Below are 70,914 nucleotides of genomic sequence, written 5' to 3' on the forward strand. Positions count from 1 at the left end.
ATAAAGGCAAATGTCTGCGAATGCTGGATATCTGAAACATTCTAATGATGGCAAAGTAATTCAGAATCTCAAAACATCGCTCAGGCTGCGGGATTATTTATTCTTAATGTCTCCCCTGTACAGCGTCTCATATGTTTCAAGGAGATTCCCTCTCATTCTTCTAAAGCCCAAGGAACATAGATCAAATTTACTCAGCCTCCCATCATGGTACAATTTTAACAAATGTTCATTGTCCTAGGTCAGTAAAGATGCATCCATAGAAGTTTGTCAGAATCAGAAATCATCTCATTCAAACATGTAAAATACTGAGGGGAGTTGACGAGGTACAGGCTGAAAGGGCATTTCTACTTTCTCCTTGGGTAAGGGAAACTAGAGCTGGGGGACACCGAGGCGTCTTCCATTTAAGCTGGAGATGAGATTGGTTTTCAGAAGGTTATGAGTCTGTCGAGCTCTCTTTTCCAGAGTAAGGCCGGGGTGTGGTTCACTGAATATTCAGAGACATTCATAACAATCAGGGGAGCCAAGGGTTAAAGATGGGGCCGATCAATCAGATCAGCAGTGAATAGCGGAGCAGACTCGGGGGGCCTGAACGGCCTCTTCTTCCTGATTTTTGCAGTTGTGTGTGAAATCCCAGAATTGATACTGCGAGGCCATTTAGTCCATCGCCGCTGTGCCAGACCTTTGAAAAAGCCAATCGCTTTGTCCCACCCCACTGTGTTTGTTCTCTCCCGCAGGTTGCTCACTCGAAATTAATCCCTCTCTGGGCGTTAGGATCGGCAGAAAGTACATCTCGTCAATAAGTTTTGGAGCCGCAGCTGAGGGTCTGAAATTTCCATTCCTCCCGGTGGTTGGAAACGGAAGGTGAGGACAGGGCAGAGGCGTTAGGCTCTGAAATTTTTGCAACATCCGAAGAAATATTTTAAGAACCTTCCTAGATTGGAGCATTTTAATTAAAACGGACGTGCTCTCCCTATTGATGGCCTGTATCTCGGCCTATTTAAATAACATAAAAATATTAAGTTGTGATTTCTGAGGAAGGGTCACCGGACCCGAAACGTTAACTCATTTCTCAACACAGAAGCTGCCAGACTTCCGGAGTTTTTCCAGAAACTTCTCATTTTTGTTTCTTATTTACACCATTCGCAATTCTTTAGGTTTTTGTGATCTCTTTTTCTGAACATATCGGTGGCTCTGAAAAGAGCCTTTTACGGTTGGTTTATTTTCATTCTCTATTTATTTTCTTCGCTTCCTCAACGCTTCCCTGCCACAGGTTCAAGGCCCTCGGAGCCGCTCTCTCCTCCCGTCTGTGGTTGAGCTTCCTGTCCTCCAGGCGGCGGCTCAGCGGCCGGCGACAGCTCCTTACCTGCTTTCCGAGGCGCCCGGATCCGACCGCCAGGTCTCCGGACCCCGGTTCCCTTGGCCGCCTTCCTCCTGCCGCCAGCGATTCTGCCCTTTTTCCGGCTGCCTGGCGGTGGCTTCTTCCTGGTCGGGCTCCTCTTTCTGCCGCCCTTCCTGCCGCCGCCGCTGACCGCCTTCCGCTGCCGACCGCGGGGTTTGGAATTAACGGCGGCGGCCGCTGCTGGCACCGGGCGGTTCTGCCCGTCCTCGTGGTGCTGCTGCCGGTTGATCTTGAAGGAGCCCGAGGCCCCGGCGCCCGCCGTCCGCAGCAACGAGCCTGCGGACACCAGGCTCCGCACCGCCTGGTTCACCCGCGAGTTGATCCGCGGCACATCGTAGCCGGCGGCTGACAGCGCCTTCTTGACCCCGGCCAGCGACAGACCGCGGCGCTCCTGGGAAGACGCCACCGCCTCCAGGATGTGCCCGGCCATGGTGGGCGCTCCCCCACCCGCGGCTGCCACTTGCCGCACTTTAGGCGGGCTCCTCCGCCGCCGCCCCTTCCTGCCCCGGGAAGAGCCTTGGATCAGGTCGCCCGAAGCCATTTCGGTGGCTGACAACGCCGGGCGGCGCCTTCAGCACCCTTCCTTTCCCAACACCCTCAGCCCGACGCTGCAGGGACCAAAATTAAAGACGCAACAGAAGCGCCGGAGCCTTTTCAAGGCTCAAAGCGGACGTGAAAGAGGCGAGTCCTCCGACTGGGAGCCGGCGCGTGGCCCGGGCTCCGGCACGTGTTCCTCGCCAGCCACGTGACCACCCCGTGCCAATCCGACCCCGACCATGTGCTCCCAATTCAACCACGTGCTCCTAGACCGGGCGGGGATTGTTACAGCGACTTCACCCGACCCGCAAAGTGAAACAGAAACAGAAACAAATATCCCGTTCGCTTGCGAGCTCCGTGAATTCCTCAAACCCTGCCAGATCCTCCCTATGGCGTACGCCAATGCACACTAAGCCTTCAATTAATGTTCTCTTTCTCCAGTTAAAAGCGGAGACGTTTATCAGAAAAAAAGTGTCTTTTCTTCCAAACCCATCCCGTTTCTGCCTCCCTTTTACGAAGTGCTTTGTGAGGTGGGGTTGGAAGGGAGCTGTATGCGCGTTCACGAAGTGGTGGCTTCACCATTTGTAAGGTAGGAATTGGCCCTCACATTTGATTGCATTCTTCACCTCATAGAAAATCACGGAATTATTACAGTGTAGACAGAAGCCATTCGCCCTGTCGTATCTACGCAAAGCCACGGAATGATCATTTTGGCTTTATGTCAGTCTCCCGCCCCTTCCCCTTTTTCCAGCACATTATTTGCTTTATCCCGTGGCATCAATGGACGGCAGTGCTGTTCGTGCATTAATCCACAATTTTTCATTTGCTCAAGGTGCAGCGAAGTCTAAGTGGTCCACTGTTTATGACCACAGCAAACAGAACTCAACCGTACCCAATAGTTGGGTCTCCCCATAAAATAATGTGCGTTTATTTCTCAAATACCAAAAAAAGTGCGTCAAATCAATCCCAGTCATTTGCAGCAATTTGGTTTCCAGTCCTATGTGATTGTGGGAATAGTCTGATCTGGCCCAGGACTAGAGGTTTTCACAACGTGTAGTTAGATTGCAACAAAGCACCTTAGACGATGTAAACACAAAATGGTTGTAGCGAAATTACAAGCGGAACGAGGATATTTTAAAATTAAAATCCCAAATTGATCAGTAGTATATATTACTTTGAAAGGCAGGGGTGGGATGAAGGGAAAGAAGGGGAAGATTTGTGGTGGAGCGGAGCGGGTGTGGTCGTGGGCGACTGGTCACTAAGGATGTAAGTGTAGAATTTGCTGCAACCGAGAATACAACACGGTTTACGGCACGATGGCTCAGTGCCTGACGGCTCCAAGGACCTGAGTTCGATTCCACCCTCGCGCGACTGTCTGTGTGGAGTTTGCACATTCTCCCTCGATGGACCAAATGGCCTGCTTCCACGCTGTAGGGATTCTATGATCAGTCAGCCTTTGCTTGTAGCATCATTACAGTATTATGTGGACCTAATCAATTGAGGTGCCAGTAGGCTCACCCATTGCAGCGAAAGCACTCGCGTAAACACTATCAAAGTGCACCATTTCCCACCAAAGGACAAAAGCAAATTGCTGGAGAAATTGAACATGTCTGATAGCATTTAAAGTAAGAGAAACTGAATTAGCATTTTGAATTCACTGATTCTTCATCAGAAGCCTGGCTACGGACCTCTATCAGTCCCTTCGTTCCCAGCTACCACTGCAACGTGGCATAATTTTCAACATTTTTATAGGCCGCCGTTCATGAATACTGCCCTTGCTGATTCATTGTGGTATGACAATTATTCTTATAAACAAGACGAGACCGTTATATAGTTTCTACAAACTTCCAGTTGGATTGTCCGTCAGACTTGCATCCCCACATTTGCAAATAATCGAGTCGTGAGGTAATGAGATTCTGATTTGGAAGGTTGATTGAATAGGCAAATGTAATTGAAATGCGACCAGAAGGGAGAACAGGATATCTCTAAGGTGGAGTTTTATATTTTTAATCACTTCTACCCCCGCCTTCACTTTTATTTTGGAGGGATGCCTGCAACATGGCAACGTAACAAAGCCACCGCGCCATGCGGGATGAGCTACGTAAAAGGGCCATTTGACCACTCCAATTTTAGCCAGTCTCATCTCACGTGCCCATGAAATGTGACTATATTTGGGATTCTAGCCGCAGCTAACTTTTGGTTTTAATACTCATAAGGCATTTTTTAAGGATAGTACTTGTAGCAGTATAAATTCAATTCGTTGCCCAACAATCTGGCAAGTTCTTAGACCTAAAACGTGATCCGTCTTTCATACAAAATAAAGCGACACAATTATCTTTTAATTCTCCTTTTATTAAATCGCTTATTTTATGTAATGTCTGATACATTAACTATTTGTATAATGTCTGACTTGTTCTGGGCCCTTTTTCATGGTAAGTTAAAGGCTCTGATAAGAGCCATTTTTTCCACAAGTTGATTCTCTACTGTTGGCTACTAGAGGGTGGGGATTAGGTTCAAGCTGCGGTTGGGGATTAGGATTTTCATCATGCCGGGATGAGTTCGGGTGGATATCGACCGACTTCCTCATTCGGGCCCCTTTTTTCAAAGCCGTCGATCGTTTTAAACTCCGTCCCGTCCGTTTATTTACCTTTGAAAATTTCTTTGGCGGCCTAGACCGTCGTTTCACCCTTTCTACCCTCCGCCGGACCACCACCCGCCTCCTCCGTCTGCGGGCCTCAGAAAGTGTGACGACGCCCGGCACTTTTCTTGACTCTCTCTGGGAAGATGCTTTCAGTTTGCTACTAGCTCCTCCATCCATACGGGCCAACTTCGATCCACCAAGACTGCCCGATGTTTTGACTAGAGAACTCCGTTTGACCATATTCCGTACGGCCTGGTTGAGCCGAGAACTGTTGCGCCCCATATTGCTAGCACTGGCCGACAACAGCTTCTTCATCGCAGCTACCGACAGGCCCCGGCGCTCTTTAGTGGCCGCCACAGCTTTCATGATCTGTTCAGCCACAGTGCAACCAAACTTCTTGTGGCGATACGGCCGGCGCTTCTTCTTCACCGCGACTGCGATATCTAGCACCTCACCTTCATCGGGAGGAGGCGGCGGCGGCGGCGGCGGAACTGGAGGAGGCGGAGCCGGCGGCTGGGAATCTGCCGGAGCAGAAAAATCCAACCCAGCTGACTCAGTGTCCGCAATACGGTCCATCAAATTATAGCTCTTCGCCTCGCACAACCAAAAGTCTCCGCCTCCACCCACAGCCGCAGCTGCAATGTGGAGCCGGCCGGCCCGGCTCCGCGCTTTTTAAAGCCCTGGTGCGGACCTAGCAGACCCACGCCCTCTCCGCTTACGGACTGAGGCGCGAGGTCGTCGCCACACCCCCTAGTCCTGCGCTAGCCCAGTTTGTGTTTGCCCTCCGCCGCGCGAAGGGGAATGGGACGCCGGCCCCGCCGCGAACCGTTCACCCACCTCAGTGGGGGCGCCGCAAGCTGCCTGGGACACTTCCGGCGCTCGGCGAACTCGGACAGGTCCTTCCAGGAGAGCATACCTCCCGGCTCAGCGGCGAGCTGCTGTCTTTTCGGCACTCTCCTGCTTGTAACCCTGCCCCGACCCGAGGCCAGAAGGCTGGAGTCGGAAGGGGAGGCTCGGTCTCGCTGACCTGTGGGGAGCCCGGATTGTAGTGGTTCGTGAACTTGGAAGTTTCTTGTTCAGTCTCACTGCAGTAGCGTAGACAGGTTTTGTTTACATGGGGGATGATTTTAATCGTAGGCATTTGCCACGTGGGAGTCAATTTTTCGGTTGAACGCACAAGTTTCCTCAAGAAACATGACATGAGCACCGTTCCTTTCCTTACACATCAATGCTTTGAGTATTGGAATGTAGAACACAATTTAACAATTGAATGACAATTAGGATGATGCCAATCCATTGCAAAAGAATGATCCAGTAGAACGAGCAGATAAGTGGTAATTAAATAAGAAAAATGTTATTCTTTTTGGCAGAAGAAATAGGGAGGTGCAATTTAGACATAATGACAATTACTAATGTATTAATGAATTCTAAATGGGTTTAATGGGACCTTGGCTTCATAAATTAAGTATTGAGCTCAAAAACGGGAGAAAGCTGAATCTTCATAAACATTTGGTGAAGCCCTGAGTAGAGCAGTGTGTCCAGTTCCGACCATCACTCTTCAGGAAGGGTCTCAGAAGAGTCCAGAGGACATTTCCCAGGGCGAAGTATTTTAGCGACAGGGTTAGATTGGAGAAACTGGGGTTCCATTCTAGGGAAAACGGAAAATGAAAAGAAGTTTGAAAGAGTTGTACAAGATATTGGCAGATTTGGATAAGGTTGGACAAAGCTATTCCTTTTAGCTGACGTTACAAGGAATGGAGGACACTGATTTAAGTTTTTTGGCTAATGATATGGGTGCAGATGTGAGAATCTTTTTTTTACACGATTAGTGATATGACCACTCACAGCCTACCAGAACAGTAGGCTTTTGCTGGGCTAAGGGCGCAGAGTGAGAAAGTGGGTCTGACTGCAGAGTTGGCATGGATTAAGTTGACCAACTTGAGACTTCTTCAATTGCAAGGGGAATGGAATACTTTCCTGCAGTTGTACAGTGTTGGCGAGGCCACATTTGGATTACTGTGTACAACTTTAATCTTTTATTTAAGAAATGATGTAAATGCGTCAGAGAAGATTCAGTCGAATGATACCTGGGATGGGAATGCTTGAGGAAAGTTTGTATCTGTATCTACGGGAGTTAAGAATAAGAGATGTTACTTTTGAGGCACAAGTTCCTGCAGGGTCATGACAGGCTGAATTTGAAAAGACGACGCCAATTGTGGGAGAAAATAGAAATAGGTGACTCAAAAACACACATCTAGCATGTAAGATGGAGACGAGAAATCATTCCTCTCCTGCAATTGAGTCTGTGGAACTCTTCTCTAGAAGGTAGGAGAGGCTATATCTTTAACTTCCTTTAAGTCTGTGTTGGACAGATTGATAAGTCAAGGGAATCAATGGCTATGGAGAGGCAGCTAGTAAATTAGAGTTCAGTCTTAATGAATGGCGGATGAAGTGTCCTGGACTTGAAACTGATGCTTCCAGACCTGATGAGTTTCTCTAACACTATTTCTGTTATTGAATGACGGAGCAGGGTCCAAATTTTTAAACACAATATTCAGCTTTTTCTCTCGTCCTCGTGGATAGGATAGAAACTACTTGTGTCTGACCATTTTACTTGCAGTTTCATATTGTACTTTAACAGTACAAGCTTTTCTCAATTTTTTGATAGTAGGATATACACTAACCTGAGGTTGTATCTTAGACTTTTAAGTTGGTTCCTCACCTCCTGGCAACTGCGTCTCTAAAGGATTTATGTAGCCCTTTGGTAGCCCGAGAATTCTGGGAGGTATAGATTTCAACCTTGCAGCTGCGCCTCGATCGTTTGGGAAGAAATGTGGTTATTTATTAATTTATTACTATTGCTGCAACGTTTTCATGGCCCTTAACTTTTGCAGTATCCAGTGCCACCAGCTATTTCTTGCTATTACTTGGGACCTCTGTAGGAGGCCGAGATGGATCATCCACTCTGCACTTCTGGCTGACAATTGTTGCAGATGCACGAAGGAGCTGTACATTCATTTGTAATACCTCCATGTCGTTTACTACTCCACATATTGACGTCCTGAATATAAATCGTCTGGGACTGAAAAACTGAATTGTTCAGGCGACAATACTCAGTTTAAAATTGTGGCTACCATATTTCAAACAAGGCCCGCCGCTTTCTTGAGAACAAATTGTGGCTCTTAAAAGAGCCTTTCCACCGATGTATTTTCCTTAACACCTTTCAACCACCGAATCCATAGAGAGTTCGTCCTTGGCGTTTGAGAGCGTAAACCACATCCATTGCAGTAACGGTCTTGCGTTTAGCATGTTCGGTGTAAGTTACAGAATCTCTTATAACATTTTCTAAAAAAACTTTCAAAACGCCACGGGTCTCCTCATAAATAAGACCGGAGATACGCTTAACGCCCCCACGGCGAGCTAGGCGACGAATAGCCGGCTTGGTAATACCCTGAATATTGTCTCGAAGGACCTTACGGTGCCGTTTAGCACCACCTTTACCAAGGCCTTTGCCTCCTTTACCCCTACCAGACATCACCAACAAACATGAAGACACGCCCGTAGCCATAGGTGAACGCACAGCGAACTCATTTTATTCTATTGGTGCGGACCTGGGTGAAGAACTCAAAAGGGGCGGAATCAAAGAACAACGCGTTGCTCCTGCCGCCCGTCCCGGTTCACATCAACGCAAAGTAATGTATCAAAACTGCGGAATGAGCAAAATAATCATTCATTGTTAAACAACCTCATAATCTGCTGATATACAGTCAAATGCAAGAGAGACAGATTAAAACGGATTGCTCTTGTTAAAAAAAACATTTTATTCTCACTTGTTAGCCACAGAACTGCACATTTTACGGTAAATCCCAGGTCCACACTCAGAAAGAGAGGTACTTGAGATCGAGGAACACCAAAAATGTGGTTCCGATTTTTCAAAGCTGAGTAATACCTTCATACTACCCATTAAATTTGCTAATCGTCCTGTACACTTTCTCTCCAAGCATCACAATTTCACCGCCCTCCCATCGCCTTATTGTCCTTTTCCTATTGTACTTTCGAAAACAAAATGATTAACTCTTAAATCATTGGCTAAAGTGAAAGGAATTGACTTTTAGAACTTAGTATCGTTGCATGATACTTGCTGTGGTCAGTGTAGCTATCTTAGCGAACAGCTCTAAATATTTTAACGACCCGACGTTCTTTATTGGCAGTATCATCTTCCTTCTTCATGTCACAGTCTCGCAATTTAGAAAACGAATGCTGCCCTCAAGACGCTTGGTCTCCTTTTGCAAATCTTTGCGTAGTTACAATCGTTTTCTCAAATCCATCAGGACCTATTCTATCCAAAATCTGACTACTTCTCCAACTCTTGAGAGATCTCCAATCACGGCCATTATATTGAGTCATATGTGAATGTAAGGGAAGCAAGTGTTTCGCATCATGTGGACACGTAGAATATCTTGGAATTGCTTCTCAGATCGTTGTAAATCTGTGGATTTCTTTACCGCAGAGGGTAGCTGCGGTTGGGCCGTTAAGTATATTCAAGGCGGAAATAGACAGATTTTAAATAGTAAGAGAATGAAGGATTCTAGGAGGAAAGGCATGAAAGTGGAGTTAATGATTATCAAATCAGCCATAATGTCATTGAATCGCTGAGCAGGTGCGATGGGCTGAATAACTTTCTTCTATACCTTATTATGACTTGTCGTCTCCATCCTTCAATAAATACTTTCTGATCATTCCTACCTTGTTCAAATTGAGACTTGTAAGTAGACCATCGTCATACCTTTCTCCTCGTTTATCCTCAGTAATCCACTTACACCTAACCACACTGTCTCCTAGTCTCACTAATTCTTAACAACGACTTGGTTTGACCTGCATGTCCCACAGCTTATTCCACCCCTTTCGAGTTTTAAGTGCTTAAATCTTAAATTTGTTTGTTACCTAACCATGCTTCTTGATTTATGTCTTCCCTTCTACAGTGGGATTCCAGTTCGGGCCTTGAATCTGTATCTAGATGACGCTAGGAGTGAACACCCAGGGGCATATACATGTTGCTATATCAGACTGTTGCACCAATAGGAAGGTTTTGCTAGAACAGGGTATTAACTGTACAATTGAAATGCTATGAACACTTTGGACAGCTTATTTAAGAAAACTATACTGGCACATGATGCAGAGCAGAGCAGGTTCACCACTAATGTCAGATATGGAGGCATTGTCCTACGAGGACAGGTAGAATAGATTGGGCCTGAGATTCTTGGTATATAGAAGTGTGAAAGGCGACCTTATTGAAACATGCAAGATTCTAAGAGGACTTGACAGATTAGATGTGGAAAGATTGTTTCCCCTTGTGGGAGAGTCTAAGACCAGAGGTCATAATTTCAAAGTAAGGGGTCGTACATTTTAGACAGAGATGAGGAGCAATTTCTTTTTTCAGACAGCAGTGCATCTATGAATTTTGTTTTACCACAGAGGGTTCTCGAGGCTGGGCCATTAAGGTTGAAATACACAGACTTTTAATCAATAAGGGTATCAAAGGCTATGGGAAAAGACGGGAAAATGGAATTGAGGATGATCAGATCAGCCATGATCTCACTGAATGGTGGAACAGACTCGTTGGGCTGAAAGGCCTTCTTCTGCACCTATGTCTTATGGTCAATGCTTTTGACTGTTGTATCATGAAATCTTTTGTTACTTAATTTCCCCTGGCCTCACGCTGTCTCCGATCTTCTCTCTGGTTTTTCCTGTCTCCCTCGCACTTTAAAATCTTTTAATTTTCCATTTCTCTTCAGTTCTGATGAAAGATCATTCAACGGGAAACATTACCTTTGTTACTCTCCTTTGTTGCTGAGTTTTTCCCATTTTTACCACGTGCTTCCAGCACGCTGCAGTATTTGGCTTTTGTATAGTGGGCAATAGGCCAGGTAGAAGCCAGTAGGCCAGTCCTGAAGAAGGGTAATACCCGAAAACGCTGACCCCTCCTTTCCTCTAGATGCTGCCAGGCTTGCTGTCTTCTTCCGACCTCCTGTTTGTCTACAGAAGCAACAAAGAATTGGGAGGAAATCTTTGAATATGTGCAACCCTTGGCTTAAAAGGATGGAAATGCCTGTTTTGACATTCTTATGATTTAATTATTTACTGTCAGTGTTAAGGATAACCACTGGAGACGTGTTAATTCTTAGGAATTGAGGTTAGCGTGTTAAGTATAGATGAGGTGCATGTAGTTTAGACTATTGGGTAAGATTGGTGTACGATTACTGAGCATGATTAGAAACAGTTTTTAACAACACTTGTCGCTACACACTCCCACAGCGTAAATTAGAACATGGAAACCAATTATTGTGCAACCAGACCACATTTAGCTCTCATGAAAGAAAAAAAATGATGCGAATGCTGGAAATCTGAAACAGAAAGGGTTGGAGAAACTCGGCAGGTCTGACTACATCTTTATCATTGATAAAGAAACAGATGCAGTCAGACCTGTTGAGTTTCTCCAACACTTTTCGTTAGTTTCAGATTTCCAACATTCTCATCTTTTTTTTCCTTTCATGAGGGCTAAATATCTGATCTTAAAATTGCTTCTTAGTTTCTCTTCGTTGCAATTTAGTTCAATTTGTCAAGAAATAAAAGACGCACTCCTGCACAATATTAACAGTGGTGGAAATCGCCACAATTTTTACAATGGTCACTGGATTTCCCAGCGCCTTATTCATCTTCTGGCGAAATTGGATGAAAGTGTCCTGAACACGCACATTTGATATGTCGAACAAGAATTATTTGCATTTGGTAACATGTCTGTCTTTTGAAAATTTTAAGCCTCGCAGTGAAAATGTTTCCGAGCGCTATCCGTTAAGTTTTGTAACGTCGCACAATTTTGGCCCTGAGAGCTACTTTGAGATGTGAGAATACTGGTGATCACAAAAGAAAACAGATGAATATCTTTAAAACAGTGAAAATACCACGGTTGGGACTGCGAGCACTGTGACTGCCGCTAATTTCATTTTCACGTAAACTCAGCACAGGGATACAATGAACTGTTTGCGGGTGAAAGAACATGGACTGGAACGTTGATATTGAGTTATTATTGGTTTTACTTTTAGACGTAAGAGAAAAATATTTTTAACAGCTAGGAAAGACGCTTGTCAATGTATGAAAATGCAATTAGAATAAATTGCAAGAAATAAAGGAATTGTTTTCGGTGTTGTGCCCTATGTGGGGGCTGATAGATTAAAACGAGCTTTGTCTTTCGGTCTTCCTCTGGCTGGGAAAAAAAGGGCAACCCCGCAGAAATGTGGTTGAACGTCATTGGTTAAAATACGCTGTTCTCTGATTGGCTGTCGCTGTGTAGTACATTTTCAATCCGTTCATGCAAATAAGGATGCGGTGACGTCACAAACCATAGGCCGTTGGCCGTTGGCGTCATTTAAATTTTCAAAACAGCGCACGCGCACGAGTTAAATCGCCAAATAAAGGAAAAAAATCAAAACAGCTTGCGCTCGTAATTGATCTGAAAATGTTCCCCCAAACGCGCTAATTATGGGCAAAACTCCGAGGAGGAAATTGCCAACAACACACGCCTTGACATTGTTGGACTTTAGGATGGAATCTGTAAACTGTGCCCTCTTTTAGCTCTTTGCCCACACCCTGAGCAATGGACATTTTTAGAAAAGACAGGGACTTACTCCCCACCCCAAATGCCTCAGGAGGTTACTAATCCTTTTCTTCAGTTTTTCCAGGATCTTCAAATATACTCTCACTATCCAAAGCATTCAGCTCACCCAGCCCCAACACAGATTTAAATTGTCCTCTGTCAAAGTCATTAACAATATTTACTATAACTTAAACCGTGGTATAGAATCTGTCCTTGACAACTTTCAAGGCACTGCATGGTTATTCTCTCCATCCTTGTCTGCTTCCTTTCATCGCCTGCAATGACCTGATTGGGATCTTCACAGATCATAGAATCCCAACAGTGTGGAAACAGGCCATTCGGCCCGACGAGTCCACACTGCCCCTCTGAAGAGCATCCCACACAGACACATTCCCCTACTCCTGCATGTCCCATGTCTAACCCATCTAACCTAAACATCCCTGGGCACCATGGGACAATTTAGCACGGCCAGTCCGCCCTAACCTGCACATCTTTGGACTTGGGAGGAAACTGGCCCACCTGGAGAAAACCCATGCAGACAGGGGGAGAATGTGCAAACTCCACACAGACAGTCATCTGGGGCTGGAATCGAATGCAGGTCCCTGGGGCTGTGAGGCAGCAGTGCTAACCACTGAGCCACCATGCTGCCCATCTTCTCCCATCCAATCTGCCCCTAACATCTTCAGGACACCCTGGCTAATTTAAATTAGGTTTCTTCTCATTGGCCATCTTCCATGTGGATGTTGGTGACAAAGCTACACCTCTTTTTTACCCCTAAAATAAATTGCAGCCTTACATTTGAGTTCAGGAGTTGGGACGTCATGTTGCAGCTGTATAAGACATTGGTTAGGCCACTTTTGGAAAACTGCAATAAATTCCTTGCAATGTTCTTAAACTTGAAAAGGTTCAGAAAAGATTTACAGGGATGTTGCCAGGGTTGAAAGGTTTGAGCTGTAGGAGAGGCTGAATAGACTGTGACTATTTTCTCTGGAGGCTGAGGACTGACCTTGTAGAGGTTTATAAAATCATGATGGTCATGAATAGTGATGGCCTTATCCCCAGGGTAAGGGTGTCCAAAATTAGAGGCAATAGGTTTAAGTTAGTGGGAAAGATTTAAAAGGGACCTGAGAGGCAAGATTTTCACATACAACGTGGTGCGTATATGGCATGATCTGCCTGAGGAAGCGGTGGCTGGTACAGTTATAAAAGGCAATCTAGATTCAGAAAAGATTTGCAAGGATGTTGCAAGGGTTGGAAGGTTTGAGCTACAGGGAGAGGCTGAATAGGCTGGGGATATTTTCCCTGGAACGTCGGAGGCTGAGGGGTGACCTTATAGAGGTTTATAAAATCATGAGGGGCATGGATAGGGTGAATAGCCAAGGTCTTTTCCCCAGGGTAGGGGAGTCCAAAACTAGAGGGGCATAGGTTTAAGGTGAGAGGGAAAAGATTTAAACGGACTTAAGGGGCAACTTTTTCGCGCAGGGGGTGGTGCATGTATGGAATGACCTGCCAGAGGAAGTGGTGGAAGTTGGTACAATTACAAAAGACAATCTGGATGGGTTAATGCATAGGAATGATTTAGAGGGATATGGGCCAAATTCTGGCAAATGGGACCAGGTTAATATAGGATATCAGGTCAGCATGGACAGGTTGGACAAAACAGCTTGTTTCCATGCAGTACATGTCTATAACTCTGTGAAATTTACACCAGTCCTGTTTGGTTCTCAGGATGAACTCCCGATTTTCTACAATCCCATTCCCAGCTTGGCTGTTTATCACCCTGAATTTTTTGTCACATTTATCCCTGTTTTGGTCTCTACCATATATTTCACTTCGACAGTTTTAGTTCCCTCCTTTCTACTGCTGGATGTTGAAAGGAATTCTTCCTCACATTGCACACATTTCAATCATTATTAGCAGCACGTGACTAACAAGGGAGTCATTCACATGGGAATCAATGGTTATCAGGTGTAGGTTGGAATGCGGAGTTGAGGCCACAATCAGATCAGCCGTGATCATTTTGAATTACAAAGCAGGTTAGAGAGACTGAATGGCCTCTTCCTGCTCCTAATTTGTATGCTCATAGCAGCATCACTGAATCAGTGTCAAAGATCTTTTCCTAGAAATAACCATGCCGAATAAATAGGTTAAACTGAGTCCTCTGTACTGAAAAGGTGCCACAGAGTTTCTTGTACTGAGTCCATCCTAACTAATAGAACACCTTTGACATGGACCTTGAAGGTTCATGGTAAAGGATCTTGGAGGAGTAAAGCAGTAAGCTAGTTGTCACAAAGTTTGCAGTTTCTCTCCTGCTTATGCAACCACAAAATTGATTCAGACTATATACAGTTGTGTATCCAAAGTTACCCTCCCATCCCCAAAAATGGTGAAAGAATAGGAAGGGCAATAAATGGACCTTTGATTGCAGAGATGAATTATCTACTGAGAGGAGTTATACAGTCATAGAGTCATACAGCACAGAAACAGACCCTCTGGTCCAACCAGTCCATGCTGACAATAATCCCAAACTAAACTAGTCTGCTTGGCCCACATCCTCTAAAAAATCCCACTTATTCATGTACTTATCCAAATGTCTTTTAAACTATTTAACTGTACCCACATCCTCCACTTCCTCTGGGAGTTCATTCCACATTTGAACCACTCTAAGTTAAAAAAAAATTGCCCTCATGTCTTTTTTAAATCTTTCTCCTGTCACCTTAAAATGTGCCCCCTAGTCTTGAAATCCCCCAGTCTAGGAAAAAGACACCGGTTAAAATATTGATGCAGGGTTATATTGTCAAGTAGACATGATGAAGGGTTTCATTGTTGGTGGTGAGCAGTTAGTGAGAGACTAAGCTGAGTTGTAGTTTGTCTACCACATGAATGTAAATAGTCTGATTGGAAAATGAAAGTGAGGGAGTTGTCCTTGTACCTTGACATCAGTAGAGCAGTTTATTTTATTTGAACGCATAGGACCTTCCTATTCCTCAGTGAAAATGACAGTGATTTCATTTTATTTCATCGGGACACTGTACTGACATGAGAGCAGCTATGTAAATGCAAGAGTTTCATAGATTTCTTATTTTTTATTTGTTCGCAGAGTGTAGATAATACCCCCATCACAGTCATATTTCATAGTTTATCTCTGTTTTGTAGTGTTTTCTTCTATAAAAAAATCAGTCCTTATGATACTGGTGTTCCATTAGTAGTGTTCGAGGATTTTGAACTAGTTTTGATGAAGTATTTATGCTATGAAGGATGAAAAAACATCAGATACAAGGACAGATTCAGCAAGTTAAGACTGTTTCTCTTGGAGAACTGAAGACTGTGAGGGGATTTTATGGATGTTTTCAAAATCATATGGGATCTGTACAGAGTAGATGAGGGAGAAATTGTTCCTATGCGTGAAAGGGTTGGTTGTGAGAAGGCACAGTTAATTAGTCAAAGAATCAAAAAAGAAAAAAGGAAAGGCTTTTTCAGACAGTGATTAAGGTCTGGAATGCATTGCCAGAGAAGGGTGAGGCAGATTTGATTGAAGCATTCAAAAGGGAGTTCGATGATAATTTGACCGGAACAGCATTCAGGGTAACAGGGAGAAGGCAGAGGAATGGCACCAACTGAAAGGCTCATTTGGAATGCGGACATGAAGGGCCAGATGGCCTCTTTCTTTACTGTAAAAATTCTGTAATCTCTATTGATCAAATCAGGATGGTGTTTGACTCTGACAGGGACAGGGAATCACTGATATTCTCATGTTATTGCTGTTTTATCCCCTGGTAGATCACAGAAACGGAAAGAAGATTCTGTCGATAAAAGCTTGATGAGTTGAGGTTGTGTATCCTGTCGATGGTATAGATTTCAGTCACAATGCCTTAGTGCAGATATTGAATCAATACCTGGGCTGGGCTCTAAGTAGTATTTATTGACATGTACTGCATTATTTGCAGCTCCTTGTGCTTAGTCCGTCCTTCCTAATGGCAAACACCCTGACATAAACCTTGAAGATTCATAGTGAAGAATCTTGGAGGACTAAAGTGATAAGCTACTTGTCACAAAGTATGCAGTTTGTCTCCTGCTCCTGCAACCACAAAATTGATCTGACTATATACAGTTCACTTTCGGCTCCATAGTGGCCAACCCATCCCCAAAAGCATTGAATAAATGGGAAGGGCAATAAATGGACATTTGATAGTGGAGAAGAATTATCTATTCAGAAGGGTTATATTTTCAAATAAATAGAGTGAACGATTTCGTTATTGAGACTCTCCACAGAACCCATTACATGCAATTTCACCGTGAGATCAAATAGTAGGCTATCGGATTAAAACTGTAGTATGGCATGATGTGGGAACTGGTCATGAAAGAGGGCACTTTCACTGAGTGCAAGGAAACTCCTAATTTAATTCTAAACATTTGTAATGGTTGACAATACTTATACAGAAAGCATGAAGACAGTTTCTGTTGCATACTGACTGCTAAGAACTGAAACCTGCACCAATAGTTTATCTTGCAATTTCTTCCCCACTTCTGGCTTTTTGATTGAAGGACCGTCATTGATGAAGCAGCTGAGGGTGGTTGGGCCTAGGACACATCCCTGAGGAACTTCTGCAGATATGTCCTGGAGTTAAGATAATTCCAGTAAGGGTCTTATGTTAACCAAAACATCAATAATTCAGGTACTGGAGAATCTGTGCATGTTCATCATCTGTCAGCTTAGAGGGGGGAATTATCATACTGCTCAGTCATGGTATATATGCCAAACCACTGGCTCACAAATATTTTTAGATGCAATAAACAGATTCAGAGCTATACCTAAATCATGGTATAGCAATCAATCATCTGCTATATGCAAGCAGAAAATAGGGTAGATTCAGTTCTTACTGTAACTACAGGAAATATAAGGTCTACCTGCTTCTTGTGTGTTTCATTTACAAACTAGGATAAGAAACGTTGGCTGGCTGTTCAATAAAATTAGAAGCAAAACATGTCTGACTAAGGAGTTCTATCCTTTCACTCATTATCTTCACACTGGCATTGTTCATTAAAATGTGCTGGATGGTGGTGAGAAAGGTTTTCCTGCCCCCAGCACCTATTACTGATTCCAAAATGAGCTACAAGCCAAGTGAGTTAAGTAAATATACAGCTGAGATTAAACTTTGTTGTTATTTTTCCAAAATGATTCTGGTTTTCACTGGATAGAGTTGTTGAGCCTTTGGAATAAGAAGTAGATTGCTATTTGGAGGAATCTTCTGAGGTTTTCTGGCAATGAGGAATACTCAGACATTGCTCATACTTGTAATTTTCAAGCAAGCCCAAGCATTGTTGATGCTCCTCAATTTAGCCCTTTGCCTTTTTCTTAAAAATTCATTCACCAGATGTGGCTAGGCAGAATTTATTGCCTTTCCATAATTGCACAGAGGACAGTAAAGAGTCAACCAGATGCTGTGGGTCTGGAGTCACATGAAGGCCAGACCAGGTAAGGATGGCAGTTTCCTTCCAGAAAGACATTAGTGAGCCAAATGGGTTTTTCCTGATAATTGATCCATAGCCATCATAAGACTCTTAATTCCAGGTGTTTATTGAACTCAAATTCTATCATCTGCTGTGGCAAGATTCAAACCCAGTTCCCCAGAACATTACTCTTGGTGCTTGGATTAATAGTTCTGTGACAACACCACTAGGCTGTCATCCCCCTGTACAAATTGTAGGGATTAGAAATTGGATTCATTCTACTCAAAATACATTTCAAGTACTCTTGCTGAGGCCTCAAGCAAATGATTTCTAATTGTGCTAATTGAGAGGAGCAGTGGAACTTAGACTGAGAATCACATGAAGTCTTTTCTTTCATTTGTTCTTGGGCTGTGAACATCACTGGATAGCATTTGCTGCCCATCCCTAATTGCTCCAGAAAAGCTGCCTGTTTGAATTTCTGCTATGCATGTTGTGTAAGGACACTCACAACACTCATCAGAACTGAATTCTAGGATTTCGATCCACTGGCAGTGAAGGAACAGCAATACACTTTCAAGTCAGCGTGGTGTGTAACTTGGAGCAAGTGTTCTCATGGGTTTGTGTAGGATTTGGGTGAAAACCTTAAATACGTCTTAATGAAACCTCAAGTTGTTTATGGAGGTTGGTGAGGACTGGATGTATCAGAATCAGCACAGATTAGGATATAATGAGATATTTTTGGGGTGAGCTAATGTTTAAGGAGTGTGGAGGAGTTGAGATCCACTAAGGGAGCCTCGTTGGAGATGGCAAAGTCATAGTCAAGGGGCTCAGTAGGAAATGGGATGAGTAGGCATTGGTGGATGTTACTGGCTAGGTGAGGGTATTTTTAAGTTTTATGACAGATTAATGACATTGAGGACATATAAAGAGAGATTTCATTTCTGCCCCATGTTCCTGATGTCTCTTAGCCATTGAGGGTAAAGGTGGACCAGTAGATCAGAGGACCTCCTTGTTGCTTGGCCTAAAGTGGCAGCAAGTTGCTCTGGTTAGTTGAGGGAGTTGTCTGCCTGTCTCTCTTGCACTTTTCCTTTGCACCCAAGTGCCTTTCACAGATGGGAGGTATTTGAGGGGGGTTACGGATAGTGATGGGATTTGTCGGGGTGCAAGCATGCACTATTATCTCATGTTTTAACTTGACAAACTTCCTTCAAAGAATTTGTGTCTTTTGCAGTAATAAAAACTTGCCTCTATCAACGGGGCTAATCATATGTTTCTAATATTTTTCTCAGAAAAATTACAAATAAAAAGATTTTTGGGAACCCTAGGTGTTTCAAGATTAGGCAGACATTTGTGCTGTTACATGTTACAATAAATTTAGTATTATGTATAATATTGGCATTCAAGTTGTGACTTCAACTAACTTTAGAATTGACTAATAGTGAACAATGTGATGGAGGTAGAAGCAGATGATTTTGGGTGACAGGGAATGTCTTGGTTTCACATTCAGCCAGCACTGTGAATATCCCCTTATACCAAAGTTAGTAACTGTGTGGGGAAAGGAGAAAGGTTGTAAGGGTACTCAATTGTACAATATTCGACCGTCTGTATTTTGAAACCAGGGTCCTAGGCAGCTTTGTTGTATTTAAGAATTGTAAAGCTGATTAATTCAGATCATGTTCACAATACCCACACAACTCCAACAGACATTAAGAACATCACTATCAGTGGCTCTGACCATGTTGCTCTTCTGATTCCTCCTGAATTTCCTCAAACTCCCTGCAAACTTTAGTGTTGCATCTTTGTCCACCTTGCTTCTGATGTCCAGGTCAGTGGAGGACTGTTCTCCATTGTTCCCAAGTGAGTGCAGAGTGCAATATAAGGCAAGACAGGGACACAGTGGTAATATCACTTGACTAGTAACCACAAGCCCCAGACTAAAGCTTTGGGGACATGGGTTTATAATCCACTATGACACAAGGCGAAGTTTGAGTCAATTAAAAAAAAAAGGTCTGGAATAAAAAGCAAGCCTAACTGTGACCATATAACAGCTATCGATTGTTGTAAAAACCCATCAGGCTCACTAAGACCTTCAGGGAAAGGAACTTGCCATGATTACCTCGTCAGGATGGCATGACACTCCAGACTCGCAGCAATGTGGTTGACTTGTGACTTCTGTCTGGGCCAGTTGGGATGGGCAGTATATGGGCAATATGTGCTGGCCTAGCTAGTGATGTTCACATCCCATGAATGAATAAATAGAAATACGCAACCTCTCTGTCAAATTGTCTCTTTCGATCCTTGCATTATGACCTCAGGAGTCCCTCGAGGATTCACAATATTATCTACATGCTGCACTGTGGTGGCACCATTCAAAGATACAGGGTCACTTGACAAAAGGCTTTGCCTCTCTACCACTACCCATGCTCTTTCGATTGTCCATGCTGCTTGATTGCTAACCCAGCAGCAGTCTTGGATGAGCTACAATTGCAATAATGTGATCACCCAGCTGAGCAAAATATGCAATTTAGCTCATAGAGTCATAGATTCAGACTATTCAGAAATATGAAATTAGAAAGTCCTGGAGAAACTCAGCTGGTCTGGCAGCACCTATGGAGAGAAGAGAGGGCTAATGTTTCAAGTCTGATATGATTTCTTTAGTTTTGAGATGCTGACAGACCAGCTGAGCTTTTCCAGTACTTTCTGCTCATTGTTCAGACCTCCAGCATCTGCAGTAGTTTGCTCCTGCAAAGAATGACCCTGTATGCACATGATAGTACTTTACAGGATTTCTCAAATTTGTCTCACTGCCAAGTTATTTTTCCACAGCCCTGAAATATTCTCCTCTTCTAGTAATTGTCCAATTACCTTTTGAAAGTTTCTGATAAATGCAATTTTGTCACTCTTTCAGGCAGTAGATTAATTCACTGCATGTCTTCTCATCACGCCTCTGATCTGGCTGTCAATTATGTAATCAAGAAAATGACTGACTTCTTTGAACAAGGCATAATTTTCTGATTTGTAAGGGGTGCGAATAATGAGTGGAATTTAAGAACCGCAGATATTTTTAAATATTTTTTAATCAATCCATTCAGAGACGTTATAACTCACTTTAGAGCAATTGGGACTCCTGGCTCAGACGTAGGGATTCCACCACTGCTCCACAAGCACCCTATTTTTACCTTCTTAATGAAATTGGACTTGAGTGGGGCACAAGAAAATATATTACATCAATCCTCAGTTACACAACAAGTACAACATTCAGTGACATTGACTAGAATTATTTAATAGTTGGTGGAACCAGATCAGAGGCAATTACCAGATCCAGAACAATTACTGGAAGAGGAGAATATTTCAGGGCTGTGGAAAAATAACTTGGCGGTGAAACAAATTTGAGAAATCCTGTAAAGTACTATCATGTGCATACAGGGTCATTCTTTGCAGGAGCAAACTACTGCAGATGCTGGAGGTCTGAACAATGAGCAGGAAGTACTGGAAAAGCTCAGTTGGTCTGTCAGCATCTCAAAACTAAAGAAATCATATCAGACTTGAAACATTAGCCCTCTCTTCTCTCCATAGGTGCTGCCAGACCAGCTGAATTTCTCCAGGACTTTCTATTTTCATTCCTCTGAGTAGTCTGAATCTATGATTCTATAAGCTAAATTGCATATTTTGCTCAGCTGGGTGATCACACTATTGCATTTGCACCAGGTTGCCTTGTTTAGTTTTTGATTCCTGATTGGTTCAGTTTGAATATTCCTTTGCATTCCAAAAAGATCACCACATCCAAGGATGAATTTAGTGCGGTATATGGCAAGATTTAATAGTGCTACTACATATCACATGAAAATTAAGTATCTGAACCAGAAGCAGCAAAGGCTGGCAACAATTAGCATTTGTAGACAGAAACAGGGCTGGATAGTCCTAAGGAAATAGACTGGATAAGTTGGGATTATTTTCAGAGGAACAACAAAGGCCAATTGGGGGATCTGATTGAGGTGTACAAAGTTCTGTGCTGCATAAATAGGCTGCATAAATAATGGGATCAATAACCGGTGACACAGTTTTAACACTAGGTGATTTTGAGGTGATTTGAGTATGGCAATTTTCATCTACATGGAATTCACTGCCTGAAAAAGTGCTAGAAGTGGGAACCCTGAATGCATTAAAGATATTGAGCAAGTGAATCACCCTAGCATAAGGCTATGGACCGAGTGCTAGAGAATAGGAATAGAACAGATGAATGCTGGATGACTGGCGCATAGATGATGGGCTGAAGGACCTCTTTCACTGGTGTAAAAACTGAATGGCACTATAAAACCAAATTGGACATAAATATTTTACTGTGATTTCCCCTCCACAGATTCTTGGTATGTGAACCTTTTCTCCTTCCCCTTTTTGGTACCTATGAGTTATGTTGGATTCCATGTGCTGTCACTGCCCACACCCCCTCAGAGCCTGTCTGAAAGCCTGGGAGTTTGGCGGCAAATCTGGAGTGCTTCTGATTGGTTCATTGGTACCCATTGTTCTTAGCGCACAATGGATACATTCAAATATCATACTCTCTGCCAATAGGAATTCCCCACTCTCTGATCCTTCATTTGCATGCACGGAGCTATTAAAGCAGGCACTCAAGTTGACTCTGTTCACCACAAAACTCCACGTTCGTTCACAACATGCCTGAAGCAGCGGCTAAGGGTATGGCGCCCAAAAAAGGTCCCAAAAAAGCGGCAACCAAGAAGCGCGTCAAAGGTGAGAAGAAGCGTAAGAAGAGCAGGAAGGAGAGCTACAGCATCTACATCTACAAAGTGTTGAAGCAAGTCCACCCTGACACTGGTATTTCCTCCTCCGCTATGAGTGTCATCAATTCGTTCGTCAACGACATCTTCGAGCGAATCGCCTGCGAGGCTTCCCGCCTCATCCGCTACAGCAAGCGGCAGACTATTTCCTCCCGGGAGATACAGACCACAGTCCGCCTGCTGCTGCCCGGCGAGCTGGCCAAACACGCTGTGTCCGAGGGCACCAAGGCGGTCACCAAGTACACCAGCTGCAAATGAAGCGTCTCGCCAGACAATATTAAGAATAAAATAACTATTAACCCAAAGGCTCTTTTCAGAGCCACTCAAAAGTATCCAGAGGGAGCTACTGCTCATTTACTATATACCGGGCAGCTCGAATTTTGGTTGTCCACTGGCTCGCTGCTTTGATTAGTCACAGTTTATCACCGTTTTGGTTTTAATTTTAAGTTGTGCCTTTAACTTAAAATAGATTGTGTTTCCTGATGGCTTGCTGTCATCTTTCTGGTTACCGCAAGTGAAATAAACAAATGTTTGTTACAGAATGGTAGCAGCATTTTCTTTGTACTTCACATTTCCAGCAGTACGTTTGCCTTTTGAGTGGCGTGTAGCTTTCGTTTAGTTCCAATTTTACCTGCGTTTTAGTTTCACTTGTATGTTTATATTGATTGGCTACGTAACCAATGTCAATTTCACATTAAATAGGCTGTGGTCACTGATAACTTTGTCTTGGTCCCGGCTGCTACAAGTGAAACAAATTCCACAAGTTGTATACTGTTAGCATTTTCTTTGTGTTCCACGTTTCCAGCGATATATTTGCCCGTTTGAGTAGCAAGTAGGTAACGCCGCGTTACACCCGTCAGTGTGCCATGGTTTAGACTTAAAGATAGCAATCTGTTATTGTTGAGCCGGGTCCTGGCCTGGAAACCCGCCTATTTTAATTTGCAAGTATTGGTTTTTTTCCCGCTTCTTTTTGTGGGTTTGGGTTGGGGGGGGGTGCTGTCCGTGCGGATTGAAAAACCCTCCAATCGAACGTGGAGCTTTATCGCATTCGCAGCCAATGAGAAGACGGCGAAGACTCACCTGTTCCTATAAAAACAGGCATCGCGCTGTGTTCTCTGCAGTTAGGGTTATCGTTAAGAATTAGGAGGAACAGGGGAATGGCTAGGACTAAACAGACCGCGCGTAAATCCACTGGAGGGAAAGCTCCTCGTAAGCAGCTGGCCACTAAAGCTGCTCGTAAAAGTGCTCCGGCTACCGGTGGGGTGAAGAAGCCTCACCGTTACCGACCTGGTACTGTGGCTTTACGGGAGATCCGCCGCTATCAAAAATCCACGGAGTTGCTGATCCGTAAATTACCTTTCCAACGCCTGGTCCGTGAGATTGCCCAGGATTTTAAGACCGATCTGCGTTTCCAAAGCTCGGCTGTCATGGCTCTGCAGGAGGCCAGCGAAGCTTATCTGGTTGGACTGTTTGAAGATACTAACCTGTGTGCTATCCACGCCAAGCGAGTTACCATCATGCCCAAAGACATACATTTAGCTCGCCGTATTCGAGGGGAACGCGCCTGAATTTACTGTTAACTACATCAGAAACGAAACCAACGGCTCTTTTAAGAGCCACGAATTTTTCCAGCGAAGGGTTGTAGTGCCGAAATGATGATGGCTATTGTTAGGTATACGAAGATTTAAATTAGTTTCTACTGTAGTCTTTCGAGCAAAAAGTCGGGTATTTAAGGCTACTTTGAAAAAAAAATAACGAGCCAGCAGTCAGTGTACTTAGAATCCGTACAGCGTGGAAACAGCTCATTCGGCCCAAAAAGTTAATCGTCCACTCTCGCAAGTGCCTCCCACCCACACTCAATCCTCTACCCTATCCTTGTAATCCTGTATTTCCCATGGCTAACCCACCTGCATATCCCTGGACACCATGGGCAATTTAGCTTGGCCAATCCACCTAGCCTGCGGAATACCTCTTTGGATACTGTAAGGCTCTATTTATATTGCAGAATCATTTTTGGTGGGAATGTGAAAGTGAACTTCACAGAGGCAAAGGTCAAAGCTCCCAACTTAATTGTGTGTCTTGTTAAAGGACAGCGAGCGCAACGTTGGATAAAATATCACAATTACTCAGGGAAAGATGGACTTTATTTCCTCCAAAACCGAACATCGCTCAGATGTGGAATGGGGCGGGATAAAGCTTCGACACATGTCGCTTATATGCTTTGAAGTTTTGTTTTTTTTTGCATATGCACAACACAAATTTGAGTGAAAATTGAATGTGTGCGCTGAAGTAAATGGTCTCAGCAACAGCTGAGCCGAATGATCGATTTCATGTTGTAAAATGTTTTTTCTCCATTATTTTACTTTTCAGTGCCCCTGGCAGACCGCCACAAAATGCATTCCTGTTGCGCCAAGGGCCTCCAATTCAAAATTAAACTAATAGAGTCACAGGTTCCCCAAAACATTAATGGCCGGTGAATCCCACTTATGTGACCATACGTTTATAAAGTTTAACTCCAGATTATTTATATTTATTTGTTTATGCCAGTAGGCTTCAGGAATCCTCCCCCGACCCAATCCTTGCTCCTATACCGCCCCCCCCACCCTCCCCTTAAATTTAGAGGTTTGAGAGCAAACGAAGACAAAAAAAAATTATGAAAATGTGTGCCCGAGTATTACACTTCCTCGCGAATGAATTTGGGCCACTACAAATGCGTGGAATTTACGGACTTCAGTGGTCGAAACATTCCGTTTACATTTTATTACAGTCAAGAAGCGCAGACCAATGGATTTTTCTAACAAAGTGATGTCAGTATTTTATACAGAGCGTACATGTAATTTAGGGTGAAATGGGGGTGGGGAAGGAAACACTGCTCCACAGAGGGCAAGAAATAAAAGGGCGGATGTTCGCCGCAAAAAACTGTCACGGCGCTATCACTTTGCTTCCGGCGGTTCTCGTTTTTCACTTTGTCAAATGTCTAGCTAGACAAAAACTTTGTCAAGATTTTTTGCAACAGCCATAATTTCTCGAAATTCGTTAAAATCATATCACTAGTAAACCACGCGCCTACTCATCAAATTCCCCCATTAAGACAGTCTGGATTAAGCTCTTTAGAAAGAATTGAGCGGCTCTGAAAAGAGCCTTTGTGGTTTGTTTTGTTGAATTGATCTTCGTTTTCTCAGATCTCCCCCCAGTTCAGGCGTAGACCTTGCTGGGGTGCCCGGTTTTCTTGGGCAGCAGCACAGCCTGAATGTTGGGCAAGACGCCGCCCTGGGCGATGGTGACCCCACCCAGCAGCTTGTTGAGCTCTTCATCGTTGCGGATGGCGAGCTGCAGGTGGCGAGGAATGATGCGGCTCTTCTTATTGTCCCGGGCCGCATTGCCCGCCAACTCGAGGATCTCAGCGGTCAGGTACTCAAGGACGGCAGCCAGATAAACGGGGGCTCCAGCCCCGACCCGCTCTGCATAATGCCCCTTGCGCAGCAGGCGATGGATTCGGCCCACCGGGAACTGTAGGCCAGCTCGGGACGAACGCGTCTTGGCCTTAGCCCGACCTTTCCCTCCAGTTTTACCACGGCCAGACATTCTTCTACTTGTCAAAACTTTCGAAAGCCGTAAACAACTTCCAATGGAATAGCTACGCGGGGCAGCTCCCCTTTTATATCATTTGTTGGAATCCAAAAGCGGTCCCTTTTCATTGGCTAATCTATTCACCTATGTTTAGGATTGGCCGAGGAAAGCAGAAATTTTCTAAATGCTTAGCGAATGGGAAACGGCGCCTGCATCATCCTCAATTTGCATAGTTATTACCGGGATGTGCAGCGGGACAAAATTACGGGCTGTCCAACTCTGATGAAGGTTTACCGGACCGAAACATTAACGCTGGGTTTCTCTACAGATACTGCCAGACCTGCTGACTTTCTCCAGCAATTTACGTTTTTACTTCAGATTTTCAGCACTCGTAGTTTTTTGATATATTTTAGGGGTTTCTCCCCCGATCAGTAACAAAGTTGATACATTGCAAATTCAAAGCCCGTAATCCTTGATTCCCTTAGCAATCAAGAACCTTATCTATCTCCGGGTTAAATACAGTGCACAGCCCTCTGTGGCAATGAGTCACGTAGATTAACCATCCTCTGGCTGACGAAATTCCTCCTGGTCTCAGTTCTAAAGGGTCGTCCCTCACTCTGAGACTGGGCTCTAGAGTCTTAGTTTTTTACTAGTGGAAACATCTCCATGTCCACACTAATCAGGCCGCTCAGTATTCTCTAAGCTTCAATGAGAATCTCCTCCCACCACAAACCCCTCCCACCATCTTTCTAAATTGCTTTGAATACACATGCAAGTGTCCTCACCGCTCCTCGTATAGCGAGCCCTTCATCCCGAGAATCATTCTTGTAAACCTTCTCTAGACGCCCTCCACTGTCAGCACACCTTTCGTTAGATATGGGCCCCAAAACAGCTCACAATATTTCAAATGCAGTCTGACCAGAGCCTTATGCAACTTTAGCAATACACTTCTGTTTCTGTATTCTAGCCCTCCTAAGTAAATGCTAACATTGCATTTGCATTCCTAACTGCCTGAAACTACATGTTAACCTTAAGAAAATCCTCAACTAAAAATTTCCTGGTCCCTTGGTGCTTCAGATTTCTGAAGACTTGCCTCATTTAGAAAGTAGTCTACGCCTCTATTCTTCCTACCGAAATGCATCACACTTTCCCAGATTGAATTCTAACTGCCACTTCTTTGCCCACACACCTTGCCAAGCCCTTCTGCAGTCAACCCACCTCCTCAACACTATCTAGTATTCAACCTATTTTAGTGTCGTCTGCCAACTCAATAAAAATGCCCTCAGTTCCTTCATCCAGATTGTTAATATATAACATGAATAGTTACGCTGCCATATGTACCCGTGTGGAACTTCATTAGCCACTCAATGCCATCCTTAAAAAGGCCCCTTTATCCCCACTTTCTGACTTCTACCAGTTTTTCAATGCGCTGTCTATGCTGTATCTTGCCCCTAACACCATGGGCTCTTATCTTGTTTAGTAACCTTCTGCAGCACCTTATTAAAGGCCTTCTAGAAATCCAAATAGATCATAACCACTTTATCTATCTCGCTCATTACCTTTTCAAAGCATTCTAACAGATTTGTCATCCCCATAACTAAGTCATACTGACTCAGCCCTATTTTGTGAAGTACTCCACAATATCATCTTTAAAAATGAAATCTAAAATCTTAGCAACGATCCAGCTCAGTCTAACTGGTGTATCATTTCCTGTCTTCTGCTTCCCACCTTTCTTAAATAGAAGCGCTAGATTAGCCATTTTCCAGTCCTTTGGGACCCTCCCTGACTCCAATGATTCCTGAAACATCACCACCAATTGCTTCCACAATCTCCTCAGCTATCAGCCACAGAACCCTGGGGTGCATTGCACCTGGTTCAGGTTATTCATCCACTTTCAGATCTTTCAGCTTCCCCAGTGCTTTTTCCGTCGTGATGGCCGCTACACTCACCTCTGCCCCCGACTCCCCTGAAATTCTGACTTGCAGCTGGCATCTTCCATTGTGAAAAGTGACACAAAGTACCTATTGATTACCTCTGCCATTTCTTTGTTCCCCATTACTACTTCTCCAACCTCGTTTTTCAGCATTCCAGCGTCCACTCTTGCCTCGCTCTTATCTTTTAGATCTTTTAAAAAAAAACCTGTTGCAGTCTTCTTTTATATTACTAACTAGCTTACTCTCATATTTCATTTTCTCCCCCTTATTGCTTTTTTTAGTTTAGTTATTATCTACTGGTTTCTAAAGCCTCCCCAACCCTTTGGTTTCCCACTTAACTTCACCACACTATGTTTTTATCTTTTCCTTTTATACTTCCCCGACATCCCTTGTCAGCCATGGATATCTTGTTCATCACAACACCCTACCTCCCCTCCCTCCCCACCCAACCATTGGTTTCTTCTTCCTTAGGATGATTTTCTGCTGCACTTCCCAAATTACTCTTAGAAACTCCTGCCATTGCTGCTCTACCAAATTCCCTGCTCAGCTCCCCTTCCAATCAATTCTGGCCAGCTCCTCCCTCATGTCTTTGTCGTTACCTTTACTCAATTGTAATACTGTTGCATCAGATTCCAGCTTCTCCCCCTCAAACTGCATGGTGAATTCTATCATATTATGGTTTCTGTCCCCTAGGGGGTTCCTTCAACTTTAGCTCCCTAATTAAGTCCACTTCACTATCCATCACCAAATCCAGAATTGCTTGCTCCCCAGTGATGCCTTCCACAAACTGCTCCAAAAAACTTAGACATTTCGCAAATTCCTTTTCTTGCAATCCACTACCAACCTGATTTTTCCAGTCCACCTGCATATAGCAGTCCCCCATATTTACTGTAATAGTGCCTTTCTTATATGTCTTTTCTATCTCCTGATTTAATTTCTTCCCCACATCCTGACTATTGCTACGAGGCCTGTACACGATTCCCATCAGGGTCTTTTCTCCTTTTCTGTTCTTCAACTCTACCCATACAAATTCTACAACTTGTTTATCTCACATTTTGCTATCGATTTAATTTCATTTCTTAATTACAAGGCAACATGACCCTTTCTGCCCATCTATCCTTTTCATAAGTATATCCTTGGATATTTAGCTCCCAACCTTGAACCCTTGCAGCCACGTCTCTGTGAAACCCACATGATCGTACCTGACAATTTCAAACTATGCTACAAGCTCAATCACCTTGTTTTGTATATTGCATACATTTAAGTACAACATCCTCAGTCCTGTATTGACTTCATGCCTTTCTCACAGCTGTCCTCTTATCTGCAGTGTCTGAGGTTAGATTCCTAACCCTTTGCATACTCTTTCCCTTATTACTTGTTCAGGAAAGTTTAATGAGCTCTAACATTTTCCATAATTTTCCACTGACCATCACCCCCTCCAAACGCCAGCCTCACTCTTTAGTTTAAACCTTTATCCTAAATAATGATTCTGGCTGGAGGATTTCAGTCACCTGCAGAGTTTGGAGAAGCTGGGTTCCTAATGAAAAGAAGTTAGAGACTTTTGATAGAACTGTTCAAAATCAAATCAATGCAAGACAGAGAAAAACGAAGGCATCTCCGAGTACAAATGCATGAATCAGTAAATGCTAAACGACTGGTTATAACAGCCATTAAACAAAGCAAACCAAACACCTAGTTTTCTTTGAAAATAGATTAAGTACAGACTTGAAAAGTAGAGAATACATTCTTCAACGTATGCCAAATTGAACTATACTCCAGCCACTTCTTTGTCAACTCTGGTTGCCATATTACAGAAAAAAGAAAATAGTCATTGGGGAGGCTGCAAAAATTGCAAGGATGGGAGCAAAATGCCTGGGTATGTGTATATCAGGAAGTAGGTGACAAATTGGATTTTCTTTCTCCTGAAAAAAAGGCTGCCGACGAGTGGATAAAAAGATAGCCATCAAGAAATCCATTAGGGAATTCAGATGAAACCTGTTGACCCAGAGAACGGGGAGAACGTGGGCTTGGTGGCCTCAAGAAGTGGTTAAAACATATACTGTAGCATAGTTAGATTTAAAGGGAAGCTAGACATGAATTTAAGGGAAAAGTTTTACAATGGAAAATATAGCTGAGAGAAGATACAAGGAGGTGCGACTGAAACATAAAGAGATATGATTGGGTTAGGCAGTATTCATGATGCTGGTTAATATTTTTAAAATGTTTATTACAACATCAAACCAGTCATTAACAAATGCAACCAAATAGTTCTACAAATACCTATTGTTACTCTCATTACACTCAATCTTATCTTTATGATATTTCTAATCTTAAATGACATATTATTTCCAAGAGTCAAGGGCACCAGATGGCGTTAATCCGTCTGCCATTGCCACATAAATTTATCACCAGAGCTTTCTCGTTGCCTTCTTGAAAGCAGAATGACCGATTAAAAACTTTGTTATTTTTTAAACACTTCAGTTTGTTTTCAGAATTTTTTTTAAATTTCAGTAACAACGCCGTAATAACACCATTGGCAAGGGCATAGGTGCCTTGGCCATTTTCAAATAACGATGAAAGAATTTGGAGTAAAAATCCAGCATTCGCTCTTCATTCCGTTTGCTCAAATTCAACATCCTGTGATATCTCGGTGAAAGCGCGCACCAGAATTTGCAGCGATTAGCGAATTTTCCACAGGTAGAATTGATGGGAAAGCTTCCAGAAAACACTTGATTACTAAATTTGCCTCCTTGAAAGTGCGTTGGGGTAGGTATAGGGGCGGCATCGGTGTTTTTAAACTGAGTTGGAATCACGAGATATGGTTCCATACAGCTGGAGGTTACATCAATAGACATAAGTTTCTGATTCTATCAAATATAACACCATCCCCTTCCATGTAGAAGTAACATCACGAATTATCATAACCAAAATTTAAAAATGCACACTGTTGAAAAACTGATAATCCATATGATCAATTTAAGATTATCCAACCGGCATAATTTTTCGGAAAGAATGAAGTCAAAGATGAGTTTAAGAAAATCGGCAAGAAACCTGAAACTTTTTAATGGTCGGGAATGAAACTGCGTGGAAGGACTGTGAAAATAAATTTGATCTTAACGTTCGAAAAGATAATTGGTTGTCTACTTGAAAAATAGAAAACAAAAACTATGTGACTAAAAGGGCTCCCTGTGGGTCTAATCGAATAATTGCTTCGGAAGACCCGTCATTTTGTACTTCTGCGATTCTACACGTGAAGAACAGTTGCTTTAAGGAAAAGTTCCAAAGGTAGAATTGCATATTTTTAATAACTTATCCATTTCAGTCTTGACATCTGTAGTAATATAGAAGCTATCAAGGCAAATAGAATCGATTTAGTCGAGATGAATCAGGGTACAAATGAATAAAACAAGCTCATTGGAAGGAGCGGTGCAGAAAAGTCTGTACAGGCCAGCTGAGCTATCTTGGTGCTGTGCTAAAACCTTTGCTATTTCTGATTAAAAGGCTGTTTGCCTTATAAATTTGTGTAGCTTACTAAGATTATAGTCAGATTGCTGTAAAGCCATAAGTTGATCGAACATTTTGATCTTAGCCCTTCATTGGCAGTAGTGCGCGGCTCTTAAAAGAGCCTTTTGTGTCCGTTTTTGATAAAGGAGGAACGATTCGTTTTCATTACCGTGGCTAATCTAAGTGGAACTGGTGTACTTGGTGACCGCTTTCGTGCCTTCAGAGACGGCGTGTTTGGCCAGTTCGCCCGGCAGCATAAGGCGGACAGCACTCTGAATTTCTCTGGCCGATATGGTCTGGCGCTTGTTGTAGTGAATCAGGTGCGAAGCCTCAGAGGCGATGCGCTCAAAAATATCGATGACGAACGAATTCATGACATTCATAGCCTTGGACGAAATTCTTGTGGAAGGATGGACTTGGGTCAGCACCCGGTACACGTAAGTCGAATAGCTCTGTTTGCGAGTCTTCCTCCGCTTCTTAGGTGGCTTTTTAACGACTTTGCTCAGCGACTGTTTCGATGCCTTTCGGGACGCAGCGCTCTTCGCCACAGCCACCGACTCAGGCATGACTTCCGATCACAGCAAACTCGGAAAGATGCAGCCTGCCCGCCTCATTTATATAGTTGCCCCATGCTAATGAAGGATCGCGGTGAGACAGTTTCCTATTGGGCAATCGACATCTTCCGAATCATCACCGTTCAGACGGTTTTCTCTCATTCGGTGATCTCAGCCAATCAGAAATGACGCATGACGAAACCTTTGACCATAACGATTCAATGTCGCGCCGCCGCCGTGAGGACTTATCCGTCTTTCGAAAGCGCCGTGGACGGATGACAGCTGGACAGCGGATCTGGACAGACTGAATTTCGTCAACATTTAATAGCTGAGTAATAATTTTATGGTTAACGCAGCCTTAGCTGAAGTTTACACTCAGCACGCTTGGTAATATACTGTGGATGTGGTAGAATTGGGGAAAATGAAGTCGGTCTGACAGGAATAATTTTGTCCAGACGACTCCCTAAGTTTCACAGTTTGCTTTTATTTAGCAAGTGGGCGCAGATAGTTCCGGTCTGCGGCCCTTCCTCAGAACCACAGCTGGACCTTAATTACTTTCGTCTCGATTTTAGTTTTGTTGAACTACCAGCGCAAGCATGTTGCCAGCTTCGCCTGTCGCCTCTAACCCTTTTATTTCTATTGCCCTATAGCTAACACACCGATGGAAGGCGCTCATTCTCTGGATTAGAAAAAAAAAATGCACAAGACCTACAGCAAAGTAAGGAACAGTAGTTCATTTATTTTATTTAAAGTTTAAAACACGACAAACAAGTTTTCTAGGTAAATGATTAGTAAATTGCGTCGCCACTCAGTAACCAACTTTCGTAAATAACTAGATCCATTTCACAAGCTGCACTCCAGTCAAGGTCCACTAGCTTCTCTTGTGGAAATGTCTAAGCGGTTCTGAAAAGAGCCTTTGTCCGTCCCCGGGCCTACCTCCTCTTCTCTAACCGCTGCTTACGTACGGTGGTTCTGGTTGTGGCTAGCCGCCGAACGGCACATTTTCTCGATTTGCACTCCAACCTTTTGGGAGCTTTCGACCCCTTGGGGCTTCGACGCGACATTTTGGCTGACGCCGTCTCCCTTTTCGGAGACCGCCTCCTGACCCTAGCCTTTTTCTGCGCCGAGCTCTCCTCCACCTCCCACTCCTTAGGTGTTTGCAGGGAAACGGGAGCCCCGACATGCGCCGACGGGTTTTTACTGAGCGACGCCCTCACGGCAGAGTGGCTGAGCCGGGGGCCGCACCCCTCCATATCGTAGTTGGCGGCCGAGATGGTCTTCCTCATTATAGTAGCCAAAGCAGCAGGGCCCTGTCGGTCTTTAGTCAAGGCCACCGCCTCCAAGATGCGCTCGGCCACTGTAGCTACGGTGGCCGCTTTCTGCGGGCGGTAGGCGCTTTTCCTCTTGGTGACCGCGGTGGGAAGAGGAGGCGGCGCCATGTCGGTGGCCGCGGAAAGGGGAGCGGCAGCGGCAGCCGGAGCAGCGGCCATCGTCGCTGGTGACGAGAGATCCACCTGTGCAGGGGCAACAGCCTCAGCCATAAGCGACATCAGCAGCAACTGCGGCAGCAGCGTCGCAACAATAAGCCGGAGCCGCCGCAGCGGCCACTTTATGTGGGCGCAAAGCGGACGCCGTAGAGCCACACTCAGCGCAGCCGCAGTTGCCGCTGTCCCGTCGTCCCCGCTCCCTCCTCTCCCCGAATCAGTAAAACGCCGCTTGTTCTCGGGGTGTATCACCCATTCTCCCCGGGAGGCGGCGAGCTCACCCCAATGTAATTTCCAAGGTCTCCCCACGACGTATGGACACGGAGCCACGTTCTCCGCAGTTTGGAAGCGTCTTTCCATCGTGACGGCCAGAGGTTTCGAGCGCATGTCCATTCGCTTTCAGACCCTCTTCAAAACTCATTACTGATTATAAAATAGGATTTTGGTGTCCTAACATTCTGCAGGATTAAGTTAAGGAGATCCGAAGGTTGAACCTTGCACCTGGGTGTTTTGTAGGATTGAACTATTTGAAGTATCCAACTACTCGGTTTCAGGATTTGAAAAGCTTGAAATTCACTTTCAACTTCCGTCAGCCATTTACGAAGTCAATCCAACACATTTTTACAAGTTAAAATAAAGATCTGCGGATGCTGAAGACCTGAAACAAAACAGACATTGCTGGAGAAACTCATTAGGTCTGGCAGCATTTGTGAAGATAAAGCAAAGTTAACGCTTCGAATCCGTGACCCTTCTTCAGAACTGATAATAGCTAGGTGAAAGTACTATATATGTTGATAACGGTGGTAGGGTGGGGAGGATGTAGCAGTAAACTGATAAGTTTCGGACATGACAGTTGTTTGAAGTGAACTCTGCATACAGTCAGTGGTTCTGAACAAATTTTGTGCCTTGCTCTTCATTCCAGTTTTCAAAGCTGGTGACTATATTTCTATCTGGAAAGTATGTATGAAATGGGATTCTTGTATCCCTTTATTTTTCACTTGAGTTTTGACTACATTGGGGAATGCTCAGAACTCGCGTTTTGTTTGTAAAGCCCAGGGTGTCAGTTGGTATTTGAGTCAATTTGTAAGCATGAGCCCAGAATCCTGAGGACACCACACTGACACCTCTTGTGCAGCTCTGAATGAATGCTGCTCTGTCAGATGTGGTGGCATTTAATTTTCTGATGAGTCATTAAAGAGAGTCCCTGTCTACCCTCTAGATAGCTTATCCCAAACCTCTATTTCTGGAAGACCAGTAGACTCCTTTGCTGATCAATTATCCCTCTATTAGCATCACTGAAATAGATTATCTGGACATGCATTACTTTGCTGTTCGTAGAACCGTGTTGGATGGGTGGAGGAATTTGGATGCCAGGTTTTCCTATATCAATGGTTACATTTAACAAAAACAACATTGACATCGTGGCTCTTTGGGGCATCTAGCGTTATTTAAATGGAACTTGTCAATATATGTCATTGTCTTTTTGTAAAGATTAATGATGCCTTAGCACAGTTACATGTGTGCAATATTTAGTAATATATTGGCATAATATAAAAATTTGAAGATTTCATCTGTTCGCAATGTAATTTTCCAAAAGTATTCACTCAGAGATAGTAGGAACTGCCGATGCTGGAGTCTGAGATAACAAGGTGTGGAGCTGGGTGAACACAGCAGACCAGGCAGTTTTTAGACCAAACCCGAAACATCACCTTTCCTGCTCCTCTGATGCTGCCTGGCCTGCTGTGTTCATCCAGCTCCACACCTTGTTATCTTACAAAAATATTGTTATGTTGGTTTCTGTCAAGCTGTGGGAAATACAAGCTATGGTCTCGTGCTCATTGTAATATTACAAGATGGTTCCCAGAAGCCACAGGACTTACCCTGCAGATTCAATTATAGCTAAAAGCAGACAACCAAACTGTGTTAGCTTAAGATTCAGTAGCTTGTTGCTGCCAAATAAAAGGTTATTGAAAGCACTAATGTTTGCACTAAAATCTGCAAACTATTTGTGCCTTTTGTCTAAAGGCTTTTGATAACTGGTTGGACAAAATGAGCATTTTCAGCAATTGCGGATCATTCCTAATGATGAAAAAAAAATGCATAGATTAATTTAAATCCTGGAATAATTTTAAAACAGATAAGTTTGGGATTGGAATTTGACTAATAACAAAATACTTCATTAGACGACAACCATTGTAATGTTTTTGATTGCTTGTTACCAAGAGAAGGTGTCTTTCAATAACTTCTGCTTATATTTGAAAATGAGTTTGCATAGGAGTAATTAAACAGTAGTCTTTGGGCAGGAATCCCATGGAGTTGGCAGAAATACTGGCTTTTGAAATTTACATCATACGCATGGGATTCCCTGACAATCAATCGACGTCCTGTTTGTAAACCAAACTTTTCAGTTACGTGGTAACATAGGCGATGTCCTCTGATATTATCACAGGACTGTTAATCTCGAGAGTCAGCTAGTGCTCTGGGGACCCAGGTTCCATGGTGGAATTTGAATTCAACAACAAAAAATCTGGAGTTAAGAGTCTAATGATGACCATGAGTCTATTGTCAACCAAAAGGTGTAAATAGAATCAAACATCGGTGGTAATGTAAGAGAGATTTGATTTGCTTTAAGGGAACAGGAACATATCCTCCCCTTAGAGGCTGCAAAAAACTATAGATCAACAAGAGTCGACTTTTAATATAGTTGTTTTATAGTTATTGAACAATAAAAATCAATAGCTCAGTAGAGTATGAGGCAAGAAACCACATTTTCATTGCATAGCATGCGAGCCTGTGTGCATATACCGGAGCACAGCATAGGAAACTAGTCATTTGAAAATTGGATGCAACTAGGGCAGGCACAGACAGTTCAATGACAGGTGTTTAATTATTTTGTTCAAACGAAAGCCCAGCAATGATTTGGATAATTCAAAGTTGTAAAAGTAGAAGGAGGGATTCCCCAACATCAGAGATTTCTTAACTTTTTACATGTTGCATTGACTAAAACACTTAACATCAGAGGAAATGTTTGTGAAGAGATTATGCTTCTACCCAGAATATAATTGTTACTAAATATGTACTTCTGATATTATTAGACATTTTGCAAAGAAAGCTAATCTGTTTTTAAAATGAAAATAAGAGGCCTTACGAGATGGTTCCCAGAAGCCACAGGACTTACCCTGCAGATTCAATTATAGCTAAAAGCAGACAACCAAACTGTGTTAGCTTAAGATTCAGTATCAAAACATCATCAAATAATTCAGGGATTCCAGGTGAATGCATTAAAGGAGTGAAGACTGAAATGCTTCTGTGGAACTGAACAGGAGAATTAAGCAGGAGAAATATCACATAGAATTCCAATATGATTGCTTTCCTTTGTGGAACAATGGTTCATCAAAATTAACATTTGCAGCCTTTTACAAAATTGAGATAAAGCTGTCTGGAAACAGATACTAATGAAAAGAATTATCTGAAAACTGAATCATCTTGAACCTGCCCCTGCTTCTCATCCAGGAGACAGAGGGAGCTAACCAGGATGACTGTGCAGAACCAGGCTACAAGAGCCACAACCTGCAATCCATAAAAGTAGAGCAGATGAGCTTCCAGTCACTCCCAATATGATGTAGACTGTGATTATGTATTTTCATAAAATTAGGAGTAAGTTTGGATTTTTAAGTTGTGATTTTTTTTCAGTCAGTCATAAGGAACTAAATAACTAATTTGTGACTTTATGTAGCCATGGTAATTTTTTTTAAAAAAGGATAATTTTCAGAACTAATGGGCTTTTATTTACCTTTTGGTGGTTTACAACCTAGCAAAATACACTCACTTGTTCTCAAGGTTTCAGTTAGAAATTTCTGAACCCTTTAAGTTTAGGGCGGAAAAAAAACCCATAGCTTAGAGAGCGACACTTTTTCAGTTTTGCCTATAGTTTGGGCAGTTCTATTCATGTGTAAAGCTGCTGCTGAGAATGGGCAAGATAGTTAGATTTGTTAACATTAGATTATGTTAGTGATAGCCCAGTCGTGAAGTGTTTCTCATGAAACTCTAAAAAAGTTATTTGATGCCAAAACTGTTTTAGAAATGGTGTGTGATAAATCTGGGAAGAATTTGTAAGATTTTCCAGACTGGAAGTTAAACCGAAATGAAATAGGAGGTGGGAGCTGAAGAGGGCAGTTAGGTTCGAGTTGGAGGAAGTAGGTAAAGACATAGACATAGACATAGAACAGTACAGCACAGTACAGGCCCTTCGGCCCATGATGTTGTGCTGAACTTTTACCCTAAACCTAAGGTCTATCTAACCTCCACCGCTACTGTATACTATCATCCATATGCCTATCTAATAGCCGCTTAAATACCCCTAATGAGGCCGACTCCACGACCCTCTCCGGCAATGCATTCCACGCCCCTACCACTCTCTGAGTAAAGAACCTACCTCTGACGTCTCCCCACTATCTACCTCCTTTCACTTTAAAACTATGTCCCCTTGTAAAAGCTACCTCCACCCTAGGAAAAAGTCTCTGGCTGTCTACTCTATCTATACCTCTGATCATTTTGTACACCTCTATCAAGTCACCTCTCATCCTTCGTCGTTCTAAAGAGAAAAGCCATAGCTCTCTCAACCTTTCCTCGTTAGACCTTCCCTCCATTCCAGCAACATCCTGGTAAATCTGCACCTTTTCCAATGCTTCCACATCTTTCCTGTAAAGAGGCGACCAGAACAGGACACTATACTCCAGATGTGGCCGAACCAGGCTTTTGTATAGCTGGAGCATAACTTCATGCATCTTGAAATCAATCCCTCTATTAATGAAAGCTAACACACCATACACCTTCTTAACAACTCTATCCACCCGGGTGGCAGCTCTCAGGGAACTGTGAACATGAACCCCAAGATCCCTCTGCTCCTCCACACTGCCAAGATTCTTTCCGTTAACCCTGTATTCTGCTTTCAAGTTAGTCCTTCCAAAATGAATCACCTCACACTTTTCAGGGCTAAACTCCATCTGCCACTTCTCAGCCCAGCTCTGCATTCTATCAATGTCCCTTTGTAACCTAGAACAGCCCTCTGCACTGTCCACAATGTGACCCACCATCGTATTGCCCACGAACTTGCTAATCCACCCTTCCACTCATTCATCCAAATCATTTACAAAAGTGACAAATAGAAGAGGACCCAGAACAGATCCTTGTAGTACACCGCTCGTAACTGAGCACCATGTTGAATATTTTCCGTCCACTACCACCCTTTGTCTTCTAAGGGTCAGCCAATTCTGAATCCAATCTGCCACATTTCCCCCTATCCCATGCCTCCTTACCTTCTGCATGAGCCTACCATGGGGAACCTTATCAAACGCCTTATTTAAATCCATGTATACCGCATCCACTGCTCCACCTTCATCCACGTGTTTGGTCACCTCTTCAAAGAATTCAATAAGGTTTGTGAGGCATGCTGACTATCACAAATCAAACTGTGCCTTTCCAAGTGATCATAAATCCTGTCTCTCAGATCCCTTTCCAATAATTTGCCCACCACTGACGTAAGACTAACTGGCCTGTAATTTCCGGGGTTATCCCTGTTCCCTTTTTTGAACAAGGGAATGATATTTGCCTCTTTCCAATCTTCCGGCACTATACCCATGGACAATGAGGACGAAAAGATCATCGCCAAAGGCCCTGTGATCTCGTCCCTAACTTCCCATAGAATCCTTGGATAAATTCCATCAGGCCCGGGGGACTTATCTATCTTCAACTTCCTCAGAATTCCTAGCACATCTTCTTTACTAACATCAACCTCCTCTAGCCTACCTGCCTGTTTCTCAGAATTCCTAGCACATCTTCTTTACTAACATCAACCTCCTCTAGCCTACCTGCCTGTTTCACAACGCCCTCCTCTACAACTAGGTCCCTCTCAGTTGTGAATACTGAAGAAAAGTATTCATTAAGGACCTCTCCTATCTCTTTAGACTCTGTGCACTGTTAGGTATAGGGGCTTTAGGTGTAAGGACAATTTTGTGCACCACGTAAAAGTATTTTGGGACCTATATAGGAGTGTATTGGGGATTTTATTTCACTGTATCTTTCAACATCTTTAGGTAGGGGTGGCACGGTGGTATGGCGGCTCAGTGGTTAGCACTACCACCTCACAGCACCTGGAACTCGGGTTCAAATCCACCCTTGGGCGACTGTCTGTGTGGAGTTTGCACATTCTCCCTGTGTCTGCATGGGTTTCCTCTGGGTGCTCCGGTTTCCTCCCACAGTCCAAAGATGTGCAGGCTAGGTGGATTGGGCCATGCTAAATTGTCCATAGTGCTCAGGGATGTGTAAATTAGATGGGTTATAGGGGATTGGGTCCGGGTAGGATGCTCTGAGGGTCGGTGTACACTTGTTGGGCTGAAGGGCCTATTTCCACACCATAAAGACTCTGTGATCTTTATTTTACCTTTTTTTCTTTAGCTTAATGAAAGTCTGTTTTAAAATGTTAAAACCACATCTAAGCATAGTTTGTTGTGGTTTCAGTGGGAGACAACCTTGTAAAAATCAAAACAAAATATGATCTATCAGGTTAGATTTCAGACTGGGAGCTGACTTGTCCAGTAATAACATCAGCAGGGATCATAATAGAAGTCCCTTGCTGAATTAATGCCATGGAGGTGGGTGGAATATAAGTGTCACTGGATGGGCCAGCATTTATTGCTCCTCCCTAATTGCCCTTGAACTAAGTGGCTTGCTCAGCCATTTCAGAGGGGAAGTTAAGAGTCAACCACATTATTGTGGGTCTGGAGTCACTCATAAGCCAGACCAGGCAAGAATAGCAGTTTTCCTTCCCTACAGATGAGTGTTTTTTGTTTTAATAACAACTAACAATGGTTTCAAGGTCATCATTAGACTTCTAATTCCAAATTTATATTTTGTTGATTTCAAGCTCTACCAATTCAGATTTGGACCCAGGTTGCTGCAACACTCCCTCTTGCCTATTATATCTATTCACAACCCCATGATGCTATCACCCTCTCTCAGCTCAGGGTAAGTTTTTTTTTAAAAGAAGCTTTATTGTGGACAGTGTGGTATGCGCACCCTCTGATTGTAAATTTCAATGTGTTTACTGAATTTATGGAGGTGAATATGAATGTTGAGCAGTATTGTACCAGCTGCCTGTTACACTTTCCACACAATAGTCAGTTCCACAGTGTCCTATGAATCTGGATGTAGGGTGGGACCTTAAACAGCTGAACCCTGCGATGCCATCGGGTGAATTTTTACTCTATGCAACCTCATGGTCCCAGGAACATAGGCATCTGCCTCACAGTCTCCAGCTTTTGAATTGTTACCTTTTTGTTTTAACTTGCATTTCACATTTTATTTTTTGCTTTTTGATTTTTTTTCTTCCCTTCAGAGAGATGCAAAAGTTTGCTTCCCAGGCCATTTCTTTGTTACACACTGACCGACTGATTTTCTCTTGGCTTTTGACAGGACTCTGCAGCCACTAACCTTCAGAACTTCTGCAGTCTGTAACTGAAGCAGGAAAGTGAAAATGGTGATGTGAAGCTAATTTTGTCCCAGCCAACATCTCATCACGTCTCTCTCATGGTGAAACCCTTCTTATTTCAAGTCACTGCTGCCATTCCAATAAGCTTTGTCTTCCAGTTTGATCTTGGTAATGAATAGGGTGGTGGTAAACACTCTACTTGGTTGCACTCCACCAGAGAAGTTGCATATGGAGGATCATACCGTCTATCTCACTGTTTCCCCAACTTCTTGTTTAACCAGGTAGCAGCGAAGTTGCCCCTAACCTTGAACTATCTTTCCCTGCTAAAACCAACATTTCAGGAGACATTTTATGACTAATTTCCGCCTGACTGTAACATATCAGCATAGAAATTAAATGTGGTGAGATATGTTCACCGTCTCTTATACACACACACAGATCACTTTAACTGCTGCAATAACATCAGACTGTCTAATTCACTAAATGTGGAGGAAATCTGTTGTTCACACCTTGTCTGGCCTACATGTAGCCCCACAGTTTGTTCACTCTAAAATAGCTGAGCAAGCACTAAGAAGGGGCGATTAGAGATGGTTATAAAATGCTGGCTTAGCAGGAAGGAAACCATGAAAAAATAAAGAATTTCGTCTGACTGAATCCTCATGGTATGTCATTCTGTTTCCTTTTTTGCTGCTCATGAACTTTAAAGCCGTTACCACTGGCATATTGAACTCAGTGCTTCGGAAATATTGGGGCTTTAGAGAATGGCCTGAACATTCCAAACGAGTTAAAACCTGACACCAGCGAACGTTACGTTCAGTAAGGTAATCACTGTTAAACAAGTATAATTACAGCAAATAAGTTCAATAAGGTAGAACAGAGGATGTTCAAGGAAGACCTAACTGACTTGTGTAATTGATGAGTTTTGTAGAGTGCATTAGAGTTTTAGAAGGGGGGTGGCAGGCAAAGTATTTTTAGCCAGTAAATGCTGGGGGTCTGAGACTAAGAGTCTGAAAGGGCGGCCTGGAAAGCACTTGGTTACCCTGTTGAAATCCAGTAACGTACAAGGTTGAAGCCAGGGAGCTGTGAAGTAACATTGCACTAAACTTTTTGGTTTGTTTGGGCGCGATAGGCCAAACGGTTCTGTGCTCTACATTTCTATGTTTCTGTGCTGAAATAACCCGTGCACCCAGTGGCCTTGGACTTAACCAAAACTTTTACAGCTAACTTACTTATTCAAATAGCGCAGAAGACCACACGTTCCATCGGATTTCTTTCAGTTCACCGGAACAGCTACCAATTAGTGGCACTTCCCCGCCCTTTCCTCATTAACTCTGCAAGATGTGCCTTTTTTGTTTCTAAAAAAAAACAACCGATTCTTCTGTTGAATTGATTTTCTCCCTTCATCGTCTGGGGTAGCGCATTTTCAGATCCGAGTCTGTTTGATCTGCTGTTCACCGGTTGCTGGGAGTTTTTGGCAAACTGAGCACAATCTGGTATATTCGATAAAGTGTGGAGCTGGAGAAGCACAGCAGGTTGTCAGCATCACAGGAGCAGGAAAGTCGACGTTTCGGGTCGGAAAGTTTCAACTTTCCTGCTCCTCTGATGCTGTCTGACCTGCTGTGCTGCTCCAGCTCCACACTTTATCTACTCTTGACTTCCCGAATCTGCAGTCCTTGCTATCTCACAATCTGATATGGGTCATTCAATCCGATGTGTCACCCTGGGCTAAATTTGCCTCTTTAGAGGCTGAATCATTCCACGTGGGTTTCCTGGAGAGGTGAGCTGGCTTTTTCAGGGACTCGCTTATAAAGAGACGTGGAGAGCTGTAGGTGATCCTCTTTCGTGAGGATCTGGACGGAGAAACGTTAATCGTAGATCTTGCATTTAAGCAAGTATTGCTCAGAACACAGCACTTGCCCATAATTCCTGGTGCATCCTGCCTGATATTGAACTCCGCTGTAGTTCTGCAAACGGGCGACGCTAACATCAATTTCACTGCACAGCCCAAGGTGAATTAAGCCCCATGCACCAGCTCCACACCCATCCCCGCGCCCCGCCCCCGTTCTTGACACACTTGTTCCCCTTTGACAAAAGCCTTGGGGAAAGAGATCGATGAACAAGGCGCTTAACAGTTTATTCCCCGCTTCTGGAAGTTGCCTGGGTTTCCTATGTTGCTTAAAGGAAAATCCACTTAATAAATCTTCAGACAGGGCAAATTATTTGACTGGAAAGGAAACTTTCTGCTGAATTACTTTTAAGTCATCTGGATCGGACTTTTAATTCCAATTCTTTTAATGAAAAGCATTTATTTTGGTACTAAAACTTATGAATAAACTTCAAACACAAAAGATCCAGTTTAGTATATTTTTAAGCAACATGCTATGACACCTCTGGAGCAGATGAGACTTGAACCCCGGGCCTCCTGGCCAGGATCCAGTTTGATCATAACCGTTGAATTCCTGGTGGGTGGACCCTGGCGTTGTGTTTCAGAGGCCTTGGCAAATTCGTGCAGACATTGCGAAGGGATTCTCCAGGAGAGTTATCCCCTGTGTGCAGAGAGAAATGCAAAACAAATCGATGCCGGTCAGTTTGGATATGACGTCCAGAGGATCTGATCTGATAACGAATTTGGGCGAAGATACATATGTAATGCGAAACTGCGACTGGAAAAGACCAAAAACCTCCCAAAATTATAACAACATTAAGACACCCCAGAACGCTTTCCAACCACAGAAATGTTTTTTTTTTCAGGTTAGTCAGAAGCGGGTCGACTACAAATTTCAACTGACCTTCAAATATTGAAAGGGAACATTTGATGTCGTTGCAGTGCTCCTATGTGGCGCCTTATTTCCCGCATTTATTCCTGATTTGGCGCATTTGTCAGAAATTATTGTCATGTAGTGATGAGCCGTAAAAGTATTGCTAAAAGTTTATTTTACAGCAGTATTTTAAGTGCTATTTTACACATACCTCATAGCAAGGACATTCATAAAAGTTCAGTTCCGTTAAAGTCACCCAAACGTTATTACTAATTAGAATAGAGATAGGCCTTGCATTCCCAAGTACAAGCGAGGGCGAGAAGTGTCATGCGACTCCGTCTGTAAGGCTCGCTAATAAGCCGGTGGATGGCATAAAACCGGGTAATAGTTAATGATGCAATGACATGGAAATGTGATGTATTATAAATAGCGCTTCTTGGGAAAACCGGGATAAGTTTGAAATTGGACTGGTCAACTTTTCAATGGTAAAGGAACTGCCTCTGATCAGCGTTCACTGATTGCGAGGCTGGAAAATCACAGCAGGTCTGACAGCATCAGAGGAGCAGCAAAGTCAAGTTTTCAGGCCGAAACCCTTCGTCAGGACTGGGGAGGGAGAGAGAGGAGCCCAGAAATAAATAGAGGGAAGGGGCTAGGGCTGGGGGAAGGGTAGGAGAGATGGGTGATTAGTAGGGGATGTAGGTAGGGGATTATTGTGAATTGTCCATGGGAACGGTGCAGCGGATAGGAGTAGGGAAATGGAGAGGTTAGGTCAGGTCAGGAGGGGGAGGACTGGACATGGGATTAAGGCTGGGGTGAAGGGATTTTGAAGCTGGTGAAGTCAATGTTAAGGCCATTGGGCTGTAAGCTTCCATGGCGAAATATCAGCTGCTCCTCTGATGCTGCCTGTCCTGCTATGCTTTTCCGGCCTCACACCGATTGACTCTGGCTTCCAGCATCTACAGTCCTTACTGTCACCAAGTCACTGAGTTATTCTTGTTCTTCAGACTTGTTCCTGCTCGCAACACGATTGAGACCAGAACTTGGGGAAGTTGGGAGGTGGAAGATTTGAGTTTGGCCGATTAGTTAAAAGCTCATGATCACCGTCTTCGATATTCTCATCTGCATTTCAAAGAACATTAGGCAACATGTCCTTTTAATTGACACAAGCTGAGAGAAGACCTGCGCAGTCTCTGAACCGGGATGGTTGGAGGAACCTGAGATCTGGCGGAAAGAAATTAACTCCAGTCTGAAGATAAAAATGATAGTGAAACAAAATTAAACGCACAAGTGTTCTGGCTTGAGTTGAACGGCGTTTTAAAAGTGAATAATAAACCAGTTCTTTTTTTTTGCAACTAGCCATTCCCTTCCCCAACTCCCCCTAAGCATGTGAAAATGGCTACAATCGCCGTCTCTGGATTGATGCAAACTGGAAATGTCCGGACCGGACATGGGTCTGCTCCGATCGATTTAGCGGAGGCGGTGATATCGGCCCGGCCTCTCACCGCGCCGCTCTCCCTGCGGCTTTCTCCTCCGGAGTCCAACCAGACCCGAGTCCGTCCTCTGCCTTGCCAGCCCTATCATCACCCTACTTCCCCCACATACCACACGCACATACATAGTTTGGAGGAATGGCCATCACTCTTCCCCTCACCCTCTCCCCAGCAGAGTGAAGGGCGGAAGAGCAGGGTCCATGGTGTGGGTTTGGTGAGAGTCTGGGCGGACGGCATTGGGGTTGTGGCAAAGAAGCAGAATGAGAACACGAAAGACCTGGGGTGAACCACGGAGCGGGTCAGAGTTTTAAACAGCAAGGAAAAGGCCTTTTGGTCCCTCATGTCTGCGCTGGTCATCAACATCCCTCATATCCCAGCACTTGGCCTCTAGTCTTGTATACCATTACACTTCAAGCGTTCATTTAAATTCTTGTGAAATGTTGTAATGGTTCCTGCTTCTACCCAGGCAGTGAGTTCCAGATACCAGTCACTTTCTGGGTATGGTGCATATTTTTCCCTCAAAACCCACTCCAAACACCCTGCTCCTTTCCTTAAATCTATGTCCCCTGATTACTGACCGCTTTCCTAAGAGGGAAAAGTTTTTCCCTATCTACGCTGTCTATACACCTCAGAACTTTGTGCACCTCAACGAGAAACCCCTTCAGCTTAAGGAAAACGACCCTAGTCTATGTACTCTGACTTTACTGCTGAATCGCTCCAATGCAGGCAACATCCTGGTGAGTCTTCACTGAATTCACCTTGAATCGTTCCTATTGACTGGCGACCAGAACTGCACACAGTACTTCAACCGTGGCCTAACAAACGGTACGCACAACTCCATGATAGTCTCCTCGTTCCTGTACTCAATGCCTCGAATAACGTATAATATCCCTCCTACATGCGTCCTTAACAACTGTCCCACTGAAGAAAGCATGTGGGTGGGACGGGAGGTGATAAGTGGCTGCAGGGAGAGGGTGGGGCGGAAGTTGGCACCTCTCCGTCCGCCTTTGCCCTATAAAAGGGGCCGCTTCGGGTCGTCGCCTCTTCAGTTTCAGCCGCGATTGGTGGCGGAGGCTGAAATAGAGATAGAGCAACCGACCGAGACACTGGGAGCGGCACAAGAGAGCGAGAGCGGGCAAGAGCTGAAACCGCCCTTTTACCCTCTTGGGTCCTTTCTCTTCCTCGAGACCCTTCTCTCTTTTTTTCTTTCCCAACAGCTCCATCCTAAACCGCGAGCATGACCGACAGCAGCCAGAAGGTGGAAGACGTGGCGGATCTGAGCGTCGACAAGGCAATCGCCCGCAAGAAGAAGCAGTACCCGCCGCTCCGCTCCCCGCAGCGCCGTAAGAAGACGGGCCCCACCGTCACCCAGCGTATCCTGCAGGTAGCTGCCGCCACCAAGGAGCGGCGCGGCATCTCTCTGCCCGCCCTCAAGAAGGCTCTGTCGGCCAAGGGCTACGACGTGAGCCGCAATAACACGCGGATCAACCAAGCGGTGAAGAACCTGGTCCGCAACGGCTCCTTGGTGCAGACGGCGGGCATCGGGGCTTCGGGCTCGTTCCGCTTCAACCGTTCTCGCACCCGCGCTGATACTCCGGCGCTGGGCTTAGGGGGACCGGGAGTACAAGGCGGCGGCAGCACTCTTGCCGCGGCTGCCGCCTCGGCCAAGGAGGAAACCGGTGGCGGCGCCGCCTCCGCCCTCAAGAAGAAAACTTCGACCGCCAAAGCTACAGCGACCTCGTCCAAGAAGTCAACTCACGTCAAGAGCTCGGCCACCAAAAAGGGACGAGGGGCGGCCGTTGCCAAGCGGCGGAAAGCGGCGTCTGCCAAGCACAGAAAGGCGACGCCATCGGCTCGTCGCAAGCTCAAGGCCACCGCCCGGCGACCCAACCGTGGCGCAGCCGGTAGAGCGGCGCGTCTTTACCGCAAGAACAAGCCGCTCCGCCTCGGCGGTGGCAGGAAGGGGGTGTCTGGGCCAAACATGCGGCGCCGGCGGCCGCCCGGAGGTAAACCCAAAAGACCGGTAGGGCGCCCGAGGAAATACTCGACCTTCGCGGCCAAGAGAAGCTGCTACTCCCGGCGGTAAACAAGTTGAGCAAACCGTGAAGAACAGTCTTAATTATTTGAACACAAAGGCTCTTTTCAGAGCCACCGAATTTAGCAAAACGGAGCTGACTGTACGAAAGTTGGCGGATATTTCCTTTAGTACCTGGTGGACTTTAGAAAATTAACGCCTTAGTATATATTTTTTTCTAAAACAACGTCATTTAATAAATCACCTGTCGGCGCATATGTCCTGACTTGGTGATTAAAAGCACGGCGAGTAAGAGTTAAATAAATTGTATAAATTTTACAAGTTTGGAGTTGGGATTCATTCACTTTTATCTGGTTTGAGTTGCGTTTCAGGCCGCCTTCGCTACTCCTTTTACAACGAGCGTGCTATTTTTGTTTGAATTTCGGATGAGAACACTTCGAATACCCCGATCGTAGGACGGCGAACGTGAGCTTTTAAACGTGGGATAAGACTCAAATCTCCCTAACTTCTCCCGGTTCTGTCTTGTGATTTTTTTTTCTCTCCCTCCAGATGCTGCCGGGTATGAGTGTTTCCAGCATCGGCTAATTTCAAGATTTCTACATAATTGCTAACAGGTTTATGCTTTTTTTTTTCACTCCTGGGATGTGGGCGTCGATGGCTTTATTTCCGTCCGTGTTTGCTATTGAGAAGATAGTTGAGCTCTCTTCCGGAATCGCTGAACCTGTACGCAAGGACTTCACCCAAATGCCGAATACACTACTAGCATTTTTTTCCCTTAGGATTTCTGTTTTGAGTGTCGGTTTCTCAAAAAACCTGGTTGAGTCGATAATGCTCGAGTCACTGGATCAGTCAAGGAACAAACGAAAGGAAGCAATTGCTGAGCAGATACCTTCAGCTTTGCAAATAAAAGTGTGGGAAAGGGGGCATGAAGGCGAATTTATTTGTACGTCGTTCCTGCGCGATCAATTGAATAATTGAACTAGAATTGAACAATTTAACTGGAAAAGCCTCTTGAAGAAGCGAATCCAAGTTTAAGTCTTAAAACATACACTGAGGATTGTTTTCAGAACCACAGAAGTAATTGTACAAAGAATTAAATGGGACCAAATTACTTTGAAGCTTTTTAAACTGCTTTGAAGTAACTGTTCGGAAGAAATCTTTGGACTCGAACCATTGACTCTTTATCTCTCAGGTGTTGCCAGGCTTACTAAATTTCTCAAGTTTTTTTTGACTTCAGATCTTCAGTATCCGCAGTATTTTGCTTTTAGCCTAACCATTAAATAGTAAAACAAATGTTTTAACCGTAGGAATATTTCTTGGGGATAGACTTTAAACTCGCTGCACATTCCCAGCGAACGTAATTGTTTCGCAACAGGACGACCACGAATAGCCCAATTCATTCCACCAAAGGAAAGTAAACATGAGATGAGGCCTGGCAGGAATTACAGGTTTTGGTGGGAAATCAGCGGATCGATACATATTACCGCGAAATTACAATATAGACGAAGCACGGGACTGGCTGGCGGCGAGGGGTCATAACCCGAGACTCTTTCTACTACGTCCGCCTTGAACTGGCGCTTTTTTTTTTGTTGTTGCTGTTTTTGTTGGGGAGATCGGGCAAAGTGCATGACGAATTTGACCGGAATCTGTTTCCGTACTCTATGACTTAATGCCGTGCGTGTGTGTTCCTCATTCGAAACATCTATTGTCCGAATTCTTCACACCTACTCCACAAAGAGTACTGGCACTGGCGTTAGCGACATTCCAGTAAGAAAGACACAGGCACAAACCTGCTCATGGCAGTATGAAGGTTTCCACTACCTCGGTCTCAGCAAGAGGCAGAAACAACAGCTGACGGAAACCTTGGACAAGGTCAATTCAAGACGGAAATCAAGAAGAAAGGGGTTGGTCTGTGGGAGGGGTATTAATATTGCAACTGTGTCCCCAGTTATTGTCTCTCCCACAAGAAGAAAATCTTTCAGTATCCACCCTACCAAGTCCACTCGGGATTTGTTTCCAATGAGATAACATGTTGTACTTCTAAACTCAAATGGATATATTTCCAAGCATAAGATAACACCCGTAACTCAAGCATTAGTTGGGTGAACCTTCTCGGAATCGTGTTTAATGCAATTAGATGCTTTCTTAAATAAGGAGACCGGAATTGCACACAATTCTCAGGTGCGATCTCACTCAGACCCTAAAAACTTCGGCAATGCATTTTTACATTCATATTCCATTCCACTTGCGATAAAATACTGCAAATCTTTTGCTTTCTTATTCCTTCCTTTACCTGCATACGAACGTTTTGTGATTCATCTGGCTCCATATCCAGATCCTCCTATATCTGAGTTCAATAAACTCTCTCCATTTAAATATATATGTAGCTGTTCTGTTCTTCCTGACGAAATACACATTATTTACATTTTACCACACTTTACTCCTTTTTTCCCAATCACTTAATCTGACTATATCCCTCTGTAGATTTCCTGTCTTCTTGTACTTTCCAAATTAACTGAAGGGCTAGTTACCCACAGCGTAACATTCTGGTATTGATTCTACAGTTGTATTCTTTCAGTTAGCATTCCGTCATTCCTTTATAATCAAAACGACCATAGCCAAAGTAAAGAGTGTTTAAAAGAAATTGAAAAGGTCAAACATATTTCACACTTCGATACGTAATGAACGTAAATGCATCATTGGCCTAATTTCTTCACCTACTGTACATCCATCCTCCAACCTGTTGGTTTAAATTCGGCCTCTTGTACATGTCCGCACTGTCCTCGCCCCGCCGTTGATGTCTATGTAACGAGATGGATAGACCAATGCTCGAGTTTCTCACATGTGAACTGTTCCATCATTGTCTTTAAAAAGCAGCAAGGGTCTAGGCCCGAAACGTCAGCCTCTCTGCTCCTATGATGCTGCTTGGCCTGCTGTGTTCATCCAGTCCTGCACCTTGTTGTCTTTGGAACAATTCTTTCTTTGCCTGTCCGTTCCACAGCTGTGCATTCTCTAATACATCTGTTAATTTCTGGTCATTGAGTTCAATATTAAAAAAAACAAAAGGATATGTCACAGACTCAGAGAAATGTTACAGCAATGGAGGTCATTCGGCCCACCTTATTTGCACTGGCATATTAAATGAGTACAATTACCCAAAGTAAATCTCCCCTTTCTTTCCCCGTAACCTTGTACGTCATTTTCTTTCTAAATAATCATCCAATGACCTCTTGAATACCACAACTGAAATGCCTCCAGGCAGTGCATTCCAAATCCTAACTACTCGTTGAGTCATAAAAAATGTCCTCATAACATCCTGTAAAAATGAAGGGGAGTTGATTTGTTACGCTGGGACATTGTTTTGCATTGGCACGGGCGGTAAGAGTCTTTTGGTTAACTTTGGTTCTCTTGAGCTTTCCAGAATTGTGATACAAATATAAGCGTACGCAATTACTTTCCGCTGAATCGTTGCATTCCTCAATCTAGACACCCATCCACGATGGCTTAACGGTTCATGAAACTTTTATTCGGTTTATCTTAAATGTGATCAAATTGTAACGGGCCTTTAGGCTCTTTGTGCCCAATAAACCCGTACATGTACATATTTTCATAGTCATTGATCCTGCAGAGTCCGATCAAACAGAGGCTGAACATTGCAGAAAATGTCAGAAGTCACACGACACTGAGTTATAGTCCGACAGGTTTACTTGAAATCACAAGCTCAAATAAACTGTTGGACTATAACCTGGTGTCGTGTGACTTCTGACTTGGTCCACCCCAGTCCGACACCAGCACCTCCACACCGTTACAGAAAAGGCGGCACATAACCAACCTTTCATTGGATTGGTGTCTCTTTGTGACGTCCGAAGGTGACAACAGGGCCAGGGCCCATGTTACAGAGGCACAGGTAGTTGTACGGGGAGGGGGGGCAAAGTAATGGGCGGGGCCTAGAATGGGGTGGGGCCCAGGTCGTGGATTGTACCAAGATTATGGGGATGCAGGAGAACAGAACCATTCCGTCTTCTGGGGGGCGGGTGTGTGGTTGAATCGGTGTTCATGGGGCGTGGCCTAGCGGTAGAGGGTGGGGCGGCGCGGGCGGAGGGGGCGGGGATTAGCCGCAAGTTGTCTCCACGCCGTCCGCTCCCGTTCCTTATATAGAACGTAGGCTGCCGCGACCCCGCCAGTTGTTGGGTGCGACGGGCGCGGAGTGGTGTCTGATGGCGGAGACTGTGCCCGTTAGAGGTGATGTCCTGGCGGCTACTGCCCCGGAATCTGCCGCAGTCCCCGCCGCCACCAAGAAGAAAGCCGCTTACCGGCCTCAGAAAGGTGGAGGAGGTGGCGCTACCACCGCGGCGGCTGAGCAGATTCTGGAGGCGGTGGCCGCTGCCAAGGAGCGCCAGGCGCCGGCCAAGCTCGGCGGGTCTCTGAAGAAAACCATCTCGGCCGCGGGTTACGAGCCGACGGAGAAGGGCGGCCCGGGTCGGCCCAACCCGCCGCTCGGTAGCACCTCGGCCAACAGGGGGGGCTCGGCGGCGGAAAGTGGGCCCGGGACCTCCGCATCCACGTTGCAGTCGGAGCAGAGGCAGCAGCAGGTGGCGGAGGAAGGACGGGAGGAAGGAGAAGCTCAGGATCGGCCCAAGCAAAGAGCAACCAAGAGAAAAGCGGCTCCCAAAAGGGCGGCGGCGGCCAAACGCACCAAGAAAGCGGCGGCCAAAAGCCCCCGGAAGGGGACGGCGGCCAAGGCCAGGAAAACCCCCAAGCGGGCGGCGGGGAAACGGGCGATGACGGGGAAGAAGAGAAGGTAAAAGTGCTAGGAGCAGAGACAGAGCTCAACACAAAAAGGCTCTTTTCAGAGCCACTCAAGTATTGTCACCAAAAAAAGCTACAGCCAGAAAATTAAAACAAATCAATAGTTCGGAAAAGAAAAAACACTTTTGAGTCATTCTGGACTCGAAATGTTAACTTTTCTTTTTAGATACTAGGCAGTTTCTCTTGAGGATGTTACCTATTTATCCCAATCATGCCTGAACTATCATTCCCGTCGGCGATCCGTTTTATGAAGATTGAACAATTGTACAGGAACCGCATCTATAAAATCCAGAAGAGTTCCCTGATCCTCTTCCATTCACTTTCCCAGAAAAACAAAAGCACACATTTTGTAAAACTTTACCTTGAAAAGTTTGGTTTCCAACTTCGTGCAATCTTTTGACTGTTTCCTTGTCAACATCTCTGCAACAAGGGGAAGTACCCTCTCAGAATCCATCCTGACGAGACACCCAGAATTACAGACGATACTACAACTAATGAAGCTGTATTTTTTATGTTTGAAGCTTTGCTTCTGGTTTTAATTCCCAACAAGATTTCTCAGTATGCCTTTAATCGCAGATCAAACAAACTGTCTATGCAGCGACTGGGTACCTAAGGGAATTGACGCAAAAAGCATAGATGCAATTAAGGGACACTTCGGGTATATAAGGATTAAAAAAAGAACAGAAGGGTAGCATGATGGCTTGAGACTGGGATATGGGTGGGAGAGTGGCACTGGCTGGGCTCAAGGGCTTCGTTCTGTGCTTTTTAATAACGCTATACTATATTTACTTCAGTTTTCATACGTCAACAGCAAAATCATCAAGCTCAACGAGAATCTATCAATGTATTGGAAGTTAAATCCAGTGTATTTCAAATTGAGACTCTAACTGCATTAAGATCATCGTATCATCCTTGAAATTGGTCAATTTGTAAAATTTTGATACAGTTTTGACGAATTATGAGTCCAGGGAAACTAGATGTGAAAAATATTTTGTTAATGTAAATCATGAAGAATATGATGTGGTCAGATTTTCTGGTCACTATTTTACCAAACATCTGTTACTTGAAATTTCTTGGGTTTTACGCTCTGGGAACAGAAAATCCATCCTTCAAACATGACCTTCCATTGAATAATATTTTGGTTGATTTTATGACTCTGACTGGGGGAATGGGCTGTTACTCAATACACATTACTCCACTATTATTAGCACTCCACTTATTTATATAAATTATTGACTTCATCACTGACATGGCCAAATTGTTTCATTCGTGTGTTACAACGTGGAGTAAGAGACTTTCACCATCCCTCCTCAACCAAAAAGCAATCCAGTTATATTACACACTTATTCTTAAAAAAAGTGGCAAACACTGGATATTATTCACTGCAATAATCTGGAATAAGATCTATATCCCTTTAATCCCAAACTCAGACATATTCACACAACGCAATGCAAAGACAATGTGTTAAGGGGCAGAAGGATAAAAAGAACACCCCTATTGGAGAATAGTTACAACAAATGTTATAAATAATCATTTGGTAACACAAGACTTGAGCATTACTGAAAAAAAGATGTGTATTATTGATTTTTTTTTGCCATATGATCGTTCAGGAGAGATGCTAGGCATCGCTCCTACACACAAAAGGTGGGAGAGGTTTGGAACTCTCTTCCACAAACGGTAGTGGATGCTAGATTAGTTCTTAATTTTAAAACTGAGAAAGTTTTTTTTTCATTAATGTATTAAGGGTTATGGGCCAAAGGCAGGGATATGGCGTTAGGCCACAGATTAGCCATAATTTCACTGCATGACGGAACAGACACAAGGGACTGAATGGCCTGTCCTTATGTTCCTAATTCTGTTAAGGTGACGATTCCCCTGAATGGAATTGAAAAACTCTGTTCTCCTTCCTGGAGATAAAACTGGCCCGTTCCAAACTAAGCTGAAGTTTTTCTAAACTGAAACGAATAAGTTGATATTTTTATTTTGTGTGGGCAAGGCCAAATACCACCTTAAATATATCAAGGACATAGTCCAGATCCAAACTTATATCTTATTTAGTGGCAAGTGTAAAGTGCTGTGTTCCAGATATAATTTGATTGATTTAACAAAACACACTTTATTCTTACCCTAGAGTTAAAATACAAACAAAGGAAAGAAGAATTGGTATAAACATTAACTCTAGTGGAAAACTTAACAGAATAATAGATGCTTTACCTGCTAATCAGCTACTGTTCCAATATAGTAATATCCCATAAACACACCCATGGCAGAGGCTAATTCAGTAAATAGGCTCACAGGCAATTTTCAAGTCCTGGATGAAAGAACAAGAGAAAATTCTGGCAGAGAGAGAGAGAACTCAAGTGTTTCCCTGTAGCAGAGAGAGACGTATGGCAGCTTCAAAACCCCAACAAATACTGAAAGTTAGACTAAAACCCTGGTTCTGTAGGAGCCTGACTCCACCCATTCAGGCTGCTTCTATTGTTCCAACTTAAAATAAAAACCATGGCCTCACAAGCTGTTTACTTTATTGACTTGGAATAGACCACTCCAACTCTGTCTCAATCTCTCTTCATAAAAGGAAGAAGGACAAGATACAACTCTTAAGGCCATATTATTGTCAGATCTCCATCCCTCCCTTAAAAATGAACCATCAATAAACAAAAGATGGCTTAAGTCTTCAAAAACTTTAGCCTTACCTAATAGTATACTACAGTACAATGACTCTAAGCATTCAAACATTCACTACTACAATCCATTTTAATCTGTTTCGCCCACCACGAAATGCCTCCATCTTCCTTCAGCACAGTCACAACAACTTGTCAGCAATTACATTCTCTCATCCTGCCACGTATGCGATTTTCACATTCAATGGCTATAAGAATAAACTCCATCTAAACAGTCAGGAATTTTTATGCTTAAATTTTTTCCAAAAAGGTTAAGGGGTTATGACCAGTATATACAATTATCTCAGACATGGCACTGGCAACATAAACGTTGAAATGTTGTAACACCCACACCAAACTCAATGTCTCCTTCTCAATCATGGAATATACTTTTTGACAAATATTCAACTTTCTGGAAAAATACTCAATACGTCTTTTTATCTTCTCATTGTCTTCTTGTAAGACTATGGCATTGTTACCCACATCAATCACTTTTCATAATTAGGTGTGGCTAACACTGGGATTTTGGTTCACACAGCTTTCAGGCTGTTAAATGCCTCTGACATTGCTCCGTCCCCTGAAATTTTCTGCACTTCTTCAGTAGGTCAGTCAGTGGAGCAGCCACACTGCTAAAACTTGGTACAAATTTGCAATAAAAAGCACTCAGTCCCAGGAATCATAGAACTTTCCTCTTCATTGATGGTATGGGAAACTCCCCAATAACCTTTGCTTGCACATTCAACGCGGCCATCTGTCCACGTCCAGTGGTATGGACCAGGAACATGAATTGGGCTTTTGGTGAATTCACACTTAACTAGGTTTATCACTAAGCCTGCCCCCAAAGTCGATCAGATAATTCTGATTGATGTTGCAAATGCTCTTTTCACATGTGACAAAAAAATCACCAGATCATCTGTGTACACCATACATTTGGATAATCCCAAAATGACTTTATTGGTTAGTCTTTGAAATGTAGGTGGTGCATTTTTCATTCTAAATGGCATAACTTTAAACTGGTAAAGTCCATTTGATGTCATTAAAGCTGACGTACCCTTCATGTTCTTGGATAAAGGTTACTGCCTATTTCCTTTGGGAAAGTCCAACTTTGAAATACAACTTGCTGTCCCACCTTCACAGTACAGTCCTCCAACCATCAAGTAGGACATGAATCAGATTTTGTAACTGCATTGACCTCGCTGTAATCAACACATAAACATTGGGTACCATCAGGTTTTGGCACCATCACAATGGGTGGAATCCATACACTGCAACTCACTTCGATTGTATTGTCTTTGAGCATGCGTTCAATCTCTTATGAAACCTGTGCCAATTTTAGAGGGTTAAGACAACAAGGATGTTGCTTAATTGGAACAGCATTTCCTATATCTATGTCATGCAAAATTAAATTAGTACTTCCTAGCTTATAACCACATATCTCTCCATGCGATAGTAATAATTATTTCTCATCATTTCAAATTTCCTCTGGAAGGCAATTTAATAATTTATCCCAATTTTTGAGAACTTTCTCATTATCCAATTAAATTTGAAGAAATCAAACTCAAATTTGTCTGAACTCAGCTCTTCACAATGTGGTGTAACCAGTAACAGGTTTTCCTTTTGCTTTCCTTCACTACAACAATACATTTTGAGCATATTCTATGAGTTTTCCTTCTACCTGGTGTTCTTAACAAATAATTCTATTCACTCAATCTCCTTTTGTTTTGACAAGGCCCACCAAACCATAATTTTAAAGGTTCATCTGCCATTGGTAATAATACTTACAATTTATGTCCTCTAGCAAAACTATGAATTTTTGATTTCTTGTCTGCTTCCTGTTTCATCACATCCTGTGTTACTTTTAAATGCTGTCTAGCCAACTCACCCACTCTATTTAATCTTTCCCTAAAATTTGACATAGTCCAAATATGGGGTATCTGAACTCTAACTGACCAATTTTTCCTTAATTAATTTCAATGGTCCTCTCACCCCATGTCAGAAAACTAACTCAAATTGACTGAATTTAGTTGATTCATTAGGTTCATCCCTAATTGCACAAACCACAGATAGAATTCCTTTATCCCAATCCTCTGGATAGTCTTCACTATAAGCCCTTAGCATGATCTTTAAAGTTTGATGCCACCTTTCTAGTGCTCCCTGCAATTCTAGAGGGTACACAGTGAATTTGAATGATTTTGTTCCTAAGCTATCGATAACTTGCCTGAATAATTTTGGTGTCAAACTTGACTTTGATCTGATTGTATTTCTATGGGTGGTCTGTGTCTCGTGAAAAATCTGAGTAACTCTTCTGCAATCCTTTTAGCCATGATATTGTGTAATGGAATGGCCTCCAGAAATCCAGTAGACACATCTATTATAGTCAACAAATATTGATTCCCACTTTTTGTTTTATGGAGGGGTTTTATGCAACAAATCAGACTCTTTTAAAATGTTCTTCAAATGCTGGAGTAGGTATTAACGGTAAGATAACACAGTGTGGAACTGGAGGAACACAGCAGGCAGTACCAGAGGAGCAGGAAAGCTGACGTTTCAGGTTGGGACCCTTCTTCAGAAATGGGGCAGAAATAAGTATTAACGGTGCTGGTTTTCCTATTATCTGACATGTATGATATGTCTGGCAAAATTCAGCTACATCTCTATGTATTCCAGGCCAATGAAAATGTTTTTGTATTTTGGCTTGAGTCTTCCTTATTCCCAAATGACCTCCTACTGGTGCCTCATGTGCTACCCACAACACCTCCTTTCTATAACCCAGCAGCAATACAACTTGATGAATCTCTGACCATTTTTCATCCACCTGGATATGTAATGGTCTCCATTTCCTCATCACGACTTCATGAAGATAGTAACAATCTGGGATACACCCAGATTCTTCTTCTGTGCATGCTTTTTGACACAATGCCTTCAGATTTTTTTATCTTGTAATTTAACTAACCTCTTGATCTAAAAATAAGCACTTTGCCCACCACTTTATTTCTCAACCATTTCATCACAAATATAGTTTCTGATCATTGAACTTCAACTTCTTTATCCTTATCCTTTTGTTTCTCCTCCTGTTTCAACCTGTGGCTTTGTAAACTTGTCACCACACAGTCAAGAAAAATTCCCAAGATATACTTCCTGTGACATCTGTGCTGCCTGATTTTCCACTGGCTTTTCAACTACAGAAAGCATCATTCCCACCTGTGATCCAGCTATATCATTGCCGAAGATAAATTGTTTCTCTGGAACAGAGAATTCCTCTATTGCTCCTACCACTATTTCACCACTTTTCACTGGACTCTCCAAATTCTCCTTATGCAATAGGACACTGAAGTTGCAGATTTGCTCCCTGAGCCGGTGGGTTTGATTGCAGGCGTTTTGTCACCCTGCTAGGTAACATCATCAGTGCGCCTCCGGTGAAGCGTCAATGTTCTGTCCCGCTTGTTATTTAAATGTCTCCCTTTGTTGGGGTGATTGGTATGACTTCCGGTTCTGATTTTCAGTTGTTTGTATATCGGGTCCAATTTGATGTGTTTGTTGATGGGGTTCTGGTTGGAATGCCAGGCTTCCAGGAATTCCCTGGTATGTCTCTGTTTGGCTTGTGCTATTATGGATGTGTTGTCCCAGTCGAATTTGTGTCCCTCTTTGTCCGTGTGTATTGAGACCAGTGAGAATTGGTCGCGTCTCTTCGTGGCGAGTTGGCGTTCATGTATCCTTATGGTCAATTTTCTTCCAGCTTGTCCAATGTAATGTATTTCACAGTCCTTGCATGGTATTTTGTATATTATGTCAGTTTTATTGGTTGTGGGTATGGGATCCTTAATGTTTGTCAGTAGCTGTCACAGGGTGGTTGTTGGTTTGTGGGCTACTCTGATAGCTAGGGGTCTGCGTAGTCTTGTGGTCATCTCTGATATGCCTCTGATGTACGGTAGGGTGACTAGTGCGTCTGGCCATGTTGTGTCTTCTTGTTATACTCTGCCATGGTGGTAATGGCGGATTGTGCTTTTTAGGTATCAATTCCTTTTAAAAACTCCGTATAAGTGCTCCTTTTCTGCTTTGCACAATTCCTGGTTGCTGCAGTGTGTTGTGGTTCATTTGAATAATGTCGTGATGCAGCTCTGTTTATGGGTGTCGGGGTGGTTTCTGATGTAATTAAGTATCTGCTCCGTATGGGTGGTCTCTCTGTATATGCCAGTCTGGAATTCCCCGTTGTTCTTACGTTCCACCGTTTATGTCCAGGAATGGTCATTGTTCTCTTTTTCTTTTGTGAATTTTATTCCAGTGATGAATAGTGGATGCTGTTTGGATAACACAAACTTTCCGCTGCACAGGTATAGTGATTTTCTACAGCGGTTTCCCTATAATGTGATTTTCTATAGCGCGGGGTCACACAAGAACACAATGGTCATGTTATAGGAGAACTACCTCCTCATCCCTCACCATGAAAGATTGACTTGCTCCTGTATCTCTTAAGACTTTAATTTCTTTACCTGCTTCTCCCGGTACGTGAGTAAATCTTACGCACACAGGCAAATTATTTGAAGAGATCCAGTATTTTCTTATTGACTGACCCCTGACTGGGTTGTATGTTCTTTTGCAGCTCTTTAGCTTCCACTGGGATCTCCAATACCACTTTGATAAACCCCAATGGTTTATACTGTTTTACCACATCTGCCTTCCCAGTGATTTTCTTAAACCACCAACACTCAGACTTCACAAGTGGCCTACTTTATTACGGTGAGCTTTTTTACCTCTCTTCCGCACCCTCGCCCATGGGTTTCCTTTTTAACCTTCTTTACTATCTTCAATGAGGCCTCCCTTTCCTTTCCTACCTTTTTTTTCTCTTTTCCCCAATTTCTATCCATCACAGATTGAAACTGATGCCTGACACCAACCTTTGATTTATGAACCAATCATTGGCCATTTCAGCTGCTAATCTTGCAGTTTTAACTCTCTGCTCTTCCACACGAGTTCTCACTGCCTCAGGAAGTGAATTTTTGAACTCCTCCAAAATAATCACCTCTCTAAGAGCATCATATGTTTGATCTATTTCTAATCCACCTGTCGAAATTACTTTGTTTGATCCTTTCAAACTCAATGTACATTTGACCAGGTTCCCCTCTCAGGTTCCTTAAATGTTGTCATTCCTTAAACGCAGAACATAGAACATAGAACAGTAGAGCACAGTACAGGCCCTTCGGCCCACAATGTTGTGCCAACCTATTATCCCACTAAGATCAATCTACACTGCATACCTTACATTTTAATATCCTCCATGTGCCTAAGAGTCGAAAAGTATCTGACTCCACTACTACTGCCGGCAGTGGATTCCACACACCCACCACTCTGTAAAGAACCTACCTCTGACATCTCCCCGATACCTTCCTCCAATCGCCTTAAAGTTATGCCCCCTCGTAATAGTCATTTCCGCCCTGGGAAAATGTCTCTGGCTATCCACTCTATCTATGCCTCTCATCATCTTGTAAACTTGTATCAAGTCACCTCCCATCCTTTTTCGCTCCAATGAAAAAAGTCTGAGCTCCCTCAACATTTTCTCATAAGACCTGCCCTCCAGTCCAGGCAGCATCCTGGTAAATCTCTTCTGCACCCTCTCTAAACCTTCCACATCCTTCCTGTAATGAGGTGACCAGAACTGAACACAATAAGCTTTTGGCACTGGCTGATAAGCACTTAAGATGGTATTTAACACTTTCTCATACTCCGCAGATACCTCCTCTGATAGTGACATGAATACCTTACTAGATCAACCTACTGGGTACACATGAGTAAACCTTACCCACACAGCTAAACTATTTTAAAACTTTGTTTGGACCTACATGGTCAACGGCCACTTCATTTGTTTAGCCACTTTCTCAAATGAAATGAAAAAGGTTTCTACATCCTTCTCATCAAACTTTGGTTGCATTTGGACATATATACACAGATCCCCACCGGGCCTTTGGTTACAACGGGTTTGCTGTTCATCACTGTCCCCATTGCTGCTCCTACTTTCACCATTTCAAGTTAACTTTCCTCCTTCATTGCCAACTTTAGAAGTTTCAAACCTCTCCCTTTCTCCCTCTCTCCTGCTTGGGCCTGCCTTTCTTTTTTCACTGCTATTCATTGTCATCCAAACTATATCATTTCCTTTTTCTTTTTCCCTTGCCATTGCCTCTAATTCAAGCTGCTTTATTTGCAATTCCTTTTTAGCAATTTCCAGTGATTCTGATTGCATTCTAAACACAGAGCTATTGCCGCAACTATCTCCCCTTTCCTCACAGACACAGGCAACTCCAATTTCAGCTTCCTCTCCGATTCTGAAAGCTTTGCCTTGCTCACTTACTGTAAAACTCCTGAAGTGATTTTTCCCACCCCAGGTAGAAAGAGCCATTATCACACAAGGCACACTTTATTCAAACCAACTGAATCGAGCATCTGAAAAAAAAACACACCAACATTTACCACTCACTGTCTTTGAGTCTAATAATCCTAACCCCAACCCTCAATTAAAGATTTCAATTCCAACAAGAGTCCCCAGTTTGTTATGGACCGAACCAAACCCTCTCAAAACATGTTAAGGAGCTAGCCTAGACCCTAACTTTTATCTTACTTAAAAGGCAAGTGTAAGATGCTGTGTTCCTGATATAATTTGATTGATTTTAGCAAGACAGACTTTATTCTTGCCCTATAGTTAAAGTACAAACAAAGGAAAGAAGCATTGTTACAACTTTATTGGAAAACTTAACAAAATAATAGATTATTTAAGTACTAAACAGCAAGTGTTACAATATAGTAACATCCCATGAACACACCTATAGCAGAAGCAAATTCAGTAAAATAGATTTCTCACGTGTCATGTTTCTCCATTCCAGGAGGATAGAACACCAAGAGAAATCTCTGGCAGAGAGAGAGCGAACTCAAGTGTTTTACCTAACCCTAACAGCTAAACTACAACCCCGGTTCTATGGGAGACTGACTCCACCCATTCATGCTGCTTCCATTCTAAATTTTAAGCAAAACATTCAAGGCCTCATAAACTGTTTACTTTATTGGCTTTGAATAGACCACTCAGTACTTTTGCCTCAACCTGTCATCAAAAAAAAAACCCGGGACAAATTATATGCCTTAAAGCCATAGTATCATCACATGGAATCAGAACAAATGGCTTTGTTCTGTTGACTCTGCCTGTCATAAACACCAGTATAAGCACCTTATCCATAACCTACAGCCACCTGCTAAATGGTTCTTCAGTGACTGGAAAATCTATCAATGTTGCCTGTTTGATTATATATTGAGGTGTCCCCAAACATATATGGCATGTCTTATAGTACTGTACTATGTCCTTCTAAAGTCCTGGCCATGTAAACTACCTGCTGATCAATGCTTGAATAGTCTGTATTCCTCCTGCCCATAGGAATATCATGTACTTCTCACAATATTTCCTTACAATATCTGGGCGGTGCCACTATTTGGATGAAGATCTGTCCATTCTTCATTCATGGGGCTGTGAGATGTCTCCACTTCCTCGTCATAGCATTGTTTATAAAATAATAACACTCTGGAACTCCTTCAGCTTCAGTGTGAGCTGTCTGTGCTAACTTGCTTCCCTCTGGATCTGTTTCCTGAGCCTCAATTAGCAAAGACAAGTCAAACATTTCTACTGATTTGTCCTCATTCTTAAATAGAGTTTCATCTGCCTGAACATCTGCTTGTAGTATTACTATGGTCTCTGGTAACGGACTTTGTTTAGTTATTGCTCTGGTCACCACACAAAATACCCTGGTTCTGTAACTGGTCCATCTCTTTACCCTCACCTGGGCTAATTGTGATTAGAGATGAAGTTATAACCTTCATTCCTGCCAAACTGTTCACCAGGAGTAAACCAACTCCATTCACAGGTCATTTCTGATCTACCCCGACTGCCACTAGTCCTAAAAAAAGGTTGCACTCCAACTGGACTTTCTACAATGGCACTGGGCCGTACTCTCCACTTCTCCCATTTCCCAACTCTCTGGCTTTCATTGAACTCTCTGGAGGGAAAACTAAATATTTCTCCAGCCCCTCTACGCTTTAGTTATGTCCTTGGACGTCTCCTTTGAAGAAAAAGAGAGAACTTTCCCTTTAAATAAAAGCCCTTTGTACCTCTCACCTACCCTCTGTCCTTCTCCTGCACTCACAGGACTGTTTACCTCTGGTCTCTGAGTTGTAGTTAAAGCTACAAAATTTTCCTTCTGAGTTTCCTTTTCGGACTCATTCTTACAAATGCCTCTAAGTGACGTCAGTTACCTTCGTTCTGAAGGAATGTGTCTCAACCTGTTAACAAAAGAAGCACCTCAGCTTGTGAATTTCACTTCAACCCTCAGTACTTTCCCTTCTGATTCTGAGGAGGAGACTTTAGGGTGTTTCTAGCTTCCTATAAGACATTGACTTAGTTTGAGTTTGAGTTTAATTTATTGTAACATGTACTGAGATACAGTGCAAAGTGTTTTGCGTGCTATACAGGCAGATCGCACCCTACAAAGTGCAGTAGCAGGACAGAGTGCAGGATACAGTGTTACAGCCGCAGAGAAGGTGCAGAGAGAGAGAGATCAGAATCAACATTTGAGAGATCCGTTCAAAAGTTTGATAACAGCGGGGAAGAAGCTGTTCTTGAATCTATTCATACGTGTATTCAAACTTTTATACCTTCTGCCCAATGGAGGAGGTTGGAATAGAGTATAACCGAGGTGGGAGAGGGGTTGGTTGCTTTTCCGAGGCAGCAGGAAGTATAGAAGGAGTCAATGGATGGAAGGTTATTTTTCATGAAGGATTGGGCTATGTTCACAACTCTGTTTGGTTTCTTGCAGTCTTGGGAGAAGCAGCTGCCAAACAAACGTGTGATGCACTGGATAGAATGCTTTTTATGGTGTACCTATAAAAATATGTTAGAACATTTGCTTTCATGCTGAATTTCCTTAGCCTCCTGAGAAAGTAGAGACAAGTAAGTGAGTTAGGCCTTACAACCCTACTTGGCTATTACCCAATTAATGATGGAGTATGGCCATTATTCTACCGACAGAAAAAACCAAAAGAACTGTGGATGCTGTAATTCAGGAACAAAAACAAAGTTGCTGGAAAAGCTCAGCAGGTCTGGCAGCATCTGTGAAGGAAAAAACAGTGATAACGTTTCCGGTCCGGTGACCATTCCTCAGAATGGAGTCACTAGACCCGAACTGTGTTTTTTCCTTCACAGATGCTGCCAGACCTGCTGGGCTTTTCCAGCAACTTTGTTTTTATTTTACCAACAGTGTCTGTCTCTGGAAGTGTCCAGGGTTTGATGTTGTGCAGTGTTGTTCTTTGAAGTTCTGCTAAAGTGGGAGTTCTGGTGTCAGATTCTTATACAGACATTCATCTTTCAGGTCCAGAATGTGATATTATTGATTATCAGAAGTGTGTTCTTTGTTCCTTGTTACATTTGGCATGAATTGTCTGTTTGAAAACACAGACTACCTGCAGTTAACTCCTTAAATTCTTCTGCAGGGCAATCCCTGTCCTTGTGGTATAAAGCAACTAGTTATCAAACAGGCATCAAAGCAGTTTTGTTCATTTGGCTCAAACTCCCTCTTTTTCCAGATGCGGCCAATTGCTTTCAATTCCTGTATAAGTTTGTTCTTGTCCCTTAATGGTTTATCCCAGACCAAGTTATTGCTGCTTCTTTCTGTGTGTAACAGTTCATCTTTTGTTTGATTCACACATTCCATGAACAGTTATTACAGTTCAGAAGCCTACACTGTCACAGATATGGATAAGTTCAGCGAGATGCTCGAACCAATCGCTAACTGGGATATTGGTGGAGTTGTGTGACGATGCTGTGGCTTAAAGAAGTTACTTTGTCATGGTTTTTATTTTGAAGAGAGGTTTTAAGGCAGAGGTGGGACGAGCAGTCTATGAGAAGGCAAACAGATCATGAAGCTTTGGATGAATTTCTTTTTAAAAAGCTGTAACAATAGAAGCAGCCTGAATGGGCGTGATGAAGCTCCCACAGAACCAGGACTTTTAGCTTTAACTTTCAGCAGTTGCTGTTAGTGTCTTGAAGAAATGAAAGCTTTTTTTCTCTCTCTCAGCTACAGCCACAAGCTGGGGGCTCCCTGCATGCTACAGGAGTTGCATGTGAGACAATCTGTGTTCTGAATTTGCCTTTTGCCAAGAGCTTTGTTTATGGGATTGGAACTGTTAATTAGTAATAGTTACTGTATCTATTACACTGTTAAGCTTTCCAATAGAGTTAAAGTTATACCAATTCTTCTTTCCTTTGTTTGTATTATAATTATAAGGGAACAATAAAGTGTGTTTTGCTTAATCTAATCAAATTACATCTGTAACACAGCAACTTACACCTGCCTTTAACTAATGATAGAACAGACACAAGGGACTGAATGACCTGTTCCTAGGTTCATAATTCTGTTAAGGTGACTGATTCCCTTGAACTGAATTGAAAAATTCTGTTCTCCTTCCTGGAGATAAAACTGTCCTCTTCCCAACTGAGCTGGAGATTTAACTAAACTGAAATCAACAAGTTGATATTTTTGTTTTGCATGTTATGGACCAGATCAAATACCCCCTTAAATATATCAAGGACATAGTCCAGATCCAAACTTTTATCTCATTTAAAGGCAAGTGTAAGGTGCTTTGTTCCAAACATAATTCAATCTGTATTAGAACAGTTAATTACTAATAGTTTCCGCATCTATTTTCTGTTAAGTTTTCTATTGGAGTTAAGTTATTCCAATTCCTTCTTTCTTTTGTTGTATCTTAGCTATAGTGGATGAATAAAGTGTGTTTTGCTTTAAATCCAATAGCTCTACCAATCGAATTGCATCTGAAACACAACACCTTACACTTCCCTTAAAATAAGAATGTGGAGTTTGCATGTTCTCCCCGTGACTGGGGGAGGAGGGTGGTGGGTTTCCTCCGAGTGTTCTGCTGTCCTGACACAACCGAAAGATGTACAGGTTAGGTGGATCGGCAGTGGGAAATGTAGGGTTACAGGGATAGGGTGGGGGGGGATGTCGTTGGGTCTGGGTAAGATATTCTTTGGAGGGTTGATGCAGACTCAATGGGCCAAATGGTCTCTCTTTGCACTGTAGGGATTCTATGATTTCCCCAGATGTCAGTGCTTAGGCCACAGCTCTATGTGGCAGTGTAAAGTTGATTTGATTTATTATTGTCACTTGTACTGGATACAGTGAAAAGTATTGCTTTGCATGCTATACAGACAAATCATACCTTACATAAGTACATCAGGGTAAATAAAACAGATTGCAGAATATAGTGTTACAGCTACGGAGGAGGTGCAGAGAAAGATCAACTCTAATATATGAGAGGTCCATACAGAAGTCTGATAACAGCGGGGAAGAAGCTGTTCTTGAATCTGTTGGTATGTGTTTTCAAACTTTTGTATCTTATGTTTGAAGGAAGTGGGTGGAAGAATATAACTGGGGTGGATGGGGTCTTTGATTATGTTGGCTGCTTTCCCGAAGCATCGGGAAGTGTAGAGGGAGTCAATGGAAGGAAGGCTGTGTTCACAAATCTCTGTAGTTTCTTACGGTCTTGGGCAGAGAGTTGCCAAACCGAGTTGTGATGCATTTGGATAGAATGCTTTCTATGGCGCATCTATAGAAATTAGCAAGAGACAGTGTGGACATGCTGAATTTCCTTAGCCTTCTGAGGATGTGGAGGTGTGAGTGTGCTTTCTTGACAGTAGCATTGATGTGGATGGCCCAGGATAAATTGTTGGTGATATTCACCACCTCGGTACCATTGATACAGACAGGGACTTGTCCTCCACTCCACTTCCTCAATCAATGGTGCTGAGGCGATGGTGTTTGAGAGCATCTCAAACACCCCTGTTTGTGGAGCTTGTGTTCTCACTAAACCTTACTAATGGCAAAACAGTGCCCCTATTTTACAATGGGAGTCAAATAGGTGGCTTTCAGCCAATCTGTCTGAACCAATATCCCTCCCAATAAAGAACATGGGGCTGCAGTGTGCTCCCCCAGTAGTAGAAGTCACTGTTTCATTAAGAGATAACAAGGTGTGGAGCTGGATGAACACAGCAGGCCAAGCAGCATCAGAGGAGCAGGAAAGCTGATGTTTCGGGTCTGGACCCTTCTTCAGAAAAGACCAGAAAAGGACCAGAAAAGCTGTGTTCATCCAGCTTCACACCTTGTTACCTCAGATTCTCCAGCATTGGCAGTTCCTACTATCACCGTTTCATTAAGCCTATTTTAGCTCATTTCTGTGTCCGCTGGGCAGACATGTTGGCTACTGTAATGCTATACTATTTTATTGTTTAAAAATGCAATGAGCAAACATTTGGGCACTCAAAGACTTTTGTGCAGTCAGCAAGGTTTCAGTTGAGGATGCCATTCACATTGGGACCTCACTGTACATAACTTGCTCAAATGTTGCAGTGCAGAGTAAAGACTTCAAAATTTGCCAATAATACTAAGTTTGGAATTGTGCCAAAACTGTGCGGATGATCGCACTGAACAGCCACAGGATAGAGAGGCAAGCAGAATGGGTGGATAAGTGGTGAATGTAAGAATTTAGAGCAGGAGTAGGCCCCTCAAGCCTGCTCCGCCATTCAATAGGATCATGGCTGATCTTTTCAGGGACTCAGCTCCACTTACCCACCCGTTCACCCTAATGCTTAATTCCTTTACCATTCAAAAATCTACCTTTGCCTTAAAAGCATTCAGTGACAAAGCCTCCACTGCTTTACAGGACAGGGAATTCCATAGATTCACAGCCCTTTGGGTAAAGAAATTCCTCCTCAACTCAGTCCTAAACCTGCTCCCTCTTATTTTGAGGCTATGCCCCCTCATTCTAGTTTCACCTGCCAGTGGAAACAACCTCCCTGCTTCTATCTGGTGGATAAAATTTATTTTGGAAAAGTGTGACTGTGAGCAGCCTGTGACCAGCGGTGTTCCACAGGGATCAGTGCTGGGTGCAATTTTGTTTGTCATTTATATTAATGCTTTGGAGAATATAGAAAGCATGTTTAGTAAATTTGTGGATGGCACCATGATTGATGGTATAGTGGACAGAGAAGAGGGTTATCTAAGATTACAAAGGGATCTTGATCAATTGAGTCAATGGGCTGAGGAGTGGTAGATGGAGTTTAATTTGGATAAATACCAGTATTGCATTTTGGTAAAACAAACAAAGACAAGCCTTATACAATTAAAAGTAGAGCCTTGGGTAGTGTTGTAGACACAGGGATCTCGGGGTTCAGGTGCATAAGTCTTTGAAGTTCGCATCACATGTAGACAGAGTGGTTAAGAAGTGATTTAGCACACTTGCCTTCATTGCTCAGACCTTTGAGATTACAAGTTGGAGTGTCATGTTAAGATTGTACAGAATGTTGATGAGGCCTCTTCTGGAGTACTGTGTCAAGTTCTGATCTTCCTGTTATAGGAAGGATATTAATAAGCTGGGGAGGGTTCAGAAGAGATTTACCAGGAAGTTGCTGGGAATGGAGCATTTGAGTTATAAGTAGAGGCTGGATAGTCTGCGGCTTTTCTCACTGGAGCGAAGGGGGTTGAGGGGAAGTTTATAAAATAATAAGTAGTATAGATAAACCGAATGGTGAGTGTCTTTTCCCTAGGGAGGGGGGATTTCAAGACTAGGGGGCACAGTAGCTCAGTGGTTAGCACTGCTGCCTTACAGCACCGGGGAGCCAGGTTTGATCCCACCCTTGGGCGACCGTCTGTGTGGAGTTTGCACATTCTCCCCGTGTCTGCGTGGGTTTCCTCTGGGTGCTCCGGTTTCCTCCCACAGTTGAAAGATGTGTAGGTTAGGTGGGTTGGCCATACTAAATTGCCCACAGATGTGTAGGTTAGGTGGACTAGCCATGGGAAATGCAGGTCTACAGTGATGGGATGGGGTGGGGTGTGGGTCTGGGTAGGATGCTCTTCATTTGCGTGGACTCCATGAGCTCCCTGGCCTGCTTCCACACTGTAGGGGATTCTATAGGGGGTATAATTTTAAGGTGAGAGGAGAAAGATTTTAAAAAGACACGAGGAGCAATTTTTTTTTGCCCAGTGAGTTTACGTTTGTGGAATAATTTTCCAGGGCAAATAGTGGATGCGGGTTCAGTTACAACATTTAAGAAACATTTGTATAAGTACACGAATAGGAAAGGTTTGGAAGGATATGGGTCAGGAGCAGGCAGGTGGGACTAATTTGGTTTGGGGTTATGATCGACATGGACTGGTTGGACCAAAGGGTCTATTTCCATGCTGTGTGACTGTATATCAGTGTGAAGCTACAGTGATGAAGATGCATTTATTTAATATGTTAATTTGTAATATGGATGCATTGATAGTATTGGGGCTGGCCAGGCCTGAAAGCAGCGTAAAATGGCTGGGAAGATTTTTAGCTGAAGCAGTAGATTTTTTAGTTTGACATTTAAACTTCAACTATAAGCTGCGGCAATCATAGTATTTGGCAATGGAATATATCCAAGGTAACAAGATTAATGTAGTCTACAAGAGGGTCATGCACTCAAAACACAAAGGGTGGTGTTGAGTAGCTGCTGCAACCGTTTGTGCAGAGATAGATGGATAAGGAACGTCTTTGAGGATGCTGATAGAAAATCCTATACTATGTTTTTTCAAAGTCTGGGATTAAGCCCGCGATAGAAAGGAAGGGTCCAACCAACCCTAGTTAAGATCCTCAGATAATCATAGCCACAGGTTTTATGTAAGTAAAGGGGAGGCGATGGCCTAGTGGTATTATCGCTGGACTATTTGTCCAGAGACCCAGATAATGTTCTGGGGATCCAGGTTTAAATCCAACCCTGACAGATGGTGGAATTTGAATTCCGTAAAGGTCTGGAATTAAGAATCTAATAATAACCGTGAATCCATTGTCAATTGTCGGAATAAAAAACATCTGGTTCACTAATGTCCTTTAGGGAAGGAAACTGCTATCCTTACCTGGTCTGGCCTACATGTGACTCCAGACCCACAGCAATGTTGTTGACTCTTAACTGCCCCCTGGGCAATTAGAGATGGACAATAAATGCAGCCTAGCCAGCAACGCCCTCATCCTGTGAATGAATAAAGAAAAAAATATATAAATATAATGGATTTTCAAATGTAGCAGATATTAAGGGATCTAACTGAATTCCTCTGGACAGTCAGCCTAGACAGTAGGGAGGACTCCCCAGCCTGTTAGCACGAAAGATGCTGTTAAACTTAAAATGATGTAGTAAAGGATGTTGCCAGGGTTGGAGGGTTTGAGCTGTAGGGAGAGGCTGAATAGGCTGGTGATATTCTCCATGGAGCAACAGAGGCTGAGGACTGTTCTTATAGACATTTATAAAATCATTAGGGGCATGGATAGGGTGAACTGGCAAAGTCTTTTTCCAAGGGTAGTGGAGCCCAAAACCAGAGGGCCATAGGTTTAAGGTGAGAGGGGAAAGATTTAAAAGGGACCCAAAGGGCAACTTTTTCACACAGAGGGTGGTGTGTGTATGGAATGAGCTGCCAGGGGAAGTGGTGGAGGCTGGTACAATTACAACATTTAAAAGGCATCTGGATGGGTATATGAATAGGAAGGGTTTAGAGGGATAGGGGCCAAATGCTTGCAATTGGGACTAGGTCAGATTGGGATGTCTGGTCAGCATGGATGGATCAGACCGGAGTGTCTGTTTCCATGCTGTACGACTCTATGATTCTGTGACAAGGCCCCTGCCGAAGAGTTGGGAATGACAAGATCACCATGGATCCCATGGACGTGATGAACCATTAACTATTAAGCATTATTGAGCAGTTGCCAAAATCCTGAAGGCTCCCAATAGGTAGAAGCGGCCCCCAGAAAGGACCCTGATGCTCGACTGTGGGTAATAGCATTGACAGGGGTCGGCAATGCAAAATATTAATGGAAAGAGCTGCATCAGTGTCAGTGACTAATTTAGACCTGCGACTCGCTATACATAAAATTTGGATTCAAGGGGTGGAGGGGATAGAAAACAGAAGCATATAAAAGCCAGATGCAAGCATTAGAAATGGATGGAATATTGATGTGTGAAGGAATTCAGAGGGCACAATACTGGGAATAGACAGGCTCTTAGAAGTGGGAGTATTAATAGATACCAA

General features: G+C 43.4%; 8 protein-coding genes across 8 annotated transcripts in view; 4 read left to right on the forward strand and 4 right to left on the reverse strand.

Moving 5' to 3' along the window:
* Positions 1-2,061, reverse strand: part of LOC109914624 (histone H1.2-like) — a 3,873-nt gene extending 1,812 nt beyond the window's left edge. The window contains exon 1 of the mRNA XM_048616621.1: positions 1-2,061. This exon is cut by the window's left edge and continues 1,812 nt beyond it. Coding sequence (XP_048472578.1) covers positions 1,251-1,940 — 690 coding nt within the window. The 5' untranslated portion in view covers positions 1,941-2,061 and the 3' untranslated portion in view covers positions 1-1,250.
* A 5,739-nt stretch (positions 2,062-7,800) lies between these two features.
* Positions 7,801-8,115, reverse strand: LOC109914610 (histone H4-like). Its single transcript, XM_020514221.2, has one exon. The coding sequence runs from the start codon at positions 8,110-8,112 to the stop codon at positions 7,801-7,803; it is 312 nt and encodes a 103-aa protein (XP_020369810.1). The 5' UTR covers positions 8,113-8,115.
* Positions 8,116-22,345: 14,230 nt separating this feature from the next.
* Positions 22,346-22,821, forward strand: LOC109914622 (histone H2B 1/2/3/4/6-like). The gene has a single exon (XM_020514232.2). The coding sequence runs from the start codon at positions 22,356-22,358 to the stop codon at positions 22,734-22,736; it is 381 nt and encodes a 126-aa protein (XP_020369821.1). The 5' UTR covers positions 22,346-22,355; the 3' UTR covers positions 22,737-22,821.
* Positions 22,822-22,858: 37 nt separating this feature from the next.
* LOC109914615 (histone H3-like) lies at positions 22,859-24,046 on the forward strand. The gene is made up of 2 exons (XM_020514225.2): positions 22,859-22,885; positions 23,630-24,046. The coding sequence occupies exon 2, from the start codon at positions 23,636-23,638 to the stop codon at positions 24,044-24,046; it is 411 nt and encodes a 136-aa protein (XP_020369814.1). The 5' UTR covers positions 22,859-22,885; positions 23,630-23,635.
* Positions 24,047-25,315: 1,269 nt separating this feature from the next.
* Positions 25,316-26,089, reverse strand: LOC109914613 (histone H2A-like). The gene has a single exon (XM_020514223.2). The coding sequence runs from the start codon at positions 26,061-26,063 to the stop codon at positions 25,674-25,676; it is 390 nt and encodes a 129-aa protein (XP_020369812.1). The 5' UTR covers positions 26,064-26,089; the 3' UTR covers positions 25,316-25,673.
* A 5,482-nt stretch (positions 26,090-31,571) lies between these two features.
* Positions 31,572-32,056, reverse strand: LOC109914614 (histone H2B-like). Its single transcript, XM_020514224.2, has one exon. It carries the CDS (start codon positions 32,050-32,052, stop codon positions 31,666-31,668), a length of 387 nt encoding a protein of 128 aa, XP_020369813.1. The 5' UTR covers positions 32,053-32,056; the 3' UTR covers positions 31,572-31,665.
* A 14,274-nt stretch (positions 32,057-46,330) lies between these two features.
* LOC109914621 (histone H1-like) lies at positions 46,331-47,357 on the forward strand. The gene has a single exon (XM_020514230.2). The coding sequence runs from the start codon at positions 46,500-46,502 to the stop codon at positions 47,346-47,348; it is 849 nt and encodes a 282-aa protein (XP_020369819.2). The 5' UTR covers positions 46,331-46,499; the 3' UTR covers positions 47,349-47,357.
* A 4,140-nt stretch (positions 47,358-51,497) lies between these two features.
* LOC109914611 (histone H1.01-like) lies at positions 51,498-53,770 on the forward strand. Its single transcript, XM_048616623.1, has one exon. The coding sequence runs from the start codon at positions 51,515-51,517 to the stop codon at positions 52,100-52,102; it is 588 nt and encodes a 195-aa protein (XP_048472580.1). The 5' UTR covers positions 51,498-51,514; the 3' UTR covers positions 52,103-53,770.
* Positions 53,771-70,914: the final 17,144 nt, after the last annotated feature.

Source organism: Rhincodon typus, chromosome 35, assembly GCF_021869965.1.
Source record: "Rhincodon typus isolate 14 chromosome 35, sRhiTyp1.1, whole genome shotgun sequence".
NCBI lineage: Eukaryota > Metazoa > Chordata > Chondrichthyes > Orectolobiformes > Rhincodontidae > Rhincodon > Rhincodon typus.

Bases quoted from the DNA above. Each gene is read 5' to 3' on its own strand.
- LOC109914613 (XM_020514223.2), bottom strand. From the start codon at position 26,063: ATGTCTGGCCGTGGTAAAACTGGAGGGAAAGGTCGGGCTAAGGCCAAG.
- LOC109914615 (XM_020514225.2), top strand. From the start codon at position 23,636: ATGGCTAGGACTAAACAGACCGCGCGTAAATCCACTGGAGGGAAAGCT.
- LOC109914621 (XM_020514230.2), top strand. From the start codon at position 46,500: ATGACCGACAGCAGCCAGAAGGTGGAAGACGTGGCGGATCTGAGCGTC.
- LOC109914622 (XM_020514232.2), top strand. From the start codon at position 22,356: ATGCCTGAAGCAGCGGCTAAGGGTATGGCGCCCAAAAAAGGTCCCAAA.
- LOC109914610 (XM_020514221.2), bottom strand. From the start codon at position 8,112: ATGTCTGGTAGGGGTAAAGGAGGCAAAGGCCTTGGTAAAGGTGGTGCT.
- LOC109914614 (XM_020514224.2), bottom strand. From the start codon at position 32,052: ATGCCTGAGTCGGTGGCTGTGGCGAAGAGCGCTGCGTCCCGAAAGGCA.
- LOC109914611 (XM_048616623.1), top strand. From the start codon at position 51,515: ATGGCGGAGACTGTGCCCGTTAGAGGTGATGTCCTGGCGGCTACTGCC.